Source organism: Furipterus horrens, unplaced genomic scaffold (assembly GCF_987537825.1).
Source record: "Furipterus horrens unplaced genomic scaffold, mFurHor1.1.pri manual_scaffold_10, whole genome shotgun sequence".
NCBI lineage: Eukaryota > Metazoa > Chordata > Mammalia > Chiroptera > Furipteridae > Furipterus > Furipterus horrens.
The window spans coordinates 99,702,457-99,772,578 of record NW_028327180.1 but is presented as its reverse complement, the minus strand read 5'-3'; the positions used below and the strand labels follow the sequence as shown (position 1 = coordinate 99,772,578).

General features: G+C 54.1%; 1 protein-coding gene and 1 long non-coding RNA gene across 2 annotated transcripts; one reads left to right on the top strand and one right to left on the bottom strand.

Moving 5' to 3' along the window:
* Positions 1-18,416: 18,416 nt before the first annotated feature.
* Positions 18,417-45,075, bottom strand: LOC150001042 (uncharacterized). The gene is made up of 3 exons (XR_016513284.1): positions 44,904-45,075; positions 37,592-37,731; positions 18,417-18,454 (listed from the first exon to the last, which is right to left on the bottom strand). It is a non-coding gene; the product is annotated as an uncharacterized LOC150001042 (long non-coding RNA).
* Positions 45,076-46,339: 1,264 nt separating this feature from the next.
* Positions 46,340-54,164, top strand: NPTX2 (neuronal pentraxin 2). The gene is made up of 5 exons (XM_090288606.1): positions 46,340-46,939; positions 48,485-48,701; positions 50,975-51,219; positions 52,930-53,109; positions 53,892-54,164. The coding sequence occupies exons 1-5, from the start codon at positions 46,475-46,477 to the stop codon at positions 54,117-54,119; spliced, it is 1,335 nt and encodes a 444-aa protein (XP_090144732.1). The 5' UTR covers positions 46,340-46,474; the 3' UTR covers positions 54,120-54,164.
* Positions 54,165-70,122: the final 15,958 nt, after the last annotated feature.

The following is a 70,122-nucleotide window of genomic DNA, read 5'->3' as shown; positions in this document are numbered from 1 at the left end:
ACCCAGGCTCCTGGAGCCGGGCTTGTCCCCATACCTTGCAGAATTCTCTCTGCCCTGGTGTCTGTCCCAGCAGCAAGGGTCCTCCCCTGTCTTCTGAACGTGGCAAGCTCATTCCTGCCTCAGGCCCTTTGCACCGGTGGCCCTTGCTGCCTGGAATGTCCATCCCCTTGACATTGGCATGGCTAGCTCCTTCAGTCATTCCATTTGCAGCATGGATGCCACCTAAATGGTGACCTTCCCTCTAAAGATGTCCTCTTGCTTTGGTACCCTGCACATGTGCCTCGCACTCCGATATTTTCTCAGTTGCTTGTTTGGAGTTCATTGTCTGTCTCTCCATGTGGGCAGGGGACTGGTGGGCTCTGCTCAGTGGGTCTCCAACACATAAAGGGCATTGTGGGAGCTCTTTACAACTTGGTGAAAGGATTAAAGTAATGAGCTGTTTTGGGTTATTGTGGTTTGACCCTCCATCGAAATCCATCCATCTCTCCACGTGCACCTAAATCCAGCGGAAACCCAGACGGAGCTGGCTGGGGCCCAGGGCTGCCCCGCACACACGTGCAATCTCAGGAAAGCCCGTGCTGGTTTGTCTGCAGCGTGACTGGCAGCTGCCTCGCTAGCCTCATCTCAGGGGTGCAGGAAAGGCCGCGCGCACCGGCAGGCACGGGAGGGTGGGGAGGGCTTTGTACATGGCACAGGGGTCAAGCTGTAATTACGGGACACAGCTCTGCCCACAAACCAATAATCCATACCCAATTTGTCATAGCAACACCAGTCGAAGCGATAACGCTTCAGGTTCCAGGTCAGCCCTTGTGGTCGGAGGCTAATGTATCTTAACCAAGCGATCGTGGTTCTGCTTGAATAATTGCCGTGATGGTAATACTGACAGTGCACATTTACGAGGAACATTCCATGGGCTGGCTATTGTACAAAACACGTTGCATGTGCCGCTGTATCCGCTCCTCTGGGTCAGGGCTCCCTCCCCCATTTCATGGTTCCACGAGGCCCCATCCACCTTCTCATTTTCCAGAAACCTGCCAAAGTTTTTCACCAATAACCTGCCTCGAGGGTACAGTCCCCTCGCTGTTTCTCTCCTTTACTCAGACTGTCTCTGCAGTGGGAAAATCCATCCGCCTTCTCAACAGGTCTGGTGACGCCAAGCGGAGGTGGTGCCTGGACGCTCAAGAGGCCCCACACAGACCCTCTACGGAGAGAGCGGGGCAAGATCTTACAATAATCGGCTGCCTGAGCCTTCTGGGTTCCCTTTATAGATGTTCCAGACGATTCCTTCCGTGCTGGACTTCCTCACGGTGTTAAAATAATCGCTCAAGCTGGGGCACTTTGGGCAGTAGTGAGTCATCTGTAAAACAATGGAGATGAACTGGCTGTTGGATCAAACCACCCCACGGTTCCCATCTCCCACAAAGACTGTGTCTTTGCCCACGAGCAGACCCTCCTGGCCAGCCTGGTCATTCAGGGGCAACCAGTCTTGTGAAGCTGCGTGGGAGTTGCGATGATTCGAAAAGTCTCCATGCACCCTTTCCATCCGTGAGGCTCGTGAAAGGCCCACGGGGCAGTGTTATTCCATTTTCCAAAGCAGAGCAGTAGGTGCTGAGGGGCCTGGACTCGCCCACAGTCTCCGGACTCCCCCAGGTGTCGGTTTGAGTCGGGCCTCTGGCCAGGTCTGGCTCCATCGGCACGAGCCACTCCAGAGCTACCCCGACCCCTCCCCTGCCCCCGCACACTAGTTCATGGATGTCCTGGTCACCCACAATCTCTGTGGACGGAATCTCTTGCCCCCAAGTGTTGCCAGGCACCAGCAGCCCCGTGGCTGATAACCCAGCAGAAGGCCGAGAGGGCCCTGGGCAGGCTAGGCGGGGGCCTGTTCTCAGAGGAGAGGAGCCCCCTCCTCCATGAGCCGGCTTCTACATCTCAAAGACAAAATCGGGGTGAACACCTGACTTCTCCAAATAATTCAGTGTGGTTCCCTTTAAGTAACAAACTTCCTCGGTACCCGTGAAATAATTCCATTTACCAAAATCAATGAACACCCACTTTTCCAGGAACATAAAATGGATAATGCAAGGAACCGACCAAAATGGATATTGTATCTCGTTGCATAATTAATTCTACATGCCTCTCTTACCTTCCCCACCAGGGAGTGGAGTTGCAGGAAACCATTTGGTTTTTCGGAATGCCTTCTGTCACGAAGGGCGGAAGTGTCTGCTTGAGGTCCTATAAGCAAGCCAACCGGGAACAAACCTTTCATTAATGGCGAAAGAGGCAGGTTTGCTGCGGACAAACATCCGTTACTTTCCTGTCCCCTGCCCTCTTCCCGGGTGACGTGGGGACTTCCACGCCTCCTGCGTCTGCCCTTGGAGCACACACCAGCAGCACCCTCTCCAGTCCTGTCCAGGCTGGGAGGGTGCTCACAGACAACACAGAAGTTATTGGGACCCGCAGTGGTGGGTCCATTTCACCTGCTTTTTTCCCTCCTCCTGATCCTGTTACAGGTTGAATTGCGTCTTTCACCCAAATTCGTAGGCTGAAGTCCAAACCCCCCCAAATGCAGAATGTGACTACAGATTCTCCCCTGCTTACATTAGGGGCAATGTCTTGATAAACCCACGGCGCTGAAAATATCATAGGTGGAAAATACCATTCAGTCCAAAGTGCATCCAATGCACCTCACCTACCGAGCATCATACTTAGCCTCCCCTGCCTTACGTGTGCTCAGAACAGCCGCCTTGGCCTGCAGGTGGGTGACATCACCAAACACAAGCCTTTTTATAACAAAGTGCTGAAGGCTCGTGTAACTTATGTAAGTATGGCTTGCCACCTTTGTGCTGGGCAATTATCGTGAATGTCATCTCAAGAGTATGTGCCTCCTTCCTTTTCTCACCAGAAACAGGAGGCACAGATGGGTGTTTTGTAGACATGGTGGGGTGTGAAAACACAAAGCACAGTATCCAGAACCCGCTGGTGACACAGCACACGGTGGACCCCGGTTACTCACCCTCACGGCTGCGTGGCTGGCGGGAGCTGAGGCTCTCTGTCCGGCGCCACCAGATACCGTTGGTCGGCATGTCGGTAGCCGGGGAAAAAGACTGAACTTTGAAATCCGAAGAGTGGTTTCTACCGAATGAAGATTACGTTGGCACTGTCACAAAGTCGAACAAGGGTAAGTCGATCCATTGGGAGTCGGGGCGTTTTGCAGATGATTAGCTCAGCGTGAGGCTGTCAGGCTGGGCCCTGGTCCCGTACGGCGGCGTCCTTATAAAGAGGGGGAATGTGGACACCGAGGCACACGCGCGGGGACACGACGTGAAGACAGACTGATGGGGACGGGATGGTGTCTACCGGCCAAAGAGAGAGTCCAGGAACAGATCCTCCCTCGCGGCCTCGGAAGGAAGCAGCCCTGCCGACGCCTTGACCTTGGGCTTCCAGCCTCCAGCGCTCAGAGGCAAGCCCTTCTGTGGCCTGAGCCGCCCGCCTGCACTGTGCACTGCAGCGGCCGCAGGAAACTGACCCGGCCTAAGCAGGACACGCCATTCTTTGCACGTCCTTACTTTGAGAATCTCACAGAAGGCACTGCGGAAAACTGCATTATTGCTCTCTTTGTAAGAGCCAATTAGCATAGAAAAGAAGGTGCTCGGTGTTCCAGAAAGAGCGGGGAGGATCGGTAGGCCCTTCCTGTCACCTCTCAGATGGCCCCTGAGCCCGTCTGGCTCCAAGCCTCCAACTACCTGCAGGGACTGACGGGTGACTAAGCTCTGGGCCCAGGGGCCCTCTGGCCAGGGTCACAGAGCCACCCCCCCGGAATCGGCCACCTGGGGCTGGCTGCAGTCATGGCCGGACCAGAAAGCCCGGCTTTTGAGATGAGCTGTTCACTGTACCTGCCGACTTCCTCCCAGCTTTCCTGGATCACCAGGTACCGTCTTGTGAAAGAAAATGGGGGTTTCTACCTGCCCCTGAATTGTTCCGGGGGAGCATTTACCCCCAGGGGTCAGCAGGGAGCAGCACCAAATGTGTGAACTGGGCCCAAGGGGGGCCTGCGAGCAGGGGCCCCAGCTGAGCTGAAGGGGGCCAGGCCAGACTCATGGCTGGCCTTCCTGTGCCCCCCGGCTCTCTGGCCCCATAGTAACTAGAAATGAGCCCAGGGCGGGCTTTCTGCCAAGACCCTCGAGGGGCAGGTACCCAGAGAGACTACAGGTGTGCGGGGCCGCTTCACTCACCCGCATCCGAGGACCGTGTGGGGGCTCTCGTGGGCAAACACTACAATCCAGGTGGCCCTCGCTTTGCTTGGTTGAAGGCTTTTAATCTTTGTCCCTGACGTGGCCCTGGGAGTCCCTTCTCTGCCCCCAAGTGACAGCACACGGAGATGAACCCATCCTTCGGGGAGACGCCATCACACCGTTCCTGGCTGAGTGAGGCTGTTTGCTCTTTTTTTCCGGTCTCATTATTGTTTTTGGATGGGATACAGCTGCCAGCTGTTCCCAGATCTCACGCCAGGTGCTGCAGACCCAAGAGGCTAATTGGGTCACGGCCTTAGTGGGCGGCCAGCTGCCCGGATGGCGTCCTAGACAAGGGCACGTCCCTCTGAGATTAAATTCTTTCTTCCACGAAGACAGGGCCTGTCTTTCCTGATAAAATATGAGCTTCTAGCCACATCAGTGCCCTCTGATCTGATTGGACCTGATCATCAAGGCTCAGCGGTTCAATCTGAGGGGGACAAGGACAAGACAGTGACAGACACAAGGCAGATATGACGCGTCCAACTCAGACACTGCTCTCCGGGGCCTGACTGCCTCCTGGGGAAAGACTGCAGGCCTAGGGTGAGGGAGTCCTGGGTTCGAATTCTTGCTTCTCATCCTACTGACTTGGTGACTTTGGGTGCGTCCCTTCACCTGACCGAGCCTCGGGGGTCCCTCCGGGGAGATGGGGCCACGGCATAGGGTGTGGTGCAGATGGAATGAGCAGAGGTAGGTAGACACCTTGGTGTCCCCCCTGCTCCCATTGTGGTCGCTCGGGGCCCCAAATTGCTACAATTCAGGCTGAAAGCGAGCACAGCTCACTGCCCTGCGATGGGCATCTGAGCTCACAGGGCTTCGGCAGCAGGTGAACAGCCAGCCCGTTCCAGCATGGCCGCCGCCCTCATCTTTCTCTCTTCCCTTCCCTCCATTAGCAAACGCCAGCCCTGTCTGTCCCCCTTCAGACAGCACCGGGCCCTGGGTCTCCTGGCCCTTGCGGTGTCCCCAAGGCCTTGGCTGGGGCTGTGGGTTCGGTGGCTACCGGGGAGTGCCCCGATGGGAGGACCGTTGTGTGGACCAGGGGAGGAAGCTGGGTGCGTGGCCCTGTTCTAGACGCTTGGGGCACATCCGTGAACAGAAAAGTCAGACATCTGTCACCCGCGGGCTGACTCTGTAGTGGGACAGGCAGTCAGCAAAAAGCGGACTACGCAGGAGAGTCTGTCCCAGGCTCGAGGTGCCAACTACTACGGGTGACGGACAAGTTCAGCAGGACGGGGGCAGAACACCACTGAAGGACTCTGTTTCCACTCAGTGGGGCCGGGAGGCTTTGCAGGGTTTTGATAAAAGGAACGGCGTGATCTTCTGTGGAGAGGACAGCGTGGGGCCGGTTAGCAGGCAGCCGCAGTAGCCCAGGCACGAGGTGATGGCGGCCTGGCCCAGGATGCTGGCAGGGGCGCGGTGAGAACTGACTCGTTTCTGGGTGTGTTTCTGAAAGTATTTCCAGACAGACTGGATGTGGAGTGTGGGTCTCCAGGGCTTTGGATGAGGAGGAGCAGCTTCGTGGTGGAAGGTCAGGGCTTTGAGTCAGGAAAGGCTCAGTTCAGGTGTCTCTCAAACAATTCCATGGGGATACCCAGTGGGCAGCTGGAGTCTTGCGTCGGGAGGGGGGCCCAGAGTAGCAGGGTGCCGTTGAGAGTCACCAGTTTGTAGACCGAATTGAGAGCCACGAGGCTGAGTGGGGACGAGGGATCGAAGGCGCAGGAAGAAGAGGAGAGGACTACAGTCTGAGCCCTGGCTCCCTCCAAAGCCAAGAAGTCGAGGAGAAGGAACCAGCCCAGGGGGCTGAGAAGCCGCCATCATGTGTGTATGGGGGGGGGTCACCTTTGATCTGGACAAGAGCACTAAGGTGGCCTGAATTCAGACGTTGAGGTCCTCACCACCAGTCCCTCAGAATGTGACCGTATTTGGAGACAGGGCCTTTAAAGAGGTGACCAAGTGAATAGGAGGCCATTAGGGTGGCCCTCACCCAATACAACTGGTGTCCTTATAAGAAGAGATTAGGATAGAGACACACACAGAGGGACGACCGCGCGAGGACACAGGAAGGGGACAGAACACGGAGAGAGGCCTCCGAAGGGACCAAACTGGTTGACACCGTCATCTCGGACATCCAGCCTCCAGGTCTGTGACAGACAACTTCCTGTTGTTTAAGCCACCCCATCGGCGGTGCTCTGCTCTGGCGCCCCGGGGACTCACCCACGCACCCTGAGTGGGGTAGTGGGCAGACCCCCACTCAAGGGGCTTACGCGGGTGTGGGAAGAGAGAGAAACCCGGATGGGGAATGTGGATCACGCTTCAGAGAGTTTTACTACAAAGTCAATGCGTCGTAGCTTTCGAAGTAAGTGGGGTCAGAGATTTCCCTTTTTGTTTACAAACATTTTTTTTTTTTTTAGATGGCAGACAGAACAGCGTTTGTGCTGCTGGGACTCATCCAGTAGCCGTCACCAAAGCGATGACGTGTGGGGGGGGGGGGGGAGAAGGGCTTGTTGCAGGAGCGAGATCCCTGGTTGGCGGGGAGAGAGGGATCTGGTGCCCAGAGGCAGGCCGGCTCCCCGAGAGGCCTGGGCAGTCCTTGCTGGAGGCGTGTGGGGGCCGCGGCTCTGGGCGCAGCGTGTCAGGCAGGAAAGATGACGGAGCGCCTGTCCAGCCCATGCGTGGGCTCTCCCGCCTTTCACTGTCTTTGAGCCTTTTTACAATCTGCAGACGGTAGAAAACTGGTCATGATGCAAATGATCCTTGTCCATCAAGATGCAAATGAAGCGTGGCTCCTGGAAAGCGATGCATTACCCGCCCCTGGACAGACCGCTTTGCCTCCGCTTGCGAGTTCATTCCAGCGTTCCTCGTTGCGGGTCTCTGAGTTCTCCGTTAGACCGCGGGTGACATCTTACTGGTTCTCTCATTCATTAACGAGTTAAATATGACCGTCAGCATGTGTTCATTTTGTATCTGCAGGACAGTCATTATTCTGACTTTTAAAAAACGTCCTTCACAAGATGCTGATAGATGTCTTGGCACCGTCTGCTCGGATGGGTTAAATTGTCACCGTCCCCAACCCCCCAGGTCTGGGCAAGAGCACACCCCTCTCTGAAACCCTCACCTGGGAAGTGCTGGGTCACAGCAGGAGACAGGGGCCTCCCCTTAGGGACTCTGCAGGTGTCCCTGTGAGCTGAGTTCCGGCCAGGCCATGGCCCAGCCTTCCCAAGAGGGCAGCACCCCGGGGCCTTTTGGGCTCGGGGAGCCTCCATTTGTCCTCTGGCCACAGGCTGCCTGGCAACACCACCATATTTCACCCCGAAACCCCCCTGACCTGTGCTCCTCCTTTGTCCACTGGCCCAGGAATGCTCGGTTTGGTTTATTTATTTATGTGGCAGGGCAAACCTCGTGGGCTGTGTGACCCTGAGGGAGCAAGGCGTCCCACACATGGGTCTGGCCCTGAGGAAGTGCAGGGGCCGAGGCTGCTCCCGGATGGAGAAGCACCGAACCTGACCCTCCAGGCCACCACCGGACAGTGGTCCCCCGCCTTTGTGGCACCACGGACCAGTTTCTTGGAAGACGGGGGATGGGAGTGGGGCGACAGGAGGTGGACTTCACTCTCCCGCTGTGGCTGCGGAGGAGACAGAAGGCAGAGCTCAGGTGAGCTTTTCTTGTGCCCGGTTCCTCACAGACTGTGCACCGACACTGGGAGTTGGGGACCCAGGACTGACACCAGTCTGGGAGGACAGTGATCTACTGAGGATTCTGTCTCCCCACACTGGCCCCTTCCAAAGGCTGCAGCCACTCTGTGTCGGGCCCTGGGTCCCACCTCGTCCCTTTCAGTGGGCCACCCACTGTCCACTGTCCTGTTGTGGAAAGTCCACAACTTTCAGTGTCAAGGCTCTGGAGGGAAGTCCAAACTCCTTCCTCCCCAGCTGGATGGCCGCGATAAAGGGACTTCACGTCTCTAAGCCCCCATTTCCGAAAACGGGAAGAGAAGAAGCCGCCTCTCTGAGTCACTGTGCGCTTGAAACTCTTAAGGGCAAAGCCCCGGCTGCCATTCGGGGCTCGGGGTGGCCCTCAGTCGTGCTGCTTCTTACCGGTATGTCCCCAACACACGTGCTTTCTCGGGCCCACAGAGGTCAAGCGGACTCAGGGCCTGCCCCATCTGCCTGTGACGGACCCTTTCCCCAGGGGAGAGTTGCCATAGGCGCAAGGATGTTCTCTGTTTGCGGTGAACCAGCTGTATGAGTCTCCTGGGCTGTCGTGACAAAGGCCTACAGATTTGGTGGCCTAAAACAGCAGAATGCATTGCTTCGCGGTTTTGGAGATCAGAAGTGCAGAAATCAGGGTGTTGCAGGGTTGTCTTCTCTCTGAAGGGCCTGAGAGTGGGAGGGTCCTTCCCGCCTCTTCCAGCTCCTGGTGACTCCCAGCAATCCTGGGTGCCCCTCCTCTGGGCGACACACCACTCCCACCTCTATTTCTGCTACTATGTAGCTGCTTCTCTGTGTGTCATTTTATTGTCTTTGAAGGACACCACTCCTGCTGACCCTGACTGGCAGGGCTCAGCGGGTTGGGTGTCACCTCACAAAGTCAAAGGTTGCTGGTTCGAGTCTCGGTCCAGGCCACATGCCTGGGTCGCGGGTTCGGTTCCCAGTCAGGGCATGTACGAGAGGCAATTGATTGATGTTTCTTTCTCATACCGATGTTTCTCTTCCTCTCTCTCACCCTCCTTTCTCTTCTCTCTAAATATAAATAAATACAATCTTTAAAAAAAAGAAGACACCATGCATGCTGGATTTAGGCCCCACGCTAGTCCAGGATGACCTCATTTTAACTTAGTGACACCTACAAAGATCCTAGGTCCAAATATGGTCACATTCTAAGGTTCTGGGTGGCCATGGATTTGGGGTGGGGGGACACCCTATTCAACAACCACATGGCCGTTCTGGGCAAAAATTCAGCCTTACCCCCATTTCCAGAGCTCTGCCCGGAGCGTGCAGCTTGGGGAAGAGGACCAGCCTGGGGGGGGCACCTGACGATCCCAAAGCCTTGATTCTGGGTCCCCCCCCCCCCCCCACAGGGACAGGCTTCTGCCACAGCACACGCCTTCCTCTTCGTCACAGGCTGTGCTATGTCTGGGTGGCCAGGCCCGCAGTGGACCCGGGGCGCATGTGGCATATCATGAGCAGGACGTGACATTTGTAGGTAGCTCTGCAGCCTCGGGGGGCAAAGGCTCAGGCTTCTGGCATATAAATCACTGTATTGCTGCAAATGTATGTTGTAAGCCCCATATCACAAATCGCTTTTTTTTTTTGTAATTAAAAAATACAACTTGCAGTGTAGGGAGTCCATTTTTCACTAAATGAAAAATATAACCAACATTCTGAGGAAGAAAAATGAAAGGCACTCTTCACCAATCTGCAAAAATAAAAAATAGCCATTCAAACATTTTATGTTCATTAAACGCTGTGGCTACGCCTGAGCCCAGAGAGAAGGGGGCGAGACACGTGCTTTGTCAGGCTGTTTGGAGCATCGTCCTGCGGGAAAGAAGGTGGGCGAGCTGGGTCTTGTCAGTTTCTGCTAATCACTGGGAGCCTCTCTGCCCTGCGGCACCCAGAGGGCACCCAGGCCCCTGCACAGCGATCTTGTCTTAGGAACACAGTCCGCCCCTGTGAGCTCTGACAAGGGGTACGGTGTCTGGCTTGGGGGGAGGGTGCGAAACAGGGGAAGCCTTGGATCCAAGGAGCCCAGGGAGGGCTGCCCCGCCCTCCGCAGCTCAGCCTCTCTGGCCTTCAGTCTCCTCCTTGGGGCCACGGAAGTGATGCCAGCAGCCACCTCAACGGCTGCCGCGAACACTAAATGCCTCCTTCCAGGCAGAGGGCCGTGTGGGCAGTGAACGCCTCTGGAATGGCAGCCACTGCTGTGCACACACATTTGATTTGTGCGTGAACAAGTCTGAAATTGTCAGCCATGGGGGGCGGGCTTGGTCCCCCCCCAACTCCCCAGAAATCCCCCTGCAAGGAAGAGGGACCTTCTCCCCTCGCAAACTCCTGGAAGCGGTTATCAAATGGGAACCCGGCTGCCATGACTACGCTTCCTACTTTTGTCTGCTCTTCAAAGTAAACAACCAGTTCACACCCCGAGAACCTACAGATTGGTAGGCTAGAAATACATCAATTTGTTTTAAGCCGTTGGAGTGAAAAATGACATTTTTTAGCACTGAGAAGGGCTGAATCATGGTGTGGAGGTATGCAATTGGACCAACTGCTTTGAGGGTCAAGTGTAATTTTAGAGTAGAGTTAGCATGATTCGTGATAGAGCTGTTACACGTACAGCAAAGAAAAGAAGAAAGAAAAAATTCAGCTCTGAGCAAGGACTATGGCTCTTTTATATAAGGTTTCCCGAAGAGTTTAAGATGGGCTTTCAGAGGAAGGCGTTTTGAGTCACGAAGAGTCTGAAATGGCCTCTTCCCACTGAACACGACTTTATTCCAAATGTCTAGGTCATGGTCATGTGCCCAGATGACCCCCGTGTGATCCAAGGTGCGCTCCATGTTTCATGTAGCAGATTCAATATGCCCCAAGTTCCAATAAAGTTCTTTCTATTATCCTGCCATTTCCTTTAAGGGAGTGGATTGGAAAATGTCTGGTCAGGACAAATGGACTCACAGGAAGCGCTTAAGGGAGGAACTCAGGAACTACCCGAAGGACTTTAAAGCCACACGCACCTTGTACACTATCATGAAGGAAGGCTAGAATTCAAAAGTTCTTAACCCAGTTTCTTCATCTGTCCACCGAGGCTGCCTGTCTGATGCCCGTCTTGGGGGTAAAATGAGGAGAAGGGGCTTCGGAAATGTTAAGGTCGCCAGTCATTCCACAGGGACAGCTGGGTTACCTGCTGCACTGGGACGTCTCCCGGACCCTGTCCTGTCTTTCTCTTCTGCCTTTTCATAAGCGAGATTGATTTCAGAGTCTGAGGTCATGTCTATCGACAGAAGCTACTTTGAAAGAAACACCGGCTGAATCTGGGCCAGATGCCTCTTTCTGGGCTTGTTTGGGGGGAGGAGAAATTTTGAATCAATAACCAGAGGCTTGAACTTGTTCAATTGTATTTTTTCAAAATAACCAAGAGTAGGATTGACGCTCTCCCCCCTCCATTCCCCCGAATGAGCCCTTTCTCTGCTGATTCCAGTTCTCCTGGTTCGCCTCCGCTGGCTGCAGTCTCCTGGACCAGCTCCCGGGGCCGCTGTGGGGCGAGTCCTCACCCCGATATCATGTGCTGTCCAAGGACAGCGGTGCCAGCCCCCAGGCACGGCTCGGCTGGGACTCCCTAAGGGGTTAGCCGGCAGCACAATATTTCTGGATGCTCTTCAAAATATTCCGCTCAGATTTATTTCACATGTGGATTTACCTTCTTTCCTGCAGCGTTACCAGTTGGTAAGGACTTATTTTGCCAAGGTAATTTGTTCTACTTTGGCCCCAGCGAGATGTAGCAAGGAAAGACATGAAATCTTCAATTTAGGAAAGGAAAGAGCATAAATTCTGAAGAGTAGCACCTGCCGGAGCCGAGGGGTCCCGGGGGAAGGCTGGGAGAGAATCCTATAAAGTTTTAATAGCTCGAGACCCAAGGTAGCAAATTAAATGCCAGCCTGGGGAACCAACTCTTTTCTTGATCGTATAAAATGTGGGGAAATCTCTCTACCAAGTGTGGTGGCTCCTCGGGTCTTGGGACAGAAAGTGGACACTTCAGAATTTCAAGGCACACATGGGTCCTTCCAAGCTCATCGAGAGGGAGCCATTTGCTGGCCGTGCCAAAGGGTTCGCTCAGCCTGAAGCTGCAGGCCCGGGCGGGAGCATACATGAGCACGGAGTGGAAGAGTCACCTTTGCGGTGGGGCAGAGGCATCCCGACTGTCCCTCATCCACTAGCGCTCACGAAGACGCTCTCCTGTCCCTTTCTGAGGCCTCGTCAACGACACCACGAGTATCAGCTTCACACCCGTGGCAGTCCTGCTGCCCCCCTACCTACCTGCCTTTAAAATAACCATCACGCCCTTTCTGTGCTTCTGGTTTTATTCGGGGAACCTGTGCCTTGGTAACAGGGTGCTTCTTTTTCTGAATGGAGGGTGCATGCGTTTCCTGGGGTCTCTGTCCTGATTCGGGGTGAGGGAAGTAGAGGTCTCACCTTCGCCTGCACCTGAAGTCCTCACACAGCCCCACTCTTGGGTGGAGTTCCTGGCACTGAGGTATTTGCAGGGCCCCTATTTAACGGGGGTGGGGGGACTCACCTTGGCAGCTGCTGAGATCTCTGGGACAGGCTCTGGTCTCGCGCTGGCAGCCCCCTCAGGCCGCTGGAAGAGGAAGTGAACTTCCCGATTCCTTTCACCTGTGCTGCGCAGGGGGCGGCTGTGCACCTGCACCTGAAGGGCGTGCGCACCTTTCTGTGCGCTCGGCGCTCGGAGGGCCCGCACGCGCTCGGAAAGGAAGGCGCGTGGTTTAAGTCACGGCCTAAATGCCTCTGAACGTCTGGGTCTCCTCGTCCACGGGCTGGCTGGGAGAAAGCCCACCCCCGACATGGCCGGCTCCTGCTTCCCGCCTCTTCTCCTCTTTCTTTTCTTTATGACACCTTGCGACATCTACCTCCCCGTGATCATCGGAGAACGGATGCTCTGGGTGGGCAGGGAGCTAGCTGGTCCAGGGAAGGGCAGAGATGGAGCCGGGTGCGGGTTCTCCTGAAATTAAACCCCGGGAGTTGCCACTCGGGTCTCCCCTGGGTTCTCCCACCAGATCGAGGACCGTGGGTGTTCCTGGCTGCCCACCGGCCTCAGGGGCCCCCACTCTCCGCGGCTGCACGTTTCATTCAGAGCAGCAAAAGCGCACTGCTCCCCAAGGCTGTGGGACCCCTGGCTGAGCTCTCCTGCTCGGGCCCCATTGCTGAACCCTGGTCACCTGAAACTGTCACTGTGGCACGGGGGAGGGGATCACCCTGACTGTCCAGGTGGCCGGAGCTCCCCGCACGCGCTGACACCCAACATTTCCTGGGAGCCTGGTGCTGTGTGTGTGCTGGGGAGGGGGGGCCTTTGGGAGGGGGGGCCCCAGGGAGGCGGTGGCTTATTGTCTGTGCTCGCAGGACTGAACAAACAGCTCACTGAACCCGAAGAGCACCTGAGGGATGCACGGGGCTGTTTCTGGCCTCCTGGAGGGAAAACCAGACGAAGAGCCTCTCAAAGGACTTCGTGTCCTTGGTGGTTTCTGCAGAGCATTTCCCGCAAAGCCCGGCCGACCTGCGCACCGTCAGGGCCTGCGGCGGTCTAATGAGTCCGTGCCCTTTGGCAGGTGGGAGGTGGGTGCCCCTGGCTGGGTACTCCTGGAGCTGCAGCACCAGGTCTGGGAAGTCACGCCTGTAGGTCAGCTCCCCAGGTCACTGTTTGACAAGGGGCGCACCTTGGCACCCAGCCTCCTCCCACCCAAGGGCACATCAACCCCACTTCCATCAGGTGCAGACAAAGAGAAGGCTGTTAGCTCATCCCGGGTCTCAGGCTGTTATATGCATTTTCTCAGTTTCCGCCTGGCACTGGTTCAAGTTCACCCAGGTCCTGACCCAGGGAGCACCCATGGGTTCCTCTTGCCTGCCACATTCTCTGAGCTGTGCCTGGGCGCTGGGCCCTGAGCCGGGTACTGGGGGAGGAGAGCTGGGTGGTAGCCCCTAAGGACCAGAGCTCAGGGTCCCGTGGGAGAGGGGATCGCTTAGGAGGTGGGTCTCGGAGCATGTGGGTGCCTGGGGCAGGGGAGGAGCTGGAGAAGCGCTGGCTGCCCCTGGGGGGGGCGGGGCTGAGCTACGAGAGGGCGTGGCATGTCAGGGCGGGGGGAGCGGGGCTGGTCCCCTGTGCAGGGAAGGGTGGCAGCAGCAAATGAGGCAATAGGGGCAAACTGAGGCCGGGCAGTAAAGGCCTTAGTCAAGACCTTTCTTAACGAAGCGGGAAGTGGAGAGCCACACGCGTGGGCAGATGGGTTAGGGGACCAGGGGCGTCTGGCAGGCTGGGGCAGTGAGAGAACTGGGCACAGACGGGCGTAAGGGGGTGGGTGAGGAGCGAGAGTCAAGGCAGACAGGGGTGCCCACTGCATGCAGCAGGTGGCAGGAGCCCACGTTCCCTTCCAGGCGTGCTCACGCCTGGCTTAGAAAATTCAGTTGGGTGGCACAGGCGTGGGGGAGTGGGCTTGGAGGGGAGGTGACGGGTCAGCGCTGGAGTGTTCTTGGACACCCAGGAGTGTCCGGCGGCCACAGCACAGACAAGGCAGCGAGGGCACACCTCCGCTGCATTTCACACAGTCCCTTCCAGCACTGCCCCCATGAGAGGCGCAGGCCACCCGGGCAGAAGTCCGGCTCCCCAGACTGCCAGCTATGTGACAAGTCCCCAACTTCCTGGTGACCTGGGGATGACAGTGTCTACCCCAGAAGGTTGTTGAGAGCATCGCCTGAGACGATGAGCCCCCTCATGCCGGGCACGTGACTCGGGAGTCGTGGCCATGGCACCGTGGACACCACTCTCCCAGCCGTGCCACCTCCCAAGCCCCTGGGGCAGGAACGGCCCCCGGAGGCTGCCTCCATGGAAACCAAGAGAAGAGGTGTTGTGGGGGCTGCACTTTCCCAGGTGGCTCCTCCCGTGAGAGACGTGGCCAGGCTGCTTCCCATCAAGCACACACATCGAGTAGTCTCGTGACTGCTCCTGTCCCCCCTTTTTGGGGACAGGACCCCTGGACACGGGGCCAGCGGGTTTTCATAATGTAATTAATGGCGCAATAGCAGGGATTCTCCGATGCAGCACCAGGCCCCAGCTCCCTGATCCATCAGAGCTTTAGTGAGGGGAGCCACTGCCTGACCCCCATGAATGACAAGCGCTGCCCAGACGTTCGGGCTCCTCTTCCTCACACATCGTGTTCCAGCTTTAGACAATGAGCGGTACTGTGGAGCCCAGGAGAACAGCTGATCAGAATCTGCTACTCTGAAGACTCGTGACACTGGCAGTAATAAGGAGCAGAGATGGGTACTGACGGCCTTGCGCTCATCACGGGGCTGGCGGGACTCGGGCTGCGGGGACCTCCTGGGGGTCCTGCCTCAGGGCCTCCATGTGTCCACAGCATCAGGATCTATTTAGCTCCAGCCTCAGCCAGACCTCAAAGGCTGTTCCCAAAAGACCATCCAAAATTGAAGAGATAGATTGGGGATCAGTGGTGAGAAGGGGAATTTTTCCAATAAGGAATTCAGTTACAGCTGGTTGGCTCCCTTATATTTCATACAGTTTCTCCGCATCTCATCAGAAGCACACTAAATAGAGGGTTTACTTGTACACCCTTAATAATGCCAACAAAACAAGCAGAATGCATTCAAGGATCTAGGAGACCCTGGCAAATGTTAAGTCCACAGTACATTTGGCAGTTTCTTTGTTTATCCATGTAATTTACCTCCCACAGTGGGCTCAGTATTATGCTAATTGCTTTGAGGGCTAAATGTAATAGGTAGCTGGCATGGATGGTTGAATGGGTGAATTAATAGATGGATGGACGGATGGGTGGATGGATGAGGGATGGATGGATGGGTGGGTGGATGGATGGTCAGATGGATGGATGGATGGATGGTCAGATGGTCGAATGGGTGGATGGATGAGTGGGTGAGTGGATGGGTAGATGGGTGGGTGAAGGATGGATGGATGGGTGGGTGGGTGGATGGATGAGGGATGGATGGATGGGTGGATGATAGCAGGACATGTGTGTTCTGTTCTCATGATCCCATGATTCTTTACAGTTCCTTGGCATATTGTGACTGACAGCATTTTCACTCACCTGTCTCATCTGACAGTGACAGTGTGAACGCGTGTGTCCTTCTGCTGACACCAGGATGAGTTGTGAGGATGTCCTGGTTTCCCTATAAGCAGCTTTGCTGTCCTGTGTTTTAGTCCAGCTTCCCCAGCAGAAACAATAGCACAGTGGGGAGAACTCAGTGGGTTTTCTGCCTTAGAAAATAGCAGAAGCTTCCCTTTCATTTGGTTTATTCGACTCTGCTTTCAGTGGAAGCGTGGGCCACTCCTCGCGCCCAGAGATCTGGGCCACAGTAGAGAAAACCCTAAGACAACACGCAGAGAAGGAAGTGTCTTACAGAGCAGGGCAGCTAGGGGCATTCTTCATTTAAGAAATCCTGCAACCGGGGAGAGCTATTTCCAGGGACCCTTGCCGAGACATGCCACCAGCACCAGGATGGAAATCCAGGGTGCTCAATTAACCTTGGTTCCCTCGAGAACCAACAGGGTGAACCCCATCTCCCTCAGGAAGGGAAGTCTCTTCACAAGTGACTTAGGGGGAGAGAAGTGCCAGGCATCAGGAGGACAAGCGTGGATGTCACCTCCGTGCCTGGCCAGGACTGTAGAGATCCCTGAAGAGGGTGAGGTCCTAATTCCATTCCTTCCACCATGACGCCATGTTGGGAAACGAAGGCCAGGAAGTTCCCCGAAGAATCCACTTGGACAGGTCTATTTTGCTCAGGGTAGGGAGATGGATAAGTTCAGTCCAGGTAGGAAACAAGGCTGTGTCAATCTCATTTAAATACCGTTAGCCAACTCTGGGATGTTTGGGGGTCACCCTGGCTTTGAGAATGTCACAGTTCTTAGAGCCCGAGTTCCAAAGGAAGCGCTAATTGATGGGGGTAGATGGTCTTAGCACCTATGTAAATGTGCGTGTGTGTGTGTGTGTCTGTGTGTGTATTTAGCTTAGCTAATTTCAGAGAAAGCAAAACAAAAGAAAAACATGCGCTGGGGAACCCCTGACCCACAGCCGCTGGCCTTCGCTCTGAGATGCCCCTGATTCAAAAGTCTGCCGTCGGCCTCTCTGTCCATGAGGGCTGCCATCCCTGCGGCATTGAGATGCTGGGGCCGCAACCATTTCTGACGCTAAGTTCCTGTCAGGTCCAGGCACTGCAACAATGATCATAAAAAATAGTTAGATAAGGAACCTGCTTTGTAGGCTTAACAAAATTAATAGACTTGGTCCTATGACCAGACACGTTCCCTTTACGGGCACTGGAAAGTTCTCAGGCCTCTGTCTGCATGGAACAGAAGGCGCCCAGGGCTCTTTACTTCTGTCCAGCTTCCTTCCCCCAGTCCAAACCCTGGCTGGGCGTTAGACAAGATGCACTCAACAGAAACAAAACGCCCCCGACAAAGGCAGGGAGAGCCTGGAAGACGCGTCTGGAAAGACGAGAAGAGCCCAGTTTTTCGATTCCATTATGGGTATCGTTGGTTGGAGAAGCAATTTTTTAAAAAATGTCCCATCTTCATATGCGTAAGGTTTCTAAGTGTTTGTCCCCAACTCCTGCAGCGATGGCAGGTTATGGATTGATCTGGAAATAAGGAGAAATTTCAGGTGAGGTGGAGGGGACACCGTCCCCTGGGAGCAAAGTTAATGGGGATTAATGAGCTGCCAGAGCGGAATAATCAGTCAGCTATGTCCTTGGCCAGCAGCCCAAACATGACTTCTCGGAGTCCAAGGACCCCTCCCTGCCCCGACAAGCTGATGCCTTGGGTCCCTGGCCTCCCTTGTCACGGCTGTGTGGCAGGCTCCTTCCAGCTCATGGCAGCATCGGTGGGTGGATGGCCAGTCTCATGGTCACAGCACCACCCCCCCTTCTCCTTCTGCCTGGCAGACAATGGAAGTGACCCACTCGGGATGGGCTGACCCAAGACAAATGGGGGCTCCAGCATCACTGCTCAGTGGCTGGTCAGCCTTGGGAAGATCCTTTCACCTCAATGAGTCTCAGGTTTCTCATCTGTAAAATGGGCACAGCGCTGCCACCTACATCCAGGGGTGGTAAGGATTAAATAAGGCAACATGTGAAAATGGAAGCTGTGAAATGCTCTTGGGCCCTGGCTGGTGTGGCTCAGTGGATTGAGCACTGGCCTATGAATCGAAAGGTCGCTGGTTCGATTCCCGGTCAGGGCACAGGCCTAGGTTGTGGGCCAGGTCCCCAGTTGGGGGCGTGCGAGAGGCAACTACCCATGGATGTTTCTCTGCCTCTTTCTCACTCCCTTCCCTTCTCTCTAAAAGTAAATAAAATCTTTAAAAAATGCTCTTGTACTCACAATGTTGTTCCAGGCTGCCGTCCACTCTGCCGTGTCCAGAGCACCTTTAGAAAGGAGGAAGGAGTCCAGCAGCAACAGAGATTTCTTTGGATCCCCCAACACCATGTTCTCCTTGCCCCCGCCCCCCATCCCAATCACTAGAGGCCCGAGGCAGCTCAGTCAGCCAGTCTGGGCCTGAATTAGGGTTCCCTACTTCCCTCAGATAGGGAGACTACATGCAAAGGAATCCCCTGCTTCCTCTCAGGCTTCATCAAGTGCTCCCACCTGGGGGCAGTTCATTGTTTGTGTCCCCGTCCCTGTGGCAGCCACACGCCATGAGTGATTTGACGGCAGGAGCCAGGCCGCTCAGCCGGCGCGTGGTCACGAGGCGGCCTCCTACGCGGTCCCGCTGGAGGAGCAGGAGGAGGTGAGAGCTGTTTCTCCCCTCTTTCTCGTTTCCTATTATCGGTAAATGCCCCCTGACACTGCAGTGCTATTACAAACGCCCAGCGGGCCCCGGAGGACCCAGTTAACCTCAGAAGCAAGGAGGGGGAAAGGAAATCAGGGCGCAGGCTGGCTCTCCCCTCCCCCTCCCGTCTGTGCGCTGGAGATGGGAGGGCAGCTTTTTCTCGCTTATTGAACGTAGAGCAAAAAAACGAGTAGGAGCTGAACAGAACAGAGGCGATTCAAGTGTCCGCGCCTGAATGGTTCTCGGGCAGCAGGCACAGTGCCTGCTCACAGGAGCGCAGTCTCTGCAAAGAGGGACAGGACACGATGGCCTGGTGGCACGCTGATCAGAGCTGTGCTCGGGGGCTGAGAGCAGGCGTCCCAGAGCGCCAGGCAGAGAAGGCGGGGGCTGTCTGCGCCCTTACCTGGGGACGGTGGGGCTGCCTGGCATTCTGGCCCCTGAGACAGAAGATCGTTTCTTTGTCGGTCTCTGTGCCAAGCCAGCAGCACCTTGTCAGTGAGTGTGATTCTGGTGACGTCCGCTCAACAGCCCCCATTAATTCACACTCAGAGCCAGTGTGACTCACGGCCCTGAGTCAGCCATTGTGGAGCCTGCGGGAGGCAAGTGGGACAACCAATGGAAAAAGGGGCTGGCAAGGGAACGCTGCGTCCTGTCCCCCGTGAGTCACAGGCAGTCATGGCCGGGACAACGATGCAGGCTCTCAGGCTGAGAGGCAAAGGGTGGGCAAGTCACGGTTCGCCGGCCGTGGAAGGAGCAGAGCAGAATCCCTCCCTGCCTCCCCTCGTTCTCACAATTGTTTGTGAGTGTTCTCTCCGGGGCAGGCACCTTCTCGGGGCTGCAGACACCCCGGTGATCGAGGCGTCATCCTTGACGTGGACCTCAGGAGGGACACGGACAACGGAAACGGCTTCGGTCCCATCAGTTTCCGGAAGCTCCTGGAACCCGATACCCAACTCCTGCATGTGTTCAGATGGTTGGGGAGAATGTTGCCTTCGTCCGTCTGGGCAGCTCCAACAACACACCACAGACCGGGGGCTTGCACACAGCAAACCTTCGTTCTTACAGTCCTGGCGTCCGGGAAGTCCAGGATTTGGCGCGGGCAGATTCAGTGTTCAGTGAGAGCTTCCTGGTTTACAGAGGGGGCTTTCTCACTGGGTCCTCTGTGGTGGAAGGGGTTAGGGCGCTCTCTGGGCCTCTTTTATGGGGGCACTGACCTCATTCATGAGGGCAAGCCCTCAGGACCTTATCACCTCCCAAAGGCCCCACCTCCAAATACCATCACCTTTGGGGGTTGGGATTTCAATGTATGAATTTGTGGGGAAGGGACGCAAACATTCAGGCCATAGCAAATTCTAAGACGAATAACACATGGGCCCTGCCCTGGAGGAGTGGTCTTCTCCTGGGGGGGGGGTCCCCTGGGGCAGTAAGGAGGCTTCCAAAGCGACAGGGACGAAGGGAAAAGAAGACTCCCCTTGCAGAGCTGAATTATGAGCTTGAGACCTCCTGCTTCAGAGCCAAGGAGGCAAAGTCACCTTAGGAGAGAGCCCTCAGTCAGCAGGACTGTAATTGGATTTAATGCATAACTTATATAGAGAAAGATTGCATTTGAGCAGAAAGAATGTCATTGAAGAGGACCCTGTCCCCCACGTGCCTCAGCACAGCCCAGAGATTGGGCACCTTGGCGGTCCCTGTGACTGGGACATTCTTGCAGCACAGAGGCCCTTCCCAGGCTACCTGCGAGTGGCAGGCTGCAAGGTTTGCACACAATCCTTCCTTCCTGCCCTTGCCAGGGCTCTCCCCGGCCCCAGGGCGAGTCCATCCTTCACCCCCTTGTCTTTGGCCGAGGTTTGCTTTGTGCAGGGGAATGTCTGTGGGCTTGAGTGAGCAAGGTGTGAGCTCGTGGGCCTGGTGAGCCCGCCTCTTCTGCTTCTGCCTTCTGCCCCGGCAACCCTTCCGACCTGAGAATGACACACACGTGCCGCTGACCTGAACCCCAACCTGCAATCTGGTGAGTGGAAAACAAATGCTGTTGTTTTAGGCCAGTGAGCTGTCGGGTTGTTACGCAGCATCACTGTTGCAGAAACCTGACTGATACACAGGCCCCGATGCAAGCAAACAGTCCAGTCACAGAGGCGGTGGGATTGCTCCTCTCAGCTCTGGTTTCTGGCTCTCTAAGCCGGCTTGTAACTCAGCTTCCGGTACAGTGTGCCGACGGGGAGGGAAGGGGCTGATCGGGCCTGTGTTAGCATTACTTTGTAGTTTGTGTTCAGTCTCTGGTGAGAGGTTAAGAGGAGATAGGCTTGAGGCTGACCCTCACCGAGACGCCGGCAAGGTCCGCTGTGCAGGGTGACCGTGTGCGGCTGACCACTGCACCTTGGCAAAGGCCATGAGCCATGTCCGCGGGGCCTCCTTGTGGCCTGACAGCCAGCTTTTCTTAGGCCACACGACCCAGCAGCCAGAAGGAACTCCTCAGAGCCAAGTTCATAAGCCACTGTAAGACCAGGTAACATCAACAAGACAGGACAATCTTAGCAGGGTACGGAGCGGCTCCCAGTTCGGGAGGCGAGAGTGTCACATGATATCAAATCTCATCATTTCCGGTGGCAGAGAGGGTTGGAGGGTGGGGTATGATTATGACAAATTCCCTGGGGGATCCTGGTCTCCCCTCATCACTGCGTGAACGGGATCCAAAAGGCTTCGTGGGGGAGGCAGCATCCAGATGAGCCCTGGAGGATGGGGAGAATTTTAAGCAAAGATGGGGTTGGGGGGCATTGCAGGTGGAGAGGATGCCATGGGCAGTAGCATGGTGGGGGGAGGGGTGTACAGGACATTTGGGGGACAGCAAGGCTGAGCCAACCTGGGTGGCCGGGGCCCAGGACACAGCTAAGACTGCGGGAGACACGAGGCTGGGAAGTCAGGCCTGTCTGTCACGGAGGGTCTGAGTGCTCAGAAGGGACAGACAGTGGCAAGACATGGGCCTGGGGACCCTGCACCATGGTCCACGCCCCTTCCAGCCAGGCCAGGGGAGCAGACCAGATTCCGGGGCTGCGGTGGTCCCGCTGCTCCGAAGCCCTGGGCCCACTGCAGCGGATGCGCCCCCCGCTGGAATACCCCAATCCCCAGATAAAATCACCTGGGGAGTTAGGGCTTCAACGTGGAATTCTGAGATATTGAAGGAGAGTCTGAGTCACGGAGATTTGGGGTTCAAGTGGCTTACACAGCCGCTCTCCCCTGAGGTCTGTGGGACACCCGGGCAAACCGGATTAAGGACCTTTGCACAACCAAATCCCCGAGGTGTACATCAGCGAGAGGGGTCCTCACGGGAATCACACCCACAGGGCCGTTCCGAAACGGGCAGGGGAGGGAATGAATCATCTCATCGGCCCGTCAGAGGTCACTTGCACCCCTAGCGTGGTGCCTTGCGCATAGTAGGTGCTCCATCCAAACGCATGAGCAAACTGACGAGTGAGTGGACGGGAGGACGACCTCCGCTGCATACAGTAAATGCCAGCCCGGTGGGATTCTAATAACAAGAGACTTCCGCCCCCCCTCTGTCTGCTGCTGCGCACCCCTCGCTTTTCAGCTCTGGGTTTATGTCGCTCTGGGCGCATTCGGGAGGGCAGAGCTCCCCGTACGCCCTTGGGAAGGGAGCCTGAGATGAAGCGCAGCGGTGAGAAGGCAACTGTCCAGGCAGATCCGCATGGCGTCCCCGGTGGTCTCGGGTCTGGTGCCTCTGGGGGTCGCGGCGCAGGCAGTTCGCCAAGGCCCCGCCCCGCGCGGACAGGCGTGAATGGATTGCCCTGGGACGCGGCTGGCTGGACGGCGATCTTCCTTTTCTTTTTCTTTCCCCTTTTGCTTTGCGGTGTTCACGTACTTATTTTGAGCGCTCTGAGCTGGGTAAGGCTCCAGAGGATCCGATGAACGCTGTTTGATCATCAAGGAGAAGCTTATTTAACAAATGGTTAAGGGTTCTGCCAGCCCCACTTGACACTGTGTGAGTCGGACCACGGGAAAACACGTTCAGGTAGGCCTGCTTCACGGTGGCTTATGTTACTGACAAAATATTTCATCATTTCTCAAATTATTTGGGATAAATTAAACAAACTGTCTGCCCTGCGAAGCTTGAGATGGAACAAAGCTATTAGAGTAGGATTCCTACTCTAGCAAATCTATATAATTAGGTCACGACGACAATAAGCGTTTGATAAACTTGACCTACACCCATCGACTGCCTCCTAGGTACACAGAAGGCATCACAGTGCGGCAGGTGGACGAGAAAAGAAAAAACAGCCCCTTACAGACCTTTGGCTTCTTAAGTATTTTCCCTCACAATGAGGTAAGAACATATAGTGGGTTTTAAAAGTCAGCCTGTGTATTGTATCTTTAGGGACTCGGCTTCCCAGATGCGGCGCTTCTATCAAAACTTCCGTAGGCTAAGTGACATCAAGCAAAGAAGCCATGGCCATTGATTCATATGGGGAAGATTTTGTGTTCACAGACCCCCCAAAATAACCTACGACATCCTACCAAATACCACATGAAACCTGAACTACCACGAATGTAGAGTGAAAACAGGGATGCACAACATACATCGAGATACAGCAGAGATGCTCCCAGGCCCAGCGCCGAGCCCGGGGGGCTTCGTGCTGAGACGAGAGCATGGCGCGTGGGTCCTGGGAGGAGCGTGGTGGGGCCTCTCTCCTGCTGGCGGTGGGGGTGGGGGTGGGGGCCGCCACGCCAGTAACTGCTCAGTGCCAAACAAACACTGAATGCTAGTTTCCCTTTTTGCTTTTTTTGCTTTTTTTTGTAAAAGCAAAAATCCTCTTTAGATTTCTTTCAGTTAGTGAAAACAGGTGCAAATGTAGGTCTGTCCTAAGAGCCAGCAGGGGCAAGGGGAGCTTTCAGAAAGCGGGGGGGTTCCTTCGCCTGCCCTGAACCCTGCGGCAGCTCACAGGAGCTCCACGGGCGTGAACAGCGAAAAGTTCCGACCGTAACACGGCTCGCCGAAATGTTGGTAGGGCTTCCCTCATGTTAAAAACACGTATGTAAAGGCTGCTTCAGCTGACAGCCTGCACCAAGGAAGGAGAGGCATTGGTGGGCTCCCCGCCATGGGAACGGTGGGTACTGTCATTTGCTGATCTAATTCTCCCTTTTGCTTGAAATGCTTTCCCTACACTCATAGGGAGAAGAGCACCCCCCCCCCCCCGAACTCAGTCTGGAGGCGAGAGCCCCCAGATAATGCTGGTTCCTCTCAGAAAGGCCCTTATTATCGATGGGATTCTATGTATTTTTCCATCCCTCGCTGCGCTCACCCAAAGGCTCTGCAGAGAGTCTCCCTAATGTGCTCCTGTGCATTTCTTGTTAGGGCGTGAGAGGAGCCCCCCTGAGCTTCCCCGACATTATCTCCGCCCGCCTGATATTTGGGGGCAGCTGGGGTGTTTTCAGATGCCACATCGCTGGGGGGATGACAGCAGCTCTGGTCATTAGACTGAGCAGGGCTTGGAATAAGTTAATTGGTGCCATAAGAAAGGAGGACCAGGGGGTTCACACACACGGAGGAGATGGGGCCCTTCCTGCTCCCCAGGGCGCCCAGGAGCCAAACTGGTGTTGGCAATGCAATCTCGGGGTTACCTCAATGCACGCAGCTGGCGACCACCCGGCTTCCAGTCCTCGGGAAGAAGTGGGTTGGAGCCTCTTGTCACGAAGAGGGGGAATCAGGCCATGAAACCTTGTGTAACTATGACAACCACAGACAGCAACAGAAGCGGAGAGCTGGATCCGTCAGGGCTGATGTGCACCCAGCGGAGTGACTGGGTTCCGGGCCCCACTCAGTTTGAAGACCGTGCTCACCCCATGTAGGCGACTGTGCCACTCCGGGCCCCGTTGGGAACTTGTTCTGCCATGTGTCCTTCCCACGGTGGGCGGGCCAACCATCGCTCACCTCTGTGAAGGACGGCGGGGCATCGCGCCCACGTCCTCCTCCCGGGCGCTGCCCTCAGAGTGGGCAGTGCTGGGCAAGGCCAGCCAGGTGTCGGGGTCCCAGGACCCTAAGGAAGTACCGGGCCAGCAAATCATGTGTTTCCTCTGCCCTCCCGGGGTCCCGCTGCAGTGCCTGGATTCGGGGACCCCAGAGGGAAATAAACCCAACTGATACAGATCCTGGAGAGAATTTAATCCCAAACTTGCCATCTCAGAAGCGATGGGGACCTGGCAAGCACAGAAATGTATGAATCTTGACGCGTTTAACACCAGAAGGAGTCGTGGGGCCAGGGTCAGAACTGGCCACCTTAAAGGAATTCAAATTTCACACAAGTCTCCTGCCCCTAACAACGAACAGCCCCTCAGCCTGAACAAAACACATCTGTGGGAGTCGCGTGGCCCTCGGGTCACCAACGTGCAGTTTCTGTTCTGGTCTATGCCCTCGTTTTATAGATGGAGAGACTGGGTCCCAGGAGGAAAAGTTCCCGGGACAGGACTAGAACCCAGGCACCCAGCTTTCCGTCCGTGGCTGCCGGCCTCACAGAACTCGCCCCAACATTTGCTGGCCGGGGGGGGGGGGGGGCAGGCAATGGCTGTTTGCTGGATTTCTAAGGCCCAGACCTACAGATGTGATGACCAGGACTTCCCTACCTGACCAGGGCGTCCTGGGAACGGCTCAAACGAGGCTCGGTGGCCACTCTGGCTCAGTTTCTCCATTTGTCACCCAGAGGTGAAGCTTCCTGATTTGTCTACCTTAGGCCGTGACGGGTTTCTCAGCCTCCAGCCTTAGTCGTCTGGATGAGGCCGTTGTGAGGGTGAAGTGGGCCGACCACGGAGAGCCCCGAGGCCCGCGCCTGGCGCAGAGGAAGCGCCCATGTTGGCATCGCTATCTGCCGGGCTCTCAAACACAACGGTAGGAGGAAGCTGTCACCCGGACGCCAAACCCAGCTCAGTATGTGATTCACACGGCGCCCCGAGGAAAACCACAAGGAGAGAAATTACACAGCCCGGCCAGGAAAACAGAATAATGAAACCGAGCAGGAATGCGACCAGGGCAACCTTCTCATCAGTCAGGGAGATAAGGATTAACCAATTTGTTCTGAAGAGGGATATGGCAGAGAGCTTCCTCTGAAAAAGAAAAATTGAACAATCTGTGTACTGAAGCCTCTTGGGAAAGAAAATGTCCTTTGGTGATGCTTCCTACTCAGAATGAACTTCAGCCACAAAAGGCATTTTCCTCAAGTAAACTGAGAAAGTTTCTTGTAAATGAACAACTTTCTAAAGAAGAAAAGTGGAACAAACTCATCATAAGCTATTCAAATGAATATGCCTTCTTAGAGGTCCGAAGGTTTGTCACAGGCTGGGTTTCTGCACGCGGGAAGTTAGCGGGGACGTCGGGCCTTTGGTTCCTTCCTCCGAGTCTGCCACGGCCGTCCAGACGTTTCCACCTCACCAAGCACGGGCCACTGCTTCTCCAGGCTGCTGAGAGCCGGCCGTGGCCCGTGGGCACCTCCTCCAAGAACCCGTGCCGGTGGCGGGGTGCAGTCTACGTAGACAGGAGAAGCGCTTCCGGCACCTCCAGGACCCAGCTGGACTCTCCTCCTCGGACAGTCACTTTCTTCCCTTAGGGATGTGTTAGCCTTGACCTCTGATCCTGGTCCGTCGCCAGGAGGGGAGGTGGGGACATATCCTGAGGGGGTGCACGTGGCCTTGAAAGGCAGAGCCTTCTGCATGGTCTCCCAGCTAGTCTCCGACTGGAGGGGCAGGCCGCCGCTGCAGGGCCACGAGGTGTTGAGGGGTCTGGGGCTTCAAGGTTTTCAAGGGTGCCCGCCAGCCAACCCTGTGGAGACCGTCAGGGTCCCACTCCATCCCACGTCTGGCTCTGGAGGGCTGGAGCTGCCCCCACAGCAAAGCCGTGGGCCGGGCTCTCCCTGCCTCCCACGCAGGAAATGAGAGTCCCTGTGTGCTGCCCAGGGACCCTCTGAACGTCACACTCCCCCTTGCACAGTCTCCAAGGCATCAATGACACCATTAAAAAGCATTCCATGTCATTGGGGTCATTATAAGGATTAAACAACATGATAAAAGTGCTTAGAACTATACCCGGCCCACAGTAAGAGCTTAATAAATACTTGCTGTTATTATTATTATAATTAAAAGGAGCAGTGTAGTATCATGGAAAAGATGTCATTTCTAGTCAAGAAATGTGGCTTCAAATGCTAATTACGCAATCTCGGACAGCGTCTCTCTCTCCAGCCTTTTCATCTGCAAGGAAGAAAGTGGTCCTACCCCACACAGGGGTGTTAGGCGTACCAAGTGACAAAGCACCTAAGGAAATTCTGCATGTGTTTTAAGGTGCTGTCTGTGAGTTCAAAGAGCCGCATGTGTGTGTGTGTGTGTGTTCCTTTCAAAGTTTATCTGTGTCTGAGTGTTTTAAGAATCATCACTGAGACTGGGACTGTCCCTGGTGGGGGTGGGAGGGCAGTGCGTGGGTGGTTAGGATGCGAACCTGGGCTGGACGAGCCATTCACAGGCCCCAGGAGGCAGCATTTCCGCCTCCCTCCTCAGAGTCAGGATGCAGAAGCCTGTTCAAAGAGCAGGGCTATCACGTCTCTTGTGTGCGGACACCCCCAGGCTCTCAGGGCCCGACTGACCCCCACCAGAGGGACAACAGCTACAGTCTGCCTGCCACAGCCGTCGGGGGACGTGCCCGAGGTCCGGCTGAGGCTCAGGCCCTCTCTCTCTGTGCGAGGGCACCAGATGCTAAGCCGAGAGAAAACCACATGCTTCAATGGGCTCACTCTTATCTGAAGCGTTTTGTTCCCTCCTGACAACAGACATTTGTATCTGAATTGCTTCTACAATAACCCGGTGTTTGCTAGAGGTGTTTTCAGTGCTGCAATCCAGTAAGGGGCAGACCCCCAAATCATGAATCGTCACGAATGCATAGGATCCTCTTCTAAACCCAGGCTCCCTCTGGCCCTCTCTTAATATATGTGCCTACTGTGGACAGATCGCTCTCCTAAAATGCAAACCGAAATCTTTTCCAGACTCCGTAAGCATGATGCTAACAATGAGAAGTGAACAAGAGAAGAAAAGGCCTTCGGACCAGGAAGCTGTGTTTCAGATCGAGACTGAGCTCTTAGGTCCTTTCCCAGAAGAACCTGAAGTAGAGTGAAAAATCCATCTCAGTGTGGATGGAAGAAAAATAAAAAATGGGATTTCTTTATGCACCGAGCGTTAGTATGAGAGCAAACTAGACTCAGACCACGTGTAAGTCACTGACCTTTACGGGCCGCCACGTTGACCAATGACATTACTTTGTGGGACCCCTTCATTTTTCCTGCTACCTCTGTGACAGGTATTGATGTACTAGGACTGGCACTCCTACCACCAATTAGCGGGGACGGCTCTGTACCGGGCACCTGCTCTGCGCGTAACAAACAGGATTTCATCTGCTCTCAGCAGCCCAGTGAGAAGACAGTGTTCGTTCCATGTTCCAGAAAAGGACATTAAATCTCAGCGACTGGGTAATGGGCCCCAAGTTACAAGTGGTAGTGATGATGTCACGGGCTATAGGTTTGTTTAATCCGAAGCCTGGATTCTTAAACTCTCTGCAACAGCCCCTGCTGGCTGTGGACTTTCTTCTTCAGGGTCATGTTCATTTTATGAGAAACACCAGAAAACAACAGGAGCCCCTGGGAAAGGGCGGTGAGGCCATGGGGGGCGGGGCTCCCTGGCTAGTTGGCTGTTTGTTGCTGTTCGCCAGCTTCAGGGTCAGCACAGTTCATGCCTTCACCCTGGCTGGGTAGCTTAGCTGGTTAGAGCATCGTCCTGATGCGCCAAGGTTGTGGGTTCGATCCCCGGTCAGGGCACGTACAAGAATCAACCAACGAAGGCAGAAATAAGTGGGACAACATATCGATGTTTCTCTTTCTTTCCCCCTTCCCCCCTCTCTCTCTAAAAATAAAAAATAAAAAATAAACTTTTAATGAGATGTATAAGTTACAAACCTTCAGAATGAAGTTTGCATGTCCCTCCTTCACGTGGCCATTAGCCAACGCAGCCCAACCACCTTGCAGTCTGTCCTTATGCTAGCGAGAATCCTAGGCTGGTCAGAATGTTTTCATCTGGATTTCGGAGCCGCGGCTCCACGGCCCCGTTGCGTGAAGTGTCGCTGCTGGGAAGTACGATGCCATTCCCATTCCCGGCCTTGCATACGTGACTTGTTTCCTTGGGAGTTTTGCTTTTAGGGCTTTCTCCTTGTCGCCCGTGTCCCGAAGTGACATATTCAGATGTTTCAGTGCAAGGCGGTTGGGCGGATGGTGGGTCCCTTCAATCTGAGCACTCGGATTTCGGGGCGCATTGAGACAAATAGCTTTGCTGAGATATAATCCACACGCCATCACATTCACCCATTTATACCCCACCCAACGGGTGCTGGTATATTTACAGAGTCCTGCAACCGTCACCACGAGGCAATTTCAGGACACCTCCGCCACGCCCAGCAGAAACCGTGATTAGCAACCGGGGCCCTGCCCCTCTTCTCAATGATTACTTTGATAACCCGCCTCTGCTTTCTTTGTTTTCTTCTCCTCATCGGGTGTTAGTCCCCTGGGCTGATGTTTTAATTTTCGTATCTCCTGTTTCCATTCTCTCCCCTTCTCTGTTCTGTTTCAGGGATTTTGCAACACGAGGTCCAAAGATTTTGTTGTAAATTTCCCTTATGTCACAATATTTTTTAACTTGCAAGAGCTCCGTTTTGTTCTCTGGATGTTCTTTGTGCGCCCTCCTGCTCTTTTTTCATGCATGAAGCACCGTCTTTTATCTGTCTGAGGATATAATTCATGGCTTTTTTTTTTTTTTTGAAGTATTCCTCGCCTTCATTATTTGTTTCCCCTGAGTTCTCCTTTTTTGTTCCTAGTTCTGGCCTCTGGTTTCCTGTCAGAGCCTCCTCAAATATTTGGTGACTTGACTGTCAATCACGCACAGCAGCGAAGCCCTCAGCGGTGCTGCTGGGGGTGCCCGTGGTGCCCTGACCGGTCACCTGCCCAGGTGGCCCTCACCTGGCCTTGCGTCCTCAACCCTGGGGAAGCTTTAAAACTGACACAAATGCCTGGGCCCCACCCCCGGGACATCCGAATTGGTTGGGTGAAACCCTGTCATTCATGTTTTCGAAAGCTCCCAGATGATGCCTGGAGGGCAGCGGGGAACCCCTACCCGGGCAACTGGCCCTTCCCTGGCACGTCCTCGCCACTGACAAGGACGCTGCGATTCTCCTTCGGGCCGATCAGATTCCTCAGAAAGGAATTTCCATCTCCCACCTTGGGGGTGCGAGTCTGGCTGCTGACATTCTGGGTCCCTCCTGGGAGAAGGGGCCGAGGTTGTCCCCAGGATGCGGGTGCCCACGCTCTCCCTGCGTGCCCACGTCTGACTCAGAGTAAATCTCTGGCTCAGTGGTTCTGACCAGGGAGCATCCAGCTTCAGCATCAGCATCAGCAGCACCTAGACGCCTGTTTGCAATGCAGATCCTCAGGCCCGACGCGGCCCTGCTGCCTCAGAAACTCCGGGTGGGGAGCAGCACTCAGTGTTAGAACCAGCCCTGCAGGGCCTGCCCGGGTTTGAGAACATCTCCTCTGCTTGGGGGGCAGGGAGGACGATCACCCCGTTGCTCAGAATGGGAAGAGGGACCTGAGGATCCAGGAGCTTCTTGTGCAGACGCTCAGCCAGTCGCCCAGTTTCTGGTGTCCCCTGCACCCTCCCTCCTCGAAGCACTCGGGCCCCCAGTTCTGCAGCTTGGTGTGGGAGCCTCCTCCCCGGTTTTCTAAGACAGTCTCAGCTCCTGCGTTTGCTTCCTTCCGGCCCCGAGAGGTTCTCGTTCTCTCCTCCCTGCCGTTCTCTTTACCCTGCAGCATGTCCTTGCTAGTCCCTCTGCTGCCACTGTAAGTGAGGTCGCAGGAGGGCATTTAACCCACAAGGCGTCACAGAACGCTCGGGATGCAGATTAGCTGACTGAGGCGCATGGCAGGAAGGAAGAAAAAAGAACAAAGCCGTGATGTACGGGCTCATACACTTGTGTGTGAGTCTACACACATTTCAATGCATACTCTGAACAGCGACCATCGCCTGCCACCTCCGTGGAGCTGTTAGAGATGGGGTGGGGGGCAGGGTGGGGTGGGGGCACGCGACTGTCCTTAAATGTATTCACTCCTGAATTACTGGAATTAGTACAAAGTATTACTTTGGGTTTTTAAAATGTTGAACTGTATTTGCTTTGCACAAACTGATATTTTTAGCATTTGTGTAGTGACCTGTGGGACCCACCCAGAGGTTGGGTGTTGGGGGAAGAAGTGGCCCCAACTCCCAGGCGTTAACTCAGACTGAGGCTGGGCCTACCCAAAGCCAGCAGGGCCCAGATAGGCAAGGACCTGGAGCTGGGCTGTGGCCGGCTTTGCTCCTGCTGTTTGGTCCAGTGTAACGAAGGGCTCTCCTCCCTGGCTGTGAATGTCACCTGCCTGGGATGCTAAACATCGCCGGGGGCCACAGAAACAACTACGGGACGCCTCCTGGCCCCACCTGGGACTAAATCCCCAGGTGATTCTAATGTACGGGCAGGGGTCGAGGCTCATGCATGTAGCTGTGGTTGTCACCTGTTTTTAAAACCAGTTAAATCAGCTCGCTGATGTCACTCAGATCTTAGACACAGGTCGCTTTACTAGCTTTTTAAGACCCTTTAACTCTCTGACTTTACAGAGCGCAATCAGACCATGGAAGCTTTTAGTCTGTGTCTTAAAATATAGCCTAGTTTGGGCTTTGCTAGGAACTTCGTGATCAAGTGAGCAGTATATCTTGGCTTTTCCAAGCTGGATGCGCTCTCATGGGCCTTCGAGGTAATGCAGCTTTTCATCTTACAGATGTAGAAACGTCACCCAGAGGTGTTCCTTTCCAGATTTACTGTGTTGGGGGTTGGGAAAAGTGAGAGAGGGGGAGACAGAGAGAATGTGTGTGTGTGTATGTGTGTGTGTGTGAGAGAGAGAGAGAGAGAGAGAGAGAGAGAGAGAGAGAGAGAGAAAGGAGGAGGGGGGGGAAGGGGATGCAGGAACGGAGGAAGATTGAATGTTGTAAAACTTGTATGATTTTTTCAAGTTTATGTAACTGGTTTATTCTATATCATGTCAGGAAAATTCTCTAAGGATCAGTCTTACTTAACCTTGAAAAAAATTGGTCAAGGTCCAAATAAATTATTGAGAATTGCTCCTCTCTTCTTCCTTATGGATTTGTATGAACTCAGATCCTGGCCTTGGCGCCTTGTAGAAAACAAAGAATAATTTTTAAAAAAATATTTCTATATCTTTACCCAGTGCGTTTCTCTAAGAGGCAGTGTTTTCTTCTTTGCAGCTTTATTGAAAATATTTTGTTTCAGAGAGAAATCCGCTTGGCTTAACCTGCAATGTCCCGGAACCAGTGCTGCGCGGACAGGGATCAGACCACCGGCTTCAGTGTCTGGGGGCCATGGGAGGCTGGGCCACGGTGCTCTCCTCACTGGGGTGGCAGTGAGTCGTAAGACAAGGTGGTTCACAGCGGGAGCTGCGGGACCCGTGTCATGAGCCAGGACTATAAACTCAGAGGGGGCAGGAAGGAAGGGAACTTTCCTTGGATGAAGATTTATCCTTGGGCTTTTCTCTATTCAAATCACATGATACCGCCATGCTAGGCCATGACGAATGTCATCTCATGTGCTATGTTATCCCAAATGCACACTTACAGTTTCTCGGGTATATTGGTTAACCTGTGACAGTGTATGAACGTTCACCCTTGCCAACACTCGCCGTGGTCAGTCCTTTTTTGTTTTAGACATTCTCGTGGGTGAGTAGCAGCATCTCATGGTTTAAAGATGCATTTCCTCCATGACTAACCATGTGGTATGTCTTCTCATGTGTTCATTAGCCTTCTGTATATAGTCTTTGCTGAAGCATCTGTTTAAATCTTTTGCCATTTATTAATGGGGTTGTTCGTTTTCTTATAATTAAGCTTTAAGAGTTCTTATTTATGTTCTGAATACAAGTCCTCGGTCAGACTTATACTTAGAAAATATATATTTTTTCCAAGTCCATGGCTTAAAAAATTATTTTGACAGTGTATTTCAAAGAGCAAAAGCTTTTCATTTTGAAGTACATTTTAATATGATGTGAGGTACGAATCAAAGTTTTTCTTTTTTGCATGGGAATAAAAAAATTAAAAAGACTTTCTTTTCTCCACTAAATTTTGTACCTTTGTCAAAAATCAATTGACTATCCATGTGAGGGTCTATTTCTGGACTTCCTATTCTGTTTTATTGCTCTATCTGCTTATCAGCACTCTAAAACTATCCTGGTACCTGTAGCTTTAAAGTAAGAGCTAAATAAGATTCTCCAACTTTGTACGTAAATCCTCCAACTGAGTTCTTTTTTTCTTTTTTCAAGTGTTTTGACTATTCTAGGTTCTTTGAATTTCCATAGGAATTTTAGTAGATTATCAATTTATAAAAAAAATAGCTTGCTAGAGTTTTGGTTAAGATTACATTGAATCTATAGGTCCACTTGGGGCGGATTAACAATGGTGAGTCTTCCAATCCACCAGCCTGGTCCGATTCTCCATTTACGTAGGTTTTCTTTAATTTTTCTGAGCAGTGTTTTGGAGCTTTTATAGTACTAGTCTTGCACATCTTTTGAATACACTTTTCTAAGCAGTTTATGTTTTTGGTGCTATCATAAATTTCAATTCCTAATGGCTGCTAGTTTATAGAAATACCACAGATTTGTGTATTTTGATCTTAAACTCATTTATTGGTTCTAGTGGCCCTCCTGCAAACTCCAGAGGATTTTCTCCATAGATGACCATGTAGTCTAGGTCATCATCATCCCTGGTGTTTGTTACGCCTTCATACAGAGCCGTGTTTGCCCCGGTATTTTTCTCACGCCAAAATTCGTCTTTAAGATTTCTTGTTCTGTGGATCTGTAGGTGATAGCATTATTTTTGGTTTTTGTGTCTCTGAAAACATTTATATTTTGCTTTCATTTTTGAAGGTATTTTCATTGGGTTATAGAATTCTAGATTGACAGATTTTCTTTCAATACTTTAAAGAGGTTCTGAATGCTTTTAAGATTTTTCTCTTCCTCACGGCTTTTGAGAAATTTGATTATCGTGTGCCTTGCTTGGTGCGGTTTTCTTCGTGTGTATCGTGCTTGGGTTCCTTGAGCTTCTTGGATGTGTGAGTTTAGGGTTTTCATCCATTTTGGAAAAATTAAGCTATTATTTCTTCAAACAATTTTTCTGTGCCCTTTCTCCTTTCTTTCAGGGAGTCCCGTGACTTCACTGGCTTATTTTAGATTACCCAAAAGACAGACAACTGTAGCCCGAAGACGAGACATGAGGGAGTAACACAGCTGATCTCTGATATGCCCTTGAGGAAGGGATGGAGGGAGAAGGGATGCAGGACGGGCGTGGAACGCGTGGGCTGAGACGTCCAAGAAGCTCCTTGCTCAGACGGCACCGCAATTAGCTCTGTGACTTCAGGCGAGTCCCTTACCTCTCAGGGCCTTGGCGCTTTCCGCTGTGAACCTCGGGAGTTGTTCTACCTGCTACCCAGCTTCCAACTTCTTTGGTTCTTGGTAACCTCTGGAGGAGGAAAGGCAGAGAAAGGAGTCCCATCCTCACATGCCCTTACATCCATGTATGTCCCTTCTTAGTGTGCCTGATTCGACCAATTTGAGCTCCTTAGAATTAGGGAGCACGATTATTTAGAGCAACCCTGTCTCACTGGAAACAGCTAAATGCTGGATTTAAAAAAATTCCTTGAAGACATCAAAGTGCCTGACAAAAGAAGAAATTACTAGGGAACTCAGGGACCGAGAGGACCAGGCAGCAAACTAAAGCCACAATAGCCCACCCAAGGGAACCGGTTTATTATTGGTCTAGACCCCTAAGAATAGGGATGTTCCAGCGACTGGAAATTTTATGACAATTTATCTTTATCCACAGGTGGGATAATGGCATAAAAAACCAGGTTCCATGTCCACAATAAATTCTTATTTAATAATAGCTGCGTCCGAGAATCAGAGTTTTCTGTCTGAGGTGAAGACCCATTACATCAGAGCGCTCAGGCTGAGCTTTTACATCCTTAACCTACTGGACAGAACCTCCAGTGCTCACTGCACAGGCAGGAAGCCCGGAACCATGTCTCCCCTCCTTCCACAGGTAACAGAGAAGACGGGAACTTTTGCTCAGTAAGCCCCTCCCCCATTCTGCCCCTTACTTCCCGGCCGCTTTTCATTTCTTCCAACAGTCAGAGTTTTAATATCCTTCTTCTCCGGTCCATCCGCTCAGACACTGATCACGGAGCAGGTCCGTGTGGCCGCCCCTAACAAAGCCATATCCTTCTTGGGTTTGAAGAACTAGCCTCCTGAAGGCATGTGCTAATCACGGTGACTGCTACTCAACAAAATGTCAGTGGGGTTACTTTTCATTTGGGCTGAGAGGACAAACAAGCCCAATATGGGCCCGTGGGGGTAGGGGGGTCATAGAAGTAACTCTTGTTCAGCCCAGGGCCACCCAAAGAGTCCCCGAGTGTTGTGTCCTAGAATACGGCAACCAGGAGCTACGCAGTGCAGGAGGCGAGTGAACTCTTTCTCTTCGCTTTACGTCCCGAGATTCCAACTGCAATGCCTGTGTCTGTGTGTGTCTATATGGCTGGCGTGCCTGCTGAGGTCCCGTAAGGAGTATTAATGGCAATGACAGAACGAGATTAGCTGAGGCCTAGTCCCTGTTTTCTGCTCTTCCTCAAAGGAGGCTCTTTTACAGTTTTTATTCGCCGGATGAGGGCATCCCTTCACTCTCTATTTTCTAAGAAGCAGTCAAAACTGGGAGGGCTGTTTCTGGTCTTTTTCCTGGGCTTACACATCTCCAATGTTTAATTAAAATTGCAACGCACCAGTCTTGATTATATGATAGTTTTCAGGAGCAAATCGGGCTATCAAGTAGCCTTGTGGAGGGAGACGCTAGGGGACCTCTACTCTGATCAGGCGCACGCCCACGCCTGGGAACCGTACTTGGTGAGGCGCTCAGCTCTCTACCCAGCGCACCTTTTACAACAAATATTTATTGAGCATTCACGGTGTGCCAGGGACTATTTTTAAATTCTGGAAACACAGAAATAAACAAAACCAATCCTTATCCTTATCAGTAGAGATATTTCCTGGCCACGTCACGCTATAAGCATAACCTTCCTCAAGGTCTGAAACACCATGAATTGCATTTATGTAATAATTTGAGGGTTAATGCTGATTTCAGTTGCAAAGGAAACAGCAGTCTCCCCACCTCCCCCCCACCCCTGCCACAGCCCCCAGCGGACACAAATATCTTTTATGCTCCCTGGCCTCGGTGGTTTTCAAACCAGGACTCATGATACTCCTTATTTGTTTAAAAATGGAGATTAAACATCAAAACATTACTTGCTGTTTCAAGCAGCATATGAAATGTGTATTTATTTTGTTATAGGCTTTGGGAGTTGAGAGAATTCTTTGCATTGCCAGACTGGCAAAGAAAAATATGAAGCACAATAAAAAAAGAGTGAAGTCTAAGCTTGACCTAAAATACCACACATTGATTCAGATTCCTTTTGCTTTCACACGCCATGAGAGGGTTTTTTTTTTTTTTTTTGGCATCAAACTGACCTTATCTGTCAAACCCAAAGACTCAAGGCAGCAATACAGCATCAGGCCTTTGTTCTCGCGGTCCTTTTACTACCTTACGGGGCTCTCGGGAAGCCAGGCTTAAAAACCAATCACAGCACAGGGTCTCTTTCCACAAAGGATTTTTCCTTCGTCCTCAGGGTTTAAAAATATTTTCTAGTGAATCCCAACTGGGGTTCCTGGGAGCTGGGGAGTGAAATAAAGACAGCTTGACTGCCTCTTGTTGAAAAGGAAAGGAAAGTTTACTTGGAGAATTTATTTATTTGGGCTGCTTGTGTGTAAGGGAAATGTCTTCTACCCCCATTTCCACCCAGATGGGCTGTTCAGTCGCTGGACTGAATCACGGAGGAAAGGGGGAAAGAGTTGGGATGGAATAAGCTGACCCTCTGTCACGGAAGCAGCACCAGCACCATACACAAAGGTCTCCTTCCCCCCTCGAGGCCTAAGGCTGAGGGCAAGGCAACGGGACGCCTGGGACGCGGGTGGGGACGCCGGTGGGGACGCGGGTGGACATGTGCTCCCGGGGGAGGCCGGGAGTACTGCAGCCCCTCTCTGATCTGCCATCTAAGACGTGCGGTCACTTTGCACCTTTCATTCAGCTAAAGAGAGGCTAGCCAGGCGTGGAGGTCAAGATTCTAGGGGGGCGGGGTAAACGAGTCAGACGAGAAGAAAGAGCCAATAAGAGTTTTAACCCCAAGCTCAAGGCTGCACCGAACTTAGTGTCTTGAGAATAAATGCCCCTGAGAGCGTGTTTGGCTCTGACCCTCTAATTTCAATTGCTCTTAGGGCTCAGGCCGTGGACGGCGCTGGGAGAGAAGGTTATTCTTTGAAATTTCACCTTAGCCCCCACCAAGTGGTGTTATAGAGCCAGCAGAAAATAAGGTTAACCCTCTCCCCACCGTTTCTGCGACATTTTCATCTGGGTATCCAGAGGGGAGAATTTCAGAAAGACTGGAATAGAGAGACATTTCCAACACAAATTTCCATTTTTCTTTACTCAATTAGAAGCTGATGTTTCTACTCACACTTTGTTCATTCTTGTGAGTAGCTATTTGGTCACCTGGCCAGAGTAATGCCCATTGTTCCTCACGGATGCTAGGTGAGTGCTGGCGACTGGAAAGGAGGTAAGTCTATCTTAAGGTATCCCTGGAAACAGAGACCAGATCTGGAACAGAGGACGGAAAGTCAGAGATCACTAACTACATATTTAGCATGCCTCCAATGGCTTCACCCTTCCCTCCCTGTGCCTGCTCCTTAAGAGACCCAGCACTTCCTCTCCATCACAGCCTCCATTATCCTTTTCAAAGGCTCATTTAATACCCAGCTTCTCTGTGAAAATGTCCCCTGCCATTCGAACTCAGCGACTTTCTTCCTGCAAAACCGCAGAACAGATGACGTACTGAGCAAAACCTTTGCTTCTCTCCCACAACACCGTCACAATTATGCAGAGATGTCCAACAGATATTTATTGAATGGAGGAAGTACAGCAGACCTAGACGCTGCCTTTAAGCATCTCACTGGCCAGCGTAGAAGAAAACTATAATACAGGCTGAAAGCAGGGAGAGATGAAGAATGCAAAGGTAAACTACGGGCCTTCGTAACATCCCTTCGGACTTTGCACAGAGAAATACTGAAGGCTTCTGAGCAGAGGCGTTACAAGCTTCAGAGCTGTGCTTTGGGAAGACTGACCTGGCCAACAGAGTGTCAGGCTGAGGTGGAGCTGGCGGAGTCGGAGAATTCAGTTAGGAGCCTTGAGGTGGACGCGGTGACTACAGAGCTGACATAGTGTAAAAGTATAATTAGATCTTAGAAACGGACTAGAATTTGAATGGATTTGTAAGGTGGGAGCAGAGACACCGACAATGCCAGAGTTTTCAACTGGAATGACTTGGGAAGCATCAGCACATCAGAAATAGGGAATACAAAAGCCCAGGCTGCTGTGGCTCAGTGGATTGAGCGTCAGCCTGGGAGCCAAGTGTCGCTGGTTCACTTCCCAGTCAGGGCACATGCCTAGGTTGCACGTCAGGTCCCCAGTTGGGGGCACAAGTGAGAGGCAACGACAGTGATGTTTCTCTCCCTCCTTTTCCCCCTTCTCCTTTCCCCTCTCTCTAAAAATAAATAAACAAATAAATAAATAAATTACAAAATAAAATTAAAAAAAAAAGAAAAAAAGAAATAGGGAATCCAGGAGGAAGGAAAGAGAGATGGGGAAGAGGACAATAAATAAGTTGAGGACATATTGAGTGACAGGCCTATCATGCAGTTGGCTTAGTATGTACTGCAGCTCGGTACAGATCAGCGGCAGAGTCACTAACATAGATATCATAGCTGAGAGCGCGAAACTGGTGATGGAGAGAGCGTGGGGAGAGAAAGGACAGACCTATGACAACTCAGCTTTGGACGCATGCACTGAGCAGGCAGGTAATGAAAACAGATGCAGAGAAAAAAGAAGAAAAACAAACAAACAAAACAACCCCACCCAGAACGCAAGGAAGAAAACCAAAAGAACACAATGTCACAGACACCAACAATGCAAAGTTTTAATAATTAGCTACCCATGTTGAATGCAGTAGTGAATTCCGGGAGCAATGTATGAACGTGATCACTGGATGTGGTGTAGAAAATTATTAATTTTTAAGAAAACCGTGTTTGACTATGCAAAGCATTTAAAAGGATGTAACGGTTAAGTTAGGGAGGAGCACGGAGATAGGAGCCCTTGACTGGGAACTGGAGCGCCTCAGTTCCAGCTTGGCCTTTTCTGAAACGAGTTCCTAGGCTTCAACATTCTCCCAGCTCTCACTTTTAACGATCCGAGCAAGCTACTTGTGCCTGAACTATACAGATACTAAGCTACAAATTTTTAATAGAGACAGGCCAATCTCACTACTTGTGACTTGTGTGAAGGGGAGGCACTTTCTAGGTGTTTCCTAATACAGAGAAACTGAGACTACACTCCTAGCGTATTTCTCCCAGGCAAGCCAAGGGGATGGGGCCCCTTTCTCCAGCCTCCTCCCATCCCCATCCACTATCCTTTACTTGTAAAAACAGAGCTAAGAGACTTCCGGTCAAGACGGCGGCCTAGGCAGACATGGCTTGCCTCCTCCCACAACCACATCAAAATTACAGATAAAATATAGAACCACCATTACTCAGAACCATCAGAAATCAAGTTGAATGGAAGTCTGGCAACTACAGAATTAAAGAAACCACATCCATCCAGACTGGTAGGAGGGGTGAAGACATGGAAGAGGCTGGGCCCTCACCCATGTGTGGAGGATAAAAATTCAGGAGGGATAGCTTGGGAGCAAAGAATCCTAGCCCCATACCAAGCTCCCAGCCCAGGGTTCCAGTGCCAGGAAGATAGGTCCCCATAACTTCTGGCTGCAAAAACCAGTGGGGATTGAGTCAGTCAACAAAATGGTTGGAGCTCCACGCGGTTCCTCTTAAGAACCCACATAGAGACTCACCTGCTCAGACTCACTCACTCAGAGCTCCAGCACCGGGGGAGCAGCTTGGAAGACACCGGTGGTACACTGGGAGGGACTGAAGCGGCTGACATTAAGATGAGCAGAAGCCATTGACCCTCTTCTGAATCCTCTTCACACAGAGCTGGCAAGCTGGTGCCATGTCTGAAACTCCATTACCCCTGCTAACTCTGTTTGCCCCGCCTTGGAGATCCCCTGAGACTCCGCCCCACCCAACTTATGGGCCCACCCAAGCTGCTTTTCCATATGAATGGATGGTCTTGGCTCAGGCTGCACAACTGCCTAAATCCTCCCAAACAAGTGACAGCCGGCCTCAGTGAGCCCCAGGCCTGGCACTAGCAGCAACCAGCCTAGGTTCACAGCTTGGCTTCACCTGGGAATCTCCAAGCCCAGCACAAGCAGCAGCCATCTCAGATGGCTTTATAGCTCAGGCAGGTGGCCCCGGGCAGAACCAGGTGGGGCTGGCATTGGTCTGCACCCCCCAGGAAACCCCAGGACCTGTGCTCCCAGTGGGCAGCTACAGACCACGTCGGAGCACCACCACCCTGCCCCTGCACAGCTGATCCTCCACGGAGGGCGGAGGTTGGTGGTCAGTGGTCCCAGCCAGTCCTCACAGCTGACTGGCCTGGGTAAGTCCCTCCCATTGATCTGCCAAGGGCAACCAAGGCTCAACTACAAGAGGAGGGAGTACTCATTCCACATGAAAGGCACACTTCAAGTACCCAGCTCGGGTGATAGGGGAGGCTGTATCACTGGACCCCACAGGACATACCTGCTACATTAGGCCACACAACCAAGACATGGAGTCAAAGCAGCTCTACCTAATACACAAAAAACAACACAGGGAGGCTGCCAAAATGAAGAGACAAAGAAACATGGCTCAAATGAAAGAACAGATCAAAACTCCAGAAAAAGAACTAAACAAAATGGAGATAAACAATCTATCAGATGCAGAGTTCAAAACACTGGTTATAAGGATGCTCAAGGAACTTAGTGAGGACCTGAACAGCATAAAACGATCCAGGCAGAAGTGAAGGATACTCTAACTGAAATAAAGAACAATTTACAGGGAAACAACAGCAGAGTGGATGAAGCCAACAATCAATGAGTTGGAATGAAAGGAAGAAAAAAACAACCAATCAGAACAACAAGAAGAAAAAATAATCCAAAAAAAATTAGGATAGTGTAAGCAGCCTCTGGGACAACTTCAAGCGATCCAACAGTCACATCACAGGGGTGCCTGCAGGAGAAGAGAACACACAAGAAATTGGAAATCTTTTTGAAAAAAAAAAATGAAAGAAAACTTCCCTAACTTGGTGAAGGAAATAGACACGCAAGTCCAAGGAGCACAGAGAGTCCCAAACAAGATGCATGCAAACAGGCCCACTCCAAAACACATCATAATTAAAATGCCAAAGGTTAAAGATAGAGAGACTCGTAAAAGCAGCAAGAGGAAAGAAGCTAGTTACCTACAGGGAAGTTCCCATAAGACCATCAGCTGATTTCTCAAAACAAATTTTGCAAGCTAGAAGGGTTTGGCAAGAAGTATTCAAAGTCATGAAAATCAGGGATCTATAGCCAAGATTGCTCTACCCCACAAAGATATCATTTAGAATTGAAGGGAAGATAAAGAGCTTCACAGACAACACACACACACACACACACACACACACACACACACACACCTAAAGGAGTTCATCATCACCAAACCATTATTATATGAAATGTTAAAGAGACTTGTTTAAGAAAAATAAGATCAAAACTATGAACAATAAAATGGCAATAAATACATATTTATCAACAATTGAATGTAAAAAACAAACTAAGCAAACAAGAAGAACAGAGACAGAGTCATGGATACAAAGAACATTTTGATGGTTGCCAGATGGGAGGGGGTGTGGGGGAACTTGTGAAGAGGTGAGGGGATTAAGAACTACAAACAGGTAGTTACAGAACAGCCACGGGGATGTAAAGTACAGCACAGGGAATGGAGCAGCCAAAGGACTTACACTCACGACCCGTGGACATGAACAATGGTGTGGAGATTGCCTGAGGGAGTGGAGGGTGCTGGGGGAGGGGGGGAAGGGGGGAAATCAGGACAACTGTAATAGCATAATCAATAAAATAGAATTTAAATAACTAATAAATAAACAAAACAAAGCTAAGATATTATACCTGATATATCCAGCAACTTGTTCTATTGCTTGAAACCAGAGGATGCCACTAAGTCTTTTTTTTGTTTGTTTGTTGAAATAAGTTGGGTAATATTAACAATCAATCCACCCAAATCATATCTTTCCAGCCACACGTGATTGTATAATTGTACAGGAACACTTCCTGAAACTCCATGTCTCATGTCACATGCTCCCAAAATTAAGCCTGAAATGTGTTACTCAGGAAGAACCCAGAGTCACTAAAGAAAGAACATTTGCTTTATTTGGGGATGGGGGGGATTTTATATCTATTGGAATCCCCTTGCAAACTCAGAATCACTGAAGTGTTAAGAACTACAAATCTTTTAGTTGGGTCTAGATACATAGTCTAGTGATATTCTAAGTTAGCGTAGATACAAAATAGTTTGAGTCCTCTAATTAAAATTAAAAAACACATTGCTTTATCTTTTTTAAAAAAGACCCACAAAATAGGATAACTTTCTCTTGCTGAGATAACCAGTAAGTTTTTCTAAAATTCTCATTCCTTGCCTCTCCTCCAGAGAGGCTGGCCTTTTCTTCCTCAAGAATCCGTGCTTTATTTAATTTCAGGTGGACTGTGTAGAAAAGAAGGAAAAAATTTTAACTTTGTTTTAAAAGGAATTTATATAATTTAGCTCTGAATTTGGTGGAGGAAAGGGGAAGAAAGGGCCAATTAGCGTCTATCGTGCACCTGCTATATGCCAAACACGTGCGCACACATTCTTTCTTGAGACTGACAATAATATTTATAGTAAATTTAGCTTTGATGTTAGATATGAAGAAACTGAGGCTTAGAGCGGTTAAGCTATCCTCTCAATGTCAAATGGCAAGGTATCGGCTCCGATTGAAACAAGAGCTGCCAGACTCCGAAGCTCAAGCACTTTCTCCTCCACCAAGCAGTTCAGTCCAGTGAAAAAGTTCGCTTGGAGCCTCTCACTTCCACTTTGTATTTGCACTGAACCCTAATACAACAAAAGAAAACCGCGCACCACACACCCACGCGCAGTCCTCCCAGCGGGCGCTCAGCACCTCGGACAGTTCCCGCGCCCGTCAGGGCTGCCGGGAGCTGTCCTTGGTTTCTCTTACGGCGCTCACAGCCCGTTCTTGACTTCGTCAGTGGCGCAGAGAAAGAGAGGAGGAAGCGTAAGAAAGTATCAGGTGGGATCCCCTGACACGGTTCCCAGAAGACCAGGATAAAAGTGCCCGGGAGAAGCACAAGGGAACCAAGCAGATGGGGCAACCAAGTGGAGGCGGAAGGAGCTCATCAGGATTCCCCGCACATGGCTGACGTCCGCCCCGGGCTCTCGGCTGGCCTGGGCGCCGGGGGGCCAGGGGACGCGTGGGCGGTTACTACAGCCGCCTCGGCTACACTGAGAGATGAGGTGGCGCTGACTCACGGCCGCAGATCTGCCCGACGTTCTGAGCACAGGAAGACCCGTGGGCCCTGCTCTCTGCCACTCCTCTCGCCACCCTCGTTGGCCGCATGCGTCAGAGCCGCAGGATCCTTCAGGCAGACGAGGCGGCTGTGCCGTGCGTACATCAGGGACGAGCTTTCACGTTGTGGAGAGCAGGTTTCAACCACAGCCAAGCGTCTCTGGGTGCGAGGGTTTACCTGCTTGCTGTATACAACACGCGCCCAGCCGTCCCCTGCTCAGCCTTGGCGACAGGTGGTTTGTAACACACACAGAAAGGACAGGGTTCTGGAAGCTTCATCACACTGAACAGGGATTCTTGCTCAGACTACCAGCTCTTGAGCACAGCAGGAAGGATCTTTGGAGAGTCCAGTCTAATCCTCCTTTTTTTTATACACAAGAGACTGATGTCCAGAGAGGAGGAACGAGTTGCCCCAAACCACTTCGCTTGCGCCTCGGGTCCCCTTGCTCCTAAACCAGCCTACTTTCCATCAGGAAGACCAAAACCCTAAATAGCATATACGCTGTTAAATGAATCCCCTAATTATACTGCTTCCAATGGAAATACCACCGTAGATGCCTCAGTCTTTCCTTCTGAGCTTTGGCAGCGTTGCTGATCCCTTCTCACATCTGAATCTCTTCTGAGAAATTTAAGAGTAATTATTTTGGGTATACGCTTTGTTATTTTTATGTCTTCTTGTACGCTGCTTTCTTTGTTCAGGAGGCAATCAGAATTCTGGAAACACTTGGTTTTATTTAATTATGAAAGGAACCAGCCTCTATTTCAAGTAACTGCAAATATGAATAAATCAGTCGGTGTCAAGAAAGAATATATGGAATAATATAGGCTATACGACTCTAATGTCAAATGCAGTTAAGATCCATCAAGGTCTACGAGAAAGAAAAAAAAATCAAATCTATGAGTGAAAATTGAAAGCGAACTCCTATCTGGGTAATTCTGAGCATGTCGGGAGTCAATGCCTTGTGGAATCATCCAAAATGTAAATTTTATAAAGTGCTTTGCAACTTCATTACATTTATTATTGCAATGTGTGTATAGGTGAGCTCCTGGGAACTTCTGGAGTCTTCAAAGAGCTGAAGATGCAGGAACAATGAGTCTATTCAAGGTCATATTTACACGGTGACACTCATACCTGCTGGTGACGCAGACCAACAGAGAAATTAGCCCAATACACAGCGCCACCCCCAGGCCCGCCCCATCCCTTTCCTGCTAATGAACGCTCTTACCTGAGCCGCCCCGGCCTCCTCCATTGTCCTCTGCTTTGGCTGTTGTGTAGACCAGACTTCCTGTCTCTAATTTGTATCCATGAATAGAATTTCTCTTGTAATTTAGCAACATTGTCCTTGAAAATCCCACTATTTACATAACAGAAGCTGTTGTTTGAAGTGCAAAGCAGGTCAAAATTTGGTTTCTGAAGATTAATCACTGCAGCCTACTTTATATTATCATAATAATTTCATTTATTTTGATACAATTTGTTTCCAGAGTCAACCTCAGCTTCTGTGCGCAAGCGACAAATCCATTTGTTTTTGGTATAATGGATAATGTTATTAATGACCTTGCAACTGGATTTCTTAAAAACGTAGAGAAAACAAAAGGATTTCCATTTATAATGTGCAGTAAACCAGCTCAGTCTGCAGCTCTGCATTCAAATCTCTATGAACTTGTTTGTAAACCAGACACGATTTTGAAATATACTCGCTCCTGCCTTTTGGGGTTGTCGTCCGCATCTGTGCTCTCCAAGAATCCGAGGACAGAGGTCTCAGACCGAGAAACTGGGCGTGTGGACACCCCACTTAGAAGGATGGGGCGCTGTTTCACTCCATGGCACCATCACGAGGACTGCGGTGGAACGAACCCCATGAGCCCAGGTCTCACTGGTAAGGTCACCCATCACCTAGTGGGCTGCCGCCGGACACACATGGGGCAGCTCTGGGAGTGGCCTTGCGCCTCGGGCCCCCACTTCATGCCTTTGGTTCGATGCAATGTGTGCCGGCGTCCCCCCCTTGCTGGCGGCCTCTGGCGCATGTTTCTAGTCCCTGCGGACCTGGGCATCTTTCCAAGGCAGGGCCGGGGACGCAGACGCGGAGGGCGTCCTGGGAAAGAAACCGCGTGCGTCTCCTTCCCGCCTTCCGGGCGAGGTGGCAGCGGGCCCGCGGGTGGCTCACGACGGCAGTCCTGGGTTTGAGACCCTCCTGGGGCTCCGCCTCACTGTCCTCAATTGTGAAGGAGGGGTCACCCCCACCCCGAGCCCAGGGGCTGCGGCGACCGCAAAGCGAGACCTCCCGCGGCGCCGGAAGCTCAGCAGCCTCTCCTGGGGCTCCGGGGCACCCGGAGGTCCTCAGCTTCTCTCCAGCCCGCGATGTCAGCGTCCTCGGGTGGGTCCGAGGGGCGCCCGGACACGCCGGCCAAAGCTCCCGAGGGCACCCCGGGCATTTACTTGACCCCAGCCCTCCCTTTTCGGGGGATGGGGGAGCCCGGGGCCCCGCGCTCGCGCCCCCGGGCCGGGCGCGCAGTGGGAAGAAGCCCCTGCCCCGCCTCCCGCGTGACGTGCGCCCGGCCGGGCCAATCCGAGCTCGCGGCGCCGCGCCCCACGCGCCGCTTCCCCAGGCTTAAGAAAGGGCGCGCGGGCCGGGCCCCGCCAGAGCGCCGCGCAGGGCGGGGAGTGGTGCCGCGCGGGGGCCCGAGGTTCCGTGGGCTTCGGGTCCTGCCGCCCTCGAGCGCAGCTCCCGGTCGCAGTCCGAGGAGGAGGCGCCCCGGCCGCGCGGCCCGACGGCGCCCGCTCGCCCACCCGCGGATGCTGGGATGCCGGAGTGAGCGCGGCGGCGGCGGCAGGATGCTGGCGCTGCTGGCTGCCGGGGTGGCGCTCGCCGTGGCCGCCGCGGCGCAGGACGTCCCGGCGCCGGGCAGCCGCTTCGTGTGCACGGCGCTGCCCCCGGAGGCGGCGCGCGCCGGCTGCCCGCTGCCCGCGATGCCCATGCAGGGCGGCGCGCTGAGCCCCGAGGAGGAGCTGCGGGCCGCGGTGCTGCAGCTGCGCGAGACCGTCGTGCAGCAGAAGGAGACGCTGGGCGCGCAGCGCGAGGCCATCCGCGAGCTCACCGGCAAGCTGGCGCGCTGCGAGGGGCTGGCGGGCAGCAAGGCGCCGGGCCGGGGGGGCACGGGCAAGGACACCATGGGCGACCTGCCCCGGGACCCCGGCCACGTCGTGGAGCAGCTCAGCCGCTCGCTGCAGGCCCTCAAGGACCGTCTGGAGAGCCTCGAGGTAGCGGGGCGCGGGGGTCCTGGAGGTGGGGTGCGGGGTCCTGCCGGCGAGGCCGTGCGAGAACGAGCGGGATTTGGGGTCGGGGTTGCTGTTTTCGATCCTGCCCGGAACTTACTTGCGTGGCTCGCACTCTGCACCCTTGAAGTCCCCCGCGCGCTGGGGCTGCGTCCTGGACAGCCAGTCACTTAACGAGGTCGGGGCTGGCCGAACCAGGACGGCCTGCTCTCTTCTTGCGAATCTCCCGGGGGCTGTGCCGGCTGACCTGACGCCGCCGCAGGAGACCAGCGGCCCCTGGCGTCCCGCGTTTCCGTTTGTAAATCAGGTCTGGGTGGGCCAGAGCCGGTGGAGACCTGGGGGGGGGGGGTCTCGGCGGGATGTGAGCGTGGGCTAGAGGGCCACCGGCCACGGCCACGGCCACACTAGGATTCGCCCCGTGGGAGGCCTGGTTAATTTGAAAGGCGTCTGCCCGCGAACGGCGGGGCTCTAAGGTGCCCCCCCCCCCACTAATTGCTTTGGGGGAAAGGACCTTATTCCGTCCTCGCTTGGAAGGTGTGCACAGTTTGGAACTTGGAGAGAGAAATCTTCATTTAATTTCCATGTTTACATTCCACCCTATTTAAGAAGTGTGGACGTTCCTGGTAAACGTGTATCACAATACTTATCAGCAAAGCTAGGTTTCAACTACAGGTGGTAATTATTGCAAAAATATATGAGGATTTCCTGTGGCGTGATGGTTAAATACAGTATTTCTAGCATCTGTATATCCCTTGATTCATTAAGATTTGTAACACCTAATATTTTTGGAACACTCAATATGTTCAGCCCGTGCATCAATCCTGGGAGGCAGATGCAGGTAACTAACTGCCTCTTATCATTTAGAACACTTGGAGAGAGGGCTAAATAGTTTGCCAGTGACTCATGGCTGGGCAGCGCCAGGCTGCCTCCCGAGCCAGCATGGGGACAGAGGAGTAAAAGAAATAGGCAGGAAGGACTTAGAAGCAGCATTAGAAGCAGATTCCTGGAACTCAGAATAGTCATGTTTTAGAGCTCTCGTTTCCCAGTGACATCTCCAGGAGCAACCTTGGTGCCACACTGGAACCTGGGAGCTGTTTTCATTTCTAGGTGAAAGTGCATCAGCTTTGAGTACCATTTGATTAACTCTTAAAAGAAAAAAAAAAAAAATACAAGAAAAAAACAACCCCTACCTGTGTTTTGGTCTTTACCAGAGAATGATAGATGGTTAACATTTTGGCTTTTTAGTTGGAGGAACAAAACCGGTTTCTGAGATGGGGAAGTGAGATTCTCAAGTTTCAAATACGGCAGCACGTAATCGTTGTCTGACTTTGAAATCCTTTGCACACCAAAAAACAAACCAAAACAAAAAAAGCATCAATGAAATGCTCCCCCTTGCGCCGTCGGCACGACTGATTCAGTGCTCCCGTTTTGGAAGCTTCTCCCTCTGTGGTGAGGTCGCCAAGGCTGCAGGTCCCAGTTTCTCTCTAACGGGCCTTAATCCCGCTCCCTGGCGTCTCCCCCGCCCCCAAGCACCAGCTCCGAGTGAACGTGTCCAACGCCGCGTTGCCCAGCGACTTCCGAGAGGTGCTCCAGCGGCGCCTCGGGGAGCTGGAGAGGCAGCTGCTGCGCAAGGTCGCCGAGCTGGAGGATGAGAAGTCCCTGCTCCACAACGAGACCTCGGCTCACCGGCTGAAGACTGAGAGCACCCTGAACGCGCTGCTGCAGAGGGTGACGGAGCTGGAGCGAGGTGAGCGCTTGGCTCGGTTCTCTGTCGCCCTCTGGCTGACGTCCCTCCGGACCCCTCCTCTTGGTTCCTGGCTGCAGTGTCCGGGAAGCTGGGCTCAGAGCAAAGGAAAGCAGGCAGAGAGGGGCCAGCCCCAGGGCTCTCTTGCCCGTTTGTAGACGGGTCACCTGGGTGAGGGAATGGTCGCACCCGGATCCCTGCCTGCCGACTCTGCTCCCACGTTTGCTGGGATGGGCTCTGAGGCCGCCATCCAGTCATGCCTGAACCTACCTGGCAGGTGCAGAGAACCACCTGATTTCTTACCATTCAAGCAGCGGGCCACCTTTGTCTTTTCTATTTGGCCCCAGGCTGCTTAGCCTTGTCTGTTACCTGCAGCCTCTTGGTTTATTGGTCAGGCCTTTTAATGCCGCCATTGGTTTTAACTAAGTTTCTTCTGAAGCTCCAAGCTTTTTGATATAAACAACGCCCCAGCTTTCAGAGTCTGGGCCACCCACCTTCCCTTGGACTCTCCCAGCTCTGATCAAACCTATCTGTTGTTACCAACACTGAGCCTTATTAAATCAGCAAGCCTGCCCACCTGCAAGGATAGAAGCTATTTCTCTTTATTAGATAATCACATCTTTGTCAAGAACATGGGCATTTGCAGATTAAATACTAGTGGCGGCACGTAGTGGGAAGAGGGACTGCTGTTCCCTGCTCTGTCTTTCATTAGCTGAGTTCCCTGGGGCAAGCCACCCCGCTTCTCCAGCTGTTCACACTGTAAAGTCAGGAGCCAGGGCTTTCTGCTCCTCTGAGTGGTCCTTCTGTCCTGGCCTGGCCTGCCCCTTGGCTCCTTCAGGTGACCAGGTCTCCCCAACCCTCGTCAGGTGCCCTGTAGCCCTGCAGCCTGTGCTGAGGGTGCCCTGCCCTGGGAGGTCAGGGTGGATCACGCAAGACTATACAAGCAACAGAGAGGGGCAGATACTGCGTGTGGGGCCCAGGTGCTAGGATTTCTATGCTGCCTGTCCCCAGGAGGTTGGTAGGGTGACACTGGGCCCTGCTGTTTCCTTCGTAGGCCTTCCTTGGATAGGCATGAACCATGGCGAGAAAGAGCTTCCTTGTGGGTTCTTCACTGACAGCAAAGTGCATTTGGGAGGGTCATGCTGGGGAAAGGCTGGTCCATGCTGGCTCCGTTCTGCAGATGGCGGGGAAGGGACTGATTTAGTCTGCTAGTGACACAGGTCGTTTGGTTCTGGGTCCTGAGCACCTCCTTCTTTGTTGGCAGTGGAGACCATCTGCCTGATAAATACTTGTTGAATTTAGGCTCCTTCATTGGTAGCATCTGGTCCCCGAATTAGAGGGAAGCCTTTGCCATGGCAGCTCATGGAATCAGGTGATACCCTGCAAATTTTTGACTCTGATAACTAGAGACAGGGTCTCCAGTTCTCTTATGTAGCGCCTGGGCAGGCCAATGAGATTGTGCCATCTGTGTGTTTATTTTTGTTGTTAATTTTGAGCTTAAATCTAAACCGTAAGGAACATTGCTTAGGGCCATTTAAGAATACCAGTCATTTTCCAAGAGTTTGGGAGCACCATTTACACAGGGCAGCCAGGAGGATTCTCACCAGTCCCAGGTCGGTCCAGAAAGATCAAGGCTCTGGTTACGTTGTTACCCTCAGTGGGGAGGGACACCTCTACATTCTTCTGACTCCCACTGGTCCCAAACTGCAGGAATCGCCAATAAATGCCACCTTCTCTTGGGGAGGAAAGGGACAAGTTATGGACCAAGCCAGGGGCTCATGTCAGGGGTTTAGCCTGAAGGCCACTTCTGAGTTCAGTTGTAATGTCAAGACATGAACACCTGAGTCTACCTCCCGGGCAGTGGTTCTCTCTGTGAGGAGTGACATGAGCTTACTGCTTGACCAGTGTCTTTGAGTGCCTGGGACCCTGTGATATGTCCGGCTTCATGTCCATCAAGTGGGCTCCTGACCCCGCCCTTGCTCTAGGAGCTGAAAGGGTCCCAGATTTCAAGGACATAACAAGACTTGGCTGAGGAAGAGTTTTCTGGCTTAATTTAACCCGAAAACCAAGTCCAGCTTGTCTCTACCCTCTTCTGCGAGCCTCGAAGAATGAGGTTGCTCTCGTGTACTGCTGGAGCGTCAGCACTTTGGGCAGCGGTTGCCTGGTAGCAGGTGCTCCAGTATGACGGAAGGACCGACCTGGGGGTGTGGGTGGGGGCCCAGGGGCATGCTGGCAGGGGTGGCCTAATGTGCTGCTGGCCTCTCTTCTGCCCCCAGGCAATAGTGCATTCAAGTCACCTGATGCATTTAAAGTGTCCCTCCCGCTCCGCACAAACTACCTGTACGGCAAGATCAAGAAGACGCTGCCCGAGCTGTATGCCTTCACCATCTGCCTGTGGCTGCGATCCAGCGCCTCCCCCGGCATCGGCACCCCGTTCTCCTACGCGGTGCCGGGGCAGGCCAACGAGATTGTGCTGATCGAATGGGGCAACAACCCCATCGAGCTGCTCATCAATGACAAGGTGAGGCCACCTGGATCGCCACCTTCCCCATTATGGTGGCGACAGGGTCAGGAATCTGCAGGGAATCCAGCAGCTGGTGCAGGCTGTCCTCAGGGTGGGGGTGACAGTACTGATTCAGTCCTGCTCTGGACCGCTGACTGGGCAGGGGACAGGGGGCAGGGGGCAGACAGCTGCAGCTCACAGACGTCCAGGCTGTGCGTCGGTGAGAAGTGGCAGAGAGTCCGGGCCAGAGCTGGGATGTCTGCCTGCCAGCCAGAATTGTCATTGGCCCTTAGACCAGTCCATGAGGGCTGCACTGATTAGAGGGTTGTATGTGTGCGTGCGTGTGTGTGCGCACGTGTGCATGAGATACTTATCATGAGCGTATCTTTTTTGAGGGGGCTGGTTATTGAGATATAATTCACGTACAGTGAAATAGTAAAATCTGTACTTTTTTACTACGTGGTTTGACCAGTTTTGACAAACGCAGGCACCTGCACCTCCACCACTACCATTAGCACAGAGAGTTCATCACCTCCCATACCTCCTCGTTTGCCTTTACCATCAGCTCTCCTCCTACCCCAGCCCATGGCGGCCGTGACCTGTCCCCACCCCTGCAGTCTTGCCTTTCCCAGAGTGAGTGGACCCTTTTAATAGACTGGCAGGTGTTCAGGAGTGTGGTCTCCCCAAGAGATGAGGTCTGGGCGTCTGCAGGACCCCCAGCAGCGCCACTCAGACTTTCATTCTGAAGTCAGACTCCACGTGGCCAAAACCGCGTCCTCACGCCCTGCTGGCTGGGGCCGAGCATCCGCGCGGCTTCCTGAGCCCGGGAGCCCTCTGCGCCCTGGCCCCGCACTGTCTTCGCTGAACTGCCCCGGGTGGGGTTTGCTGACGTGGGAAACGCTGTGTCATCCGCCTGCTGGGCTCCTCCCAGCAGTGACCACGTCCCCGCGCCCCTGAGCTGGGGACTAATGGCCCTGAAGAACACCCTTGGACACGGCTCTGAGGACCCAGAACCTTGTTTTCCTCCGCCGAGGCGACGAGCCGTCCTGTAAGCAGCCCGCTCCCGGGAGTCGGCACGCGGGTTGCTAGGACACCAGAGGCAACAACAGCCTGGCGCGGGCCCGAGCCGGTCTGTAGAGCACTCAGAGGGTGCCGGCAGATGGGTGCGGGCCGGAAGTGCCTCCTCCAGCTCCCTGTGACTCCCACGCAGCCCTGTCACCGCGGGCCTGCAGTTCTCGGCTCGGCAGGGCTCCCACACGGTCCCTGAGTGCCGCGGTGGGCGCGGGGGCCTTGCCTGCGGAGCGCGGGGGCCTGGTCCGACTCTTGTCCAGAGAAGTCTGCCCGGGAGGGCCCTGACTGCCCTTCGGGTGCCCCAGCACAGGATGATGCTCTGGGGCAGCGCAGGGGGCTGCTGTCACGTCTGCTTGTTCAGTGCAGCATCCTGGACCCTCAGCCAAGCCAGGACCCAGGGTGTCCAGTTGAGAGCAGGGCCACCCTGGGGTCAGGGGCTTGTGCCTAGACCACCCCCCTCTCTTGAGTGATGGCACGGGGCTTCTCCAGCCTGAGGGTCTCTCTGAGGGGGCTGGGCCGGGCATGCCACCCACAGAGCAGAGAAGGGGAGACCAGGAGGGACCCCATGTGCTGGGAGCAGCAGTGGGCCCAGGCGCCCCCGCCCCGGGTCAGGCCCCTGGGAGGCCCACGGGCTCAGCTGCGCATTGCCGCCCGCAGGTGGCCCAGCTCCCCCTGTTTGTCAGCGACGGCAAGTGGCACCACGTCTGTGTCACCTGGACCACGCGGGACGGCACGTGGGAGGCCTTCCAGGACGGGGAGAAGCTTGGCACTGGCGAGAACCTGGCCCCCTGGCACCCCATCAAGCCGGGGGGCGTGCTGATCCTCGGGCAGGAGCAGGTGGGTACCGGACAGGCAGCCAGCGGCCGGGTCTGCAGGCTGCCCCCTCGCCCCGCCCCGCCGTCTGCCCATCAGAGGGGACCGCGGCAGCGGGCCTGGGTGGGCAAGGTCCCTGCCAGCTCTGCTGACACATCTGGTTGCCCAAGGGCTGAGGGTGGGGGACCGGGTTGGTGTGTGGGTTCAGACCGTTTCCGGAATGGGGTGCAACACGGGAAGCAGGAGCGCCCCTCGGGTGGTGGGTTGGTGCCCACCCGAGTCATCTCTGCCAGGCACAGTGCCGGCTCAGGATGCTGGGGGCTGCTGTGGCGTCTCCCAGGAGCTGCTGGCGCAAGGCCTGGGTGCTTAGGGAACCCATGGGGGGGGGGGGAGGAAAGAGCAAGGCCGGGGCGCCCTCCAGAGGGGGAGTTTCAGCTGGTCGCCTGCTCCTGTGGTGCAAGTTTGTTGATGGGAAGTGAGGGAGCAAACTCCAGTTGTTTAGGGGGCTGAGTCTGGGCTCTTCCTTGGCCCATGGCCTCCTCACTTCCCTGTCACCTTTCCCCCGGGAGGGGCTGGAAGCCTGGAGACCCAGGTTTGGTCCCAGCTCTGGGGCTCTGGGCCAGTGTGTCCGTGCGCCGGCCTAGGTTTCCCCTCTGTAAGATGGGTGGGCGAAATCAGGAAAGCGCCCCAGTTCCCCCGCCCCTCCCCCGTGTCTCTCCAAGCTGGCACCTCCTCCCCGACGCTGGTCACGTGCCAAGGGGATTCGCTTCTAAGGCTGCGCTGACATGGCTCTGTACCCTCCCCAGGACACCATTGGGGGCAGATTTGATGCCACGCAGGCGTTCGTGGGGGAGCTCAGCCAGTTCAACATATGGGACCGCGTCCTTCGTGCCCAAGAAATCGTCAACATTGCCAACTGCTCCACAAACATGCCGGGCAACATCATCCCGTGGGTGGACAGCAATGTCGACGTGTTTGGGGGGGCCTCGAAGTGGCCGGTGGAGACCTGTGAGGAGCGCCTTCTCGACTTGTAGCCGCCCGCCCTCGGTCCGGGGGTCAGGGCCCCGCTTACCCCCCCCCCCCCCCGGCTGCATGGTGTCTAAGCCTCTGCTGGGAGGGCCGGGGACCCCAAAGACTCAGGCTCTGTGGCAGCGTGTGTGACCTGCTTATTTGTTCCCTACCGGGATGTGGTTGTTTTGGGGGGCGGGGGAGGGCGTAGCCCTGGGGTCCCTGGGGAAAGCCTGGAGCCGCAGGGGGGCCACTACCTGACTTCCTGCCGGGGGGGTTCGAGACCTTCAGGCCCTGTTCAGAAGCCTGGTAAATGCTCGTGCACCCCGCCTGCCCGCCCCTCCGATCCTCGGTGTCTCGTGTGCGCCTTCCGTCCGTCCCCTTTACAGGCTGTGCAGCCATCCCGCTGGAGTGGCCGTGTCCCTTGTGTGTTGAGTACATCCTGCTGCCCACTGAGCACATAGCAAAGCAGCCCCCCTGGCCCCGACACCCCCTTCCTCCAGCTCTTCCCTCCGAGGAACTTGCAAGCTTGAGGAGGGCAGGCTGCCCAGACAGGGCCCTGCCTTCTCCGAGGTGGAGGGGGCTGGAGGGGGTGCTCGGCACGGAGCAGGCCTGTGGCAGCCGTGCCTTCCCCTGTCACCTCTCGGTCAGACCATGCTTTGTCACTGAGCACGGCTTCGAACGGCCTCTTCTCTCCACTGGTGCCAAAAGTCCCATTGCAGCTTCCACCGCCTTTCGGTGTGGTTGGGCGAACTCACTTCTCCCGACAGAAGAGAACAGCCATTAATTAGCAGGTGTCCGTGTTTGGTGTCACCTCACTGTGAGGACCTTGCTGGTTTTAATTCATGTGGGTCCCTGGGAGCGTTTGACTGTCTCCAGTGTTTCCCCCAGAACTTGCTTGGGAAGCGGGAGTCATTTTAGTGGCTCTGGGCTGCTTAATTTATTGGACAGAGGTAGTAGTAATTATTTTAAAGATAAAGTGATGATGTGGGGAAATTTATAAAGCTAAATATTATATATTTTATTTTTCATACCTGTTTGAAGTGCAAATCTGTGGAAATTCCATTTGTAGGACAAGCTGACATGCCCATCTCAACACTGTATGCCGCAAAGACTCTTCTGATGGTGGAATTTGATTAAAGTGCTCTGGAAAATGCCTTGGTGTGTTTTCTTTGTGTTTGGGGCTGAGGGCAGGGAGCGGTGAAACTCTGTACCCGCCCCCCCTTCAGGCAGAATGAGGGCCCTTCTGGTTAGCCTGCGCCTGGCGGCGGTGGGCACACCTGGGCCCTGCATCTGGTGGGCCCGTGGGAGCCAAGGCTGCATGAGGAGACTGGGGTGCCCTTCCCTCCTCCGATGCAGGCTCAGGCTGTGGAGGCCCCACAGGCTCTGCCCAGCCTCCCTGTCCCCAGCCCAGCCCGCCTTTCACCCAGGGATGGAGCTTAGCTGGGTGACCCTCAGTTCCCCGCCCCCTGCCTGATGCCTGTGCAGCAGCCCCCCTGCGTGTGCTCCGCCAGACGCCTCACTTAATCCTCCCCACACCCCCTGGGACCCCAGCTCACAGGTGTATCCATGGCACAGCTCGGGACACTCGTGCCTTACAGCTGGGGAGGACAGCGCTGGGTCAGAGCCAGCCTGTGGTGCTGAGGGCCCCGCCCCGTCCCCTGCCCACTCCCACGCACCCCTGCGTCTGGTGTGGCTCAGAGGGGCCTGGTGTCACTTCCCCCCAGAGCCCTCCGGGTGTCCGCCTGGACCACGCACGTGAGTCGGTAGTCTCTCCATCCCCACAAACGCTTGCCAATTTTGCATCTTCACTCTGTCTCGGGAGCTACGGACTATAACTTAGTTGTCTCCTTCCCAAATAGCAACGCCTCTGTTTCTATCATTCTAAGGGGTCAGAGTCCAGTTGCGGGTACAGATGACCCTGTGTGCTGGGGTGCCTGATGTAACCTCTAAAAGCAACATCAGTGGGTCACGGAGGTGGCTGAAGTCCATTTTCAACCTCGTGCATTGTGACGTGGCCGGAACTATCATTAGTGTTCAGGGCAGAACATGAGATGAGGCCAGGTTCCCTGCTTGGAGGCCTTTGGAATCCGAAGGGCAGAGACCAGGTGAAGAGCAGTTGGTTTTGAACCTCCATCCCCTCGTGATGGGAACACCAGCTTCTCACGTGTCCCTCCGGAAGATGCTGAGGGTTTGCTCGTCTCATACCCCAGCCGGGCGCTGAGCTCCCGTCGCTCGGTTCCCAGGTGCTGCCTCTCCCAGGAGCAACCTTTGCGTCGGGGCTTTGGAACCGCTGCTGGGCCAGGTAACTGCCTCCGTGCGGCTGGGGGAGCTGTGAGCCCGGAGCAGGGCCCGCGGCGCCGCTTGCTGACCCCACGCGGGAGGTGAAAGCGGCCACCGCTCCTCATCGTTGCCGCAGGCTTGTCCCCTTGCTGGAGGTTAGGTCTTCCCAACATGACAGCAGAAACCAGGCTCATCTGCGCGATCCGGCGAGTCCCTGCTGCCTGGAGCCTCCCACCTGTAGGAGACCCGTGGCCTCAGTTTCCTCACCCAAGACCTTGCCCTTCGCTCGAGGCTGGAAAACACTTTGACAGTGAACTGGGCACTCCAAGAAGGTGGGATGGAGAATGTTCTGGATGATATCTTCGGGTTGGCTGAGGGTTGTCATGGAAACTGTAGCTGGATAATCAATGACGAATGAATTGAAAAGTGATAAAATGCAACTAAATTGAAGGCAGCCTAGAACCAGGTGTCTGCTGATGGCAAAGGTGGACCAGGGGCCCTCTGCCATCGGGTGCCCAGCTCTCCTGCAGGGAGGGTCTGGGAGAGGGTGTCCCGTTGGGCGCAGGTGTTACCATTCCTCCTATTCCCGCAGAACAAGTATTTTGGACACCTGTTCTGTGTCAGGCTCTGGAGATACAGTGATAGGATGGGCAGGCTGCTCCTTTAAATGGAGATGAAGTCCAGCAAGGAGTGTGGATGGAAGGCAATGAATAGAAACCAGAAAAATATCGGTGATGTGATGGGGAAGTTACTGGGGAACTGCTTCCTGGGTCGTGTTTAAGCCGGGACCTGAGCACAAGGAGGGAGCTAAGCGTGGGAGGAGCCTCCCCGGCAGAGGGAACAGCCGGTATGAAGGCCCCAGGCAGTTCTGCGCTGGGAAGCCAGGGAAGAAACAGCCGGGGTGTCTGCATACACTGAGGGAGCGAGGGGGGGGGGCAGCAGGATCAGGGGAAGGGCCCAAGTTCAAATCCTCTTCAAAGTGAAGGGGGGAATCTGGAGGTTTTAGGCAAGGGAGTGTAGTAATTGGATTCACCTGCTAAGGAGACTGTGCACGTGGTGGGTGGAGAATGAACAGGAAAGGGTTGAAAGCAGGAGAGGGGAGGCCAGCGAGGAGGCCACTCTGTTGGCCCAGGTGAGAGATGATGTCCAGGTGTGGGGACCCAAGGAGACGAGGAGGGGCGAGGCTCACAGCTGTCAGCAGTCAAACCTCAAAAACCGAAGTCAGGCACGTGAGCACGATGGGAGTGCTCTCCAAACTGATCTACAGATTTCACACCATCCCTATTACAATCCCACTTGACTTCTTGGAAGAGATTAGTGAGCCGGTTCCCAAATTATCTGAAAATTCAAGGGGCACAAAACAGTCAAAACAATTTGGAAACGGAAGAACCAAGTTCACCTGCAAACTATGTCAACACATTGATGGCTCCTCGAGCAGCCCGTGGACCCTGTCTGGGTTGATGTTGGGTGGTCACGGAGAAGCGATCTGGTTGCTACTCAGCGTTTCCATGTGATAAGGAACCTTGTCAAGGCCAGGACTGCACGTCTGGTTATGTGACTTTGGCCTTGACAGGCTGCTGGCTTCCCATTGTTTTCTCAAGGAAGCGCAAGGCAAATTTACCCGGTGGTTTTACTTCTTTCTGTAGTTGTCAGTGCAAATACTCATGAGCACATTTTAAAACCCTGCTCAAGCAGAAATAAGACACAGAAGACTGGATCTTGTAGGTAGATTGACATCCGCTCATTATCACACACAAGAGAACGTGTCTGGGAGATCATGCAGCCAAACCCTGACTTTCTGTGGCTAAGGGGGCGGCATCAGTCCTATGGGGTCTGTATCTTGGCTCAGCGCTCAGGTTTTGCAAGAGATACATCTATCTTCTTCAAAGACTATTTATTATGAGACTTCATGTATACGACAGATGAGGTGTGATGAGTATACACAGTTGTAAAATAATCATCACTGAACATTTGTGTACCGACCACTCAGTTTTAGAAACATTTGTTCGGTGTACTTTGTAGGGTACTATTCTAGGTACTTTGTTGACACCCGTGAACAAAAGAAATAAAAAGATTCCGTCCTTGTGGATCTAACATTCTGGAGGGAGGAGGTTGACAATAACTACTAAACACATCAGAAAATTATGTAATCCGTTAGACATTGATAAGGGCTGTGGGAAAAGGAAATGTAGAGCAGAAGGGGGGGACCAGAAGTGTGGGTGTGGGGGGGAGGGTGGGGGGAGGTTTGCAACTTGAGGGAGGGTGACGGAGTGGCCTTGCTGAGAAATGACGCCTGAGCAAAGGCTTGAGGGCGGTGAGACAACTGACCGCTCAGGTCTGTATGGTGTCATTAAACTACAGGGGTTTTTCTGTGACTTGCCTTTTTCAGCATTATGTATTTGAGATTTCTCTGGGCTGGTGTGTGTGGCTGTAATTTGTTAATTCTCACTGCTATGTACTCTTTGTTCTTTAAAGTATATTTTATTCAGTATATTGTTACAATAGTTCCAATCTTTTCCCCTCTGCCCAGCACCACCCCTCCCCCAGCGATTGCCCCCTCCCCCCAGCCCATGCCCATGGGTTGTACATACAAGTTCTCTGGCTTCACCCTTTCCTATATTATTCTTTTTTTTTAAAGGTTGTTTTTTTTTTTAAGTTATTTTTTTGTTTGTTTATTTATTTATTTTTAGAGAGAGGGGAAAGGAGAAAGAGAGGGAGAGAAACATCACTGTGTGGTTGCCTCTCACTCGCGCCCCCAACTGGGGACCTGATGTGCAACCTAGTTATGTGCCCTGACTGGGAATCGAACCAGCGACACTTGGTTGCAGGCTGTACTTTTTTTTTAAATGCACACTTATCTAACTGTTCTCCTCCTGATAAACTTCTGGATCGTATATATCTACCAGCACAATCTATACGAATTTTCCCTACACACAGTGCCTGGGATGGAGTGGCTAGGCAGAAAGATATGAGCATCTTCATAGATAAACAGGTATTACGGGTTGAGATGTGATGTTGAAGTCCTAACCCCCAGTATCTGTGAATGTGAACTTACCTGGAAACAGGGTCTTTGCAGCTGATCAAGCTGAGAGGCGGTCATTCGGGTGGGCCCTCATGCAATGGGACCGGCGTCCTTATAAAAAGAGGAATTTGGACAGAGACAAATGCGTGGAGAGGGAAGGCAACGTGAGGACACAGAGAAAGCCGTCCGTAAGTCTGGGAACACCTGGGGCCGCCAGAAGCTGGGGGAGACCTGGAACGGGTCCTCCTCGCTCTCCGCCCTCAGAAGGAACCCTGGTCCTCAGAACTGTGAACCAATCCGTCCCTACTGCTGAGGCCACCCAGTGGGTGGTCCTTTGTTGCCACAACCCTAGCAAACAAATAGACCAGATTGTTTTCCAGAAAAGCTGTATCTAGTTGTGTTTCTCCCTGCAGTAGAGTTCCTATTGCTCCACGTCCTCCCCAGCGCTTGATAGATTTAGACTTGTAATTTTTTTGCTCATCTGGTGAGAATAACATAATATTTAATTTTGCTTTTAATTCATACTTCCTTTTTTACTGATGCAGCCAAGCATCTTTTTCTAAGTTTGTGGACATCTGCATTCCTTTTTCCATAAAATAACTGTTCATATATTTTACCCTTAGTTTATTTACCTTTTTCTTACTGATTAGTAGGAGTTTTTTGGGTTCCAGAAATTTATTCTATGCATTGCAAATGTTTCCTTCCAGCCCATGGCTTGTTTTCTTGCAGTAATTGTTTCAAATATTTTGAAGCTATGTTACTTGGTGCATAGAAGTTCCAGATTGTTGTGTGTTCTTGATGAACTGACCCTTTTATCATTACTGAACAATCCTCTTTACCTGTGGTAATATTCTTTGCTCTGAAATCTACTTTGTCTGGTATCGCTATGACCACTCCAGCTTTCTCCTGATTAGTATTAATCAGCTGGGTGTTGTCCTTTATGTAATCTGAGAACTGCCTGTCACTTGGTCACTTGGGGGACTTAGACCACTTGCATTTACTGTAGTGGTTTTTAGGATTAGGTTTCAGTCCATCAACCTGCTATTTGTTCTGCATTTGCCCCATCCTTCTTTGCTCCTCTTTTCCTGTCTTCTTTTGCGTTAACTGTTTCGTATGATTTCATTTTTATCTCCTTTGTTGGCTTGTAAGCCATAACGATTTTGTTAAGTTAAACCATTAAAGGTTGCTTGAGGGCTTATAGCGTACATCTTCAACCGTCTTAGTCTGCTTTCAAACAATATTATACCCTTTCACGCACGGGACAAGAATCAGAAGATGCTGCGCCTCCACCCTCCCTTGGTGTGTTTCTGTCATGCATGCTTTCACACATGTTATGAAAACCACACTGGGTCATTATTTTCGCTGAACACAGCGGAGTGACAGAGCCACTTGCCCAGAGCAGGACAACGGGACTGACTGGGGTGGATCTGTGGGCGCAGCCTCAGTGAGGTCCTGTAGCCCTTGCCTGCTCTGAGCTGGCAGCTGTGGCTGGTGGGCCCCCGGAGACAGGGCCACGCCTAGCACCTTCTCTGTGGGGACCTGTCCCCCAGGACCAGACCAGCTCAGTTGCTGTGGACACAGCCTTCATTTCCCGCAGGGCCATGCGTCAGCTGGTCCCCAAGCTGCCCATTAGAAGCCGGGCCCCTGGCAGAGCAGAGGCATCCGGTGTGGCATCGCCAGGTCTGTAACCAGAAGACTCGGCTGGGCAGGTCCACGCTGCGCGTGCTGAGCTCAGGTACCCCCGCCGTGCGGGCAGCAGAGTCTTAGGCCCTGGGGCGGGAGTTTCCCCTCGAGAACACCTCCTATTTGAGGAGTTCCTAGGGCTATAAGTAAGAAAACAGAATAAATAGATATATCTGTGCTTCCAGCAGAGAGAGGAGGTCGAGTGGAGGTGGCCGAGAGGAGACTTTCAGAACGGGGCCTCCTGAGCATGTTCAGACTCACTCTCGGCTGGGTGAAGGCCTGCAGATGCCGAGACCGTCCCCCGTTTACGTGGGGGGAACCGAGGGCCCAAAGTGCGAACAAAGCCAAGACCCAGCCCTGGGCTTCTTCGCAGTATATTCTGCCCGCTTGCTCTGCACACCTTATCTCTTGATAGCAGGATGTAATCTTTTTAATTCCCTAGCATATAATTAAAAAATAAATACAGCTTTGGCCTATTTACAGACCAGCTGTGCACGTGGACCCGCTAACCTGGAACCGGAGGCGGTGGGGCCGGCCTACAGGGAGAGCCCAGCGCCCCCTCCCCAGCTTCTGCGGGACGCCGAGCCCCGTCCCGGCAGCCCAGGGCCACGGGCCCTCTCCCCTAGCTCCTGTCTCCGGGACACACTTGGCAGACACTGTGCATGTGCCTGGCACACTCGGGGCCGGACCCAGATCGTGGCAACACCCTGAGCATGTCCACAGCCGTGATTCACAAGCACTCAGCTGGTGACAGCTGGTCAGGGAGGCCTCGTGGCCTGCGATGGCCGCAAGGCTGGGTTCTGGGCCCAGAGGCATGTGCTGTGTGGCCTTGACCGAGCTGCCCCCTGCTGCCGGGGACCTTTGGAGGGGCCTGGAGTGTTTGACACCCTTTGTCCTGAGACCCAGCTGGGAATCTCTACAACAATCTCTCCCCGGCCTACCCCAGGGTTGGAATTCATTGAAGGCCCCTGCCAGCTCTGGAAAGGGAGGCGGGCTTCTTGTTCCCATTTCACAGGTGAAGAAACTGAGGCTCACAAAAAAAAAAAAAAGGGGCCTTACCACTGCAGAGGGGCCCACCCAGGACCTGGCCCTGGCTGTGCTCTCCTGAGGGCAGGTTCCACCCAGAGACCCTGGGAATGGGGCATGTGGTGGGGTGCATGCCCCGGGTACAGGCCAGGGAGAGGAGTTACTACTCTTCTGGAGGCATCTGAGTGGGAACCTGGGGACAGACCCCGCATCTGTGGGCGCCCAGGGCAGGGCTTGTCCCCACATCCTCGGGTCTCCTTCCCTTCCTCCCTGGCTCTTTGTCCTTCAGCAAATGTTTGCTCTTGCTGGGTGAGCTGCTGCCATGGTTACAAGCGTCCCAGGAGCAGAGGGTCCGAGTTGGACTTTCAACCTCTTTAAAATTCAAGACCCAGAGTCAACAGCTGCTTCTGGAAACAGTTCTGTAGGTGACAGCGTCCCATCCTCCAGGCTTCAGCCCTTTGCTGGCTGGGGCGCAGGGATGGTGGCGGAGGACCTTCAGGGTTTCACCAGGTCCCACAGGGCTGCGTGGGGGAAGAGGAGCCTGAGGCCTCACAGACGCCACCCCCCAAAGCTTCAGCCTCCTCTGAGAAGGTGCCCGCCCTGGGCGGCAGGGCCCCAGCTCCCAGGGAGCCCAGGGGACCAAGTTCTGGTCCGGCACCCTCCTTCCCAGCTCTACACAAGTTGTGCCTCCCGGAGCCTTAGTTCGCTCCTCCCTAAGGGCCATTAGCCCTCGGGGACTGACTCTGGGGAGGACAGCCCTCAGCTGAGGACATGGGTCCAAGCAGGAAAGTGCGGTTGTGGGTGGAGGGAAAGCCCAGGGGTCTGGTGATAACAGATCCAAACGCCCAAGTTCCATTGCTCTGCACAGCGTCTCTGTACGACGCGGGGCCAGTGTGGTTTCCTGTCTGTGCGATGAAAGAACAACACGGCACAGCACGGAGCCGTGCTGAGGACGCACGGAGCTGAGTGTGCTGGTTATGTGCTGCTGCGTAACAACTACTCCAGAGCGTGGTGGCTGAAGCCAGCAGACATTATCTCCCAGGTCCTGTGAGTCCGAAACCCGGTGGTTGCTCGGCTGGGACTTTCACGAAGCCGTGATGAAGATGCTGGCCCGGGTGCGGTCTCTGCAGGCTGAGCGGGCTGGCGGGGCCGCTTCCAGGGCAGCTCCCTCATGGGGCTGTCAGCTGGAGGCCTCAGCCCCTCGCCACGCGCGGCTCATGTCAGGCAGCCGGCCTCCCCACGCGCGTGTGTTCTGAGGGGTCACGGTCCTTTTTGTAACCTAACCTCGGAGGTGACACACTGTCACGTCTGCTGTGTCTACAGGCCATGCAGACTGGCCCGTTGAAGGCTGTGCACCCAGGAGATCACCGGGGGCCACCCTGGAGGTGGGCTACTGCTGGAGGAAAGGGTGCACAGTGGCCTCAGTGTATGCCGGCAACCCCATCGTGACGCAGGCCACAGACCCAGAACCTAGAATGACAGGCTGGAGAAAGGAATGCTGGGACCAGGCCCAAAACTGGGACCCTAGGCACCAACGGAGGCCCACTCCCTGGGCCACTCAAAGAGACTTGGCCACCAGATCAAGTGCCAGGAGGAGAAGGGGCAGGAAGGGACCCGGCAAGGGGAGACTGGCAGGAGCCAGGTGCCAGGGGCACCTGTGACGGCCCTGTGACAGCCGGGAAGCCAGGTGCACTGTCCACCCTGCCTGCCCTGAGGGTGACGAAGCCTCAGAGGGCGCCCTTTGGAGCAGGAGGGCCATCTGGGGTGGGGAGGACACCCTGGACCCTCCTGCCCTGGGACCTCTCCCTGAAGCTGCCCGTCACTCTGCAGGCAGCCCTGGGCCCGTGCCCGCTCTGTCGCCCTCCGGCTCTGCTTGCTCCTCACCGTCTGTCTCTGGTTGGACTCAGTGCCAAGCCTTCCACGGCGCGTGCCTTCCTGGGCTCCTCACTACTTGCCTGTGTACACGCTCTGCTCACCCTCCGTGGAATCAGCTCCAAAAATGAATTCAATCATCACTCGAGCGCTTGGAAGATGCAAAGAGCTGTGTGCCAGCTCCCTCCCCTCCCCCCAGCCCCACCTCCTTCCCGCTCCCCCTCCCCTGCCCCCACCCCGCCTCACCTCCCCCTCCCCCAGAGCACAGCGTGCTCCCCCATCACCTCGTGTTGCTGGATTGCTCATTCGTTTTCTGTCTCCGTGGGGCCGAAAGCTCCCAGAGCAGCCGAGACTGGGTTTCTCTCATTCCGTCTGCGTCCCCTGGGCCCAGCCTGCGCACCGGCACCGGGTAGGTCCTCACCTACGCGTCTGTAGAAAAATGAATGGTGGAGCCGGGGAAAGAAGGATACTTTCTAAGCTGGGCTGCCCCTGTCGGCCCGATGGAACGGCCGTTACAAAGCCATGGGACCAGCACAGCTCCCAAGGAGACCGGGGACCTGTCAGCTTTTCCAACGACACTGGCAGACCCAGGTCGTGTTGCTTTTTAATCACACGAGACTCGCCCCATTTTCAACTCCACTGGGCTGGGTCGCTCTAGATTCATAACCAACCCCAGATCAATGGCACGGGAGCCGAATATTAAATTCTAATTAGCTGGGAGCAAAGGGGAAAATAAGACACACCAGCTAACCCGAATGGAAAGCGTGTTTTCTTCATTCACATGGAAATTTTTACATTTTTTTTCTTTGAGCCCGGCTGTTTCTGGGCTATTCCATCGGGTGGGTGTGGGCAATGAGCTGTAAACTGGTGAGTGCTGCGGGGAGCAACTGGACTCAACAGGAAGCACGAAGGGGCTTTGGTCTACCCTCCCGCTAAGGTGGGCGCAGCTGCCAGCCGTACAGTTACCAACCACCAGCCGTGCCCTAGTCCTCAGGAAGGTTCCGGAAGGTTCCGGAATGTCCCAAGATGCCGGGTCCCGCTCAGCGGTGGGGTAACGCCCTTTCCTTTCCATCTCTCTGAACTAGGCCATCCTCAGACCCAGCCCCTCCCACCCACACCCACCCCTCCAGCCAGGAAGCGCCCCTGCCCACACCTGGCTCCTCCCTGGCATGCACACGGAAGTTGATAGACTGTGTGTTGGATCCTGGCGTCCCCGACTGTCTTAACACGGCCCCTGTCCCACTGTGTCTGGGGAGGGGACACTGAGCCCACACCCATCTCTGGGAGTGGGCCCTGGCTATTGTAAACCAATTTAGGGTAACCCTTCTGTTGTGGGCTGAATTGTGTTCCCCAAATTCACATGGTGAAGCCCTAGCCCCCAGTCGTCAGAGTGAGGCTCTATTTGGAGATGGGGCCTTCAGAGAATAATTAAGTTAACACGAGGCCGTTAGGGTGGGCCTTCGTCCCACAGGACACCGGCACGCAGAGGGACAGCTGTGCCAGGTCACAGGGAGAAGACGGCCATCTGCGAGGCAGAGAGAGAGGCCGCAGGAGGAACTGGCCCTGCTGACATCCTGACCTTGGGCTTCCAGCCTCCAAATTTCTGTTGTTCAAGGCACTTGGTCGCAGTTCTTTGTCATAGCAGCCTGAGCAGACTAGGGCACGCACACGGCGCGATAGCTCAGGCCTAAGGGACTCGCTCCGGTACGAGCATGGGACCCCGTTCTGCCTGAGGGGAGACATGCAGGGGACCCCTAAGGAAAACAACCCCTGGCTCTCCTGAGAGCGAAGAGTCTTCCTTCAGGCCGGTGGTGTGAGGAGGGGACGGGCTCATGGCTGCCATCCTGCCCACCGTCTTGCCCCCACAGGGCCTCACCTGACCTACGGGAGCCACTTGGTGTCGAGTGTCTGACCTCCTTCACCAGGAAGCAGCCCGGCCAAGATGTGGCCATTGTCACAGCCCAGCACCCAACAGAGCTCTATAGCACCTATTATGTATCATCTTTCTTTCTACTATCTATCTATCACCTATCTGTCTCTGTCATCTACTGATGTATCCTCTGCTGTGTGTCTCTGTGTCACCTACATATCATTATCTATCATTTATCTGTCATCTATCACATACAGGGAGAGGCAAAAGTAGGTCAACAATGATAATACAAGTAAATAACACAGAGTTAACAAATAGTAACACAAGAATAAACTCTGTTTTGGGTCCTACTTTTGCCCACCCCCGTATATAGTAAAATATATGCAGTGTCAGGTGGGAGTTGTACCAGTCAGGGTTCTCCAGAGGAACAGCTCACAGGATACATATAGGCCAAGGGAAGAGCAGGGGCCAAGTCCCTGGGGTGAGGTATTCTCAGTTACTCACCGGTAACAAGGCCTCGTGTGGCAGGAGGGGGAGGAGAGACATGCGGCAGGCGAGGGCCCCAGGGTGGCAGCTTCTGGGGCCTCAACACCCCACTAAGGATTCCAGAATCATGGGAAGCCGCTGGAGCGTCGAGACATCATTGACTTAGGTTTTAAGGGGCCCGTTCTACCAATCTGGGTGGGGGTGGGGGTTGGGCCCGGCAGTGAGGTGGCGAGAGGCGCTGCACTTGGGACTGGTTGTAGAGCGGAGCCGGCAGCATTTCCCAGCAGACTGGCCGTGGGCGAGAGAGGAGGAGGCCGTGAGGGTGACTCAGGTTTGGACCAGATCCTGGGGCGTGCTGATGCCATTTGCTGAGGTGGGGCATCAGGGAGAGTGGGCTTGGGGGACGCGCCACGGTCGGGCGTTGGCGCTGGAGCCGGAGGTGTTTGTAGACGTCAGGCGCAGGTGAGCGCCCGAGCCCAGAGACCGGGAGAGTCAGCTTGGGGCAGCCCAGGCATAGAGGCTGAATTGAAGCCACAGATCCCCGAGGGAGTGCAGGGGGCCCTGGGTCCTGGACACCCCTGGGTTAGGGCCAGGACAGCAGAGGACCTGAGCCGGAGCAGCCCACGGTGACAGGAGCGAAGTGCGGAGTGTGGAGTCCTGGAAACAAGTGTCCTGCACGGTTCGGGAAGGAGGGCAGAGCTGTGTGCTCAGCTGAATAGTGCCCCTCCCAGTTCATGTCTACCTGGGCCCTCACGACGTGACCTTAGGTATAGGGTCTTTGCAGGTCTCATTAGCTGGGACGAGGACGAGGGCGTCGGCGTCCTGGATTAGGGCGGTGTCCGTATGTGGGGAGAGGACGCAGAGGCACGGATACGTGATGTGATGGCAGAGGCGGAGGCGGAGGCTGGAGAGAGGCAGCCGCAAGCCCGGACCCCCGGGGCTCCCGGGAGCCTCCAGGAGCGGGAAGAGGCAGGAAGGATCCTCCCCAGAGCCTTCGGAGGGAGCAGAGCCCAGCCGGCACCTTGAGCTTGACCTTCTGGCCTGCAGAACTGAGAAGACCAGCTTCCGCGGTTTCAGGCCGCCCAGGTTTGCGTTGCTTTGCTTCCGCAGCCCCAGGAACCGAGCGCAGACAGGTGCCCTGGCCCCTTTGTGCTCCCTCCTGAGCCACCCCCGAGGGGGCATCCTTGGCCAGGGGCTCAGCACCCTGACCCATTCTGATTCACACCCTGTGTCCCCCTCCTGCCCTGACCACTGAAGCTGGCACACTAGTGACTCTCCACGGCAGCCTGTAAGTGTGACCTTTCGGTCCAGGGTCCGGGGTCGGAGTCCTTCTTTGCCACTTTTAAAGAGCCCCTCCCCAGAGGCGTGGTTTTATTCCTGCGTCAGGACTGCCTGGATAGCCTGGCACACAGTAGGCTCTTTCAATAACAGCAACTTTCACTCCGGGCCCAGAGGCCGGACCCCGAGGCTGGACCCCAGGTGGGGACATGATCTGTGGGACTCGCCGGGGAGGAAGAGCTGAGCGCCCGTATCAAAGGATGGAGCTGATAGAAGGAAGGAACAACAGGTAATAAGGTCATTGAGGGGTCTTGTTGCCTATGAAAGTCTTTGCTTGGGCCACCTCTGGGGGCCCCAGGGGCTGCAGTCCAGCGTCTGGCACCTGGGGACACAATACCCCCTGTTCTGTGGTCGACAGATAAAATACAGGATGCCCAGGAAAATCTGAATTTCCTATAAACAACACATAATTTTTTAGTGAAGTGTATCTGAATCATGGCACGGGATGTCCTTACCCTACAAATATCTGTTGTGTATCTGAGTCCAGGTTTCACTGGGCACTTTGTGTTTTTATTTGCTGAGCCCAGCAACCCCGTTCACCCCTCAACTTGCTTCTGACGCCTGGAATTTAACGGCCAGGCCCACGGTGGTCTCATGGAGAAGCCAGCCAACCGCTTTGGTGACAGCCATGTGCTGAGTCATCCCCTCGGCCTCTCTCCACCCCCACAACTCGGTTTCCCGTTCAGCACGTTCAGAACACTGTTCCCGTTACACCTACGTCCCCGCATATGAGGAATCAATAACAATTTTAGGGAGAAGATACAGTTGCCATGTGAGAAAATGGAGTGGATTCAGATTTCACGGGGCAGGTTAATCACATTGTCCAGCTATACTGGCTGCCGCTTGGAGCCATCCGGCCTCCGGATCGATGCTGCTCCGGGCGGGAGGTGTGAGGAGCGGGGATAGGGGTCACCTCCTTGGGGTCGGAGCGCTGAGAGGCCAGGTGGGTAACAGGACGGGAGGGCTGAGCTCTGGGCAGGGCCCCACCTCCTCTCGTTCTCTGCTTCTTGGAGCTACAGACACACGAGGGAGAGGAGCCGAGGCCTGCCGTGGGCTGCAGGCAGCAGGCCAGCCAGACCAGGTCTCGTCCAGGCAGGAGGGGCAGTCGGCTTAGTGACAAGGACTTGCAGGCCGGCCTTCCGGGGCTGCAGGAGACTCACTATGCCGCCCCCAGTGCCTTGGCGGGGCTGGCACCCCCTTGGTAGGGCAGCTGCCGCGGGTGAAGCCGGTGCTGGCAGGGAACAGACGTGCTATTGAGGGGCTGGACCGAGCCCACCCCTGAGGACTTCCTGCCTTTTGGCTTAAGGAAAGGTTAGACAGGTTTCCGTTTCGTACAACTTAAAGGGCTCTGACTGATAGAATCCTTCGGTTCAACGGTTCCACAGACAGGGACCCAGCCGGTCTGTGACTCTAGGCTGGTGCTGCCCATGGTTTCCAGCAGTCCTCGAGGACAGCCTCAGGGACATGAACGTGGGTGTCCCCAAGGCCTTCACCAACCAGGGCACCCCACCACCTCTCACATTCCTGGGGACAAGTCCAAGCTTGTCCTACTCACCACGCACAGTGGGGTTTGGGACTGACTCTCAGGCTCCTTGGGAACGAGTCCATCGCTGGGTGACGTGTCCCCTGCGGCGCCCCCAGGCTCTGTGCGGGGCTTGGCTACAGCCTGAGCACTCTGGTGTGGGGGCGGTGCCTGGCTTGGACGCAGGCCTCAGAGAGCCCCGCTTGAGGCTGGAGTCTCACGTGGTCCTGCTCAGGTTCCCTGACACCCCGGAGGTTGGAGGGGTGGCGGGCACACCCCTCCGGTGATGCATGGTCCCCACAGGAAAAGGGTGCACCAGGCCTGGGATTCCTTTTTCCAACTTTTTACTGTGGTAAAATGCACACAACACAGCACGTAGCATCCTAAGCCCGTCCCCGCCCCAGTCTCCACCGATGAATTTGGCTGTGATGTGCTCAGCTGCCCGGTCAGAGGCCAGGAAGGGTTAACGGGAGCAATGCCTGAATCACAGTCAGGAGAGGCTTTTTCAAAGACTTGATAAATAAATCACTGCTCATGTTTAATTCACGGCCCCTGCCGCCTACAGAGAACACAGGGAAGAAGCCATCTTTCCGTTAAAACAGCTCTGAGGGGCTTCTGCAGCTCTCCGGGGTCTTCCGGCCTGCCCCTCTGGCTGGAGGCGCTTCGGGGAGGCTGGTGTGACCCCCCAGCTCCACGGACCAGCTCAGAATGGAAGGCAGCCACCTCACCAGAACCCATTTTTCAGATGCACTAACCAAGGCACACTGAGATAAAGTCACTTTTGCCAGGTGGCACCATCAGCAGGTGTAGCGGAGGCAGGATCGGAACCCAGGCCCGAGGCACCCTGACTACTCCCAGAAGGTGAGAGCTTTCAAAGCCACCGGGGGCTGAGCTCCCCCGAGGAGCCAGGCTTCCCTAATCCCAAGC

Bases quoted from the DNA above. Each gene is read 5' to 3' on its own strand.
- NPTX2 (XM_090288606.1), top strand. From the start codon at position 46,475: ATGCTGGGATGCCGGAGTGAGCGCGGCGGCGGCGGCAGGATGCTGGCG. The intron at 48,702-50,974 runs GTGAGCGCTTGG...TTCTGCCCCCAG, and splicing joins GGTGACGGAGCTGGAGCGAG to GCAATAGTGCATTCAAGTCA. The intron at 53,110-53,891 runs GTGGGTACCGGA...TACCCTCCCCAG, and splicing joins TGATCCTCGGGCAGGAGCAG to GACACCATTGGGGGCAGATT.